The sequence below is a fragment of the Cololabis saira genome, chromosome 7, assembly GCF_033807715.1.
Source record: "Cololabis saira isolate AMF1-May2022 chromosome 7, fColSai1.1, whole genome shotgun sequence".
Taxonomy (NCBI): domain Eukaryota; kingdom Metazoa; phylum Chordata; class Actinopteri; order Beloniformes; family Belonidae; genus Cololabis; species Cololabis saira.
The window spans coordinates 893,696-958,695 of record NC_084593.1 but is presented as its reverse complement, the minus strand read 5'-3'; the positions used below and the strand labels follow the sequence as shown (position 1 = coordinate 958,695).

Below are 65,000 nucleotides of genomic sequence, written 5' to 3'. Positions count from 1 at the left end.
GCGCACCGTTCGGTGAGTGCGCCGCGTACCCTACGCCGTAAGGTCTGCGTTGGTGTAACGCGGCACCAAAAATCAGCCTTTTAAAAGGTGAGTCTCAGCTGTCAATCAAAAGAACGTAGTAGAACGTGGGACCGATAACTACAACTAGTACTACAACTGGTACTACAACTGGTACTACAACTGGTACTACGACTGGTACTACAACTAGTACTACAACTGGTACTACAACTGGTACTACAACTGGTACTACAACTGGTACTACAACTAGTACTACAACTAGTACTACAACTGGTACTACAACTGGTACTACAACTAGTACTACAACTGGTACTACAACTGGTACTACTGGTACTACAACTAGTACTACAACTAGTACTACAACTGGTACTACAACTGGTACTACAACTAGTACTACAACTAGTACTACAACTGGTTCTACAATTAGTACTACAACTGGTACTACAACTGGTACTAAAACTGGTACTACAACTGGTACTTCAACTAGTACTAAAACTGGCACTACTGGTACTACTACTACTACTACTACTACTGCTACTACTATTACTACTACTACTATTGGAAGGTACTACTTGGAAAAAAAAAGAACGTAGTAGAACGTGGGGCCGATAACGCGTTCAGTGTGGACAGAGCGAGTCCGATGCCACGCAGTGCGACGCAACAGTCGGACGCTCGCATGCAGTTAGGACAGGCTTACTTCACTTTTTTTTTTTAACACATCTCCTGGGCTAGAACACCGGAACCTCAGAACATGACAAAGTCCCGAAGATGCTACGGCTGTCGCACCACTCTCCCCCTGCGAGACCGCCCGGGCACAGGTTCCAAAGAGTCCCCCCTCAGTCCATAGTCCAACTCCCCTGCCTGAGGGACAGGCGACACCCCCACGGCAGGAGGACTCCCAAAGGTGGGAGGGGAGGCCAGCGCAGCTTGTGCAGGCAGAGGTAAGGTGTACGGCTTCAGCCTGTCATGATGAACCACCTGGGCTCACTCCAACAAGTCCATCGGATTAATGATGCGGTATGTTAGGGCTGCCTCTCCACCACAGACCAGCACCTGCACGACTCTGTATGGACCCTTCCAGTGCGGCGCCAGCTTAGTACGGCTCACCGTGAGATTATTCAGTTTCTGTCTCTCATGAGCCTCCACTGCATTAAGCCGGGCCGCACTGAAAGCCAACTCCAGCCGCTCTGCCAATGATGAAACGTAGTCCAACAAGAGCCCAGAGCCCCGGCAGTCCGGGACTCTAGAGGGCACCAGCACATCAGCAGGCACTCGGGCCTCGCGCCCATGCATGAGGTAGAACGGGGTGAACATGGTGCTGGTGTGTTTGGAAGTGTTATATGCAAAGGCGACCTGCTTCACATACGTGTCCCACTCACCCCCGTGGGAAATCAACATCTTAGCCAGCTGGTCAATCAAAGTCCTGTTATGTCGCTCGACCATGCCATCGGACTTGGGGTTATAGGCAGTGGTACGCATCTTCTTTATTCCAAGCAGCTGGCAGAGTCTCTGGATTATCTCTGCTTCAAATTGGCGACCCTGGTCGCTATGCAGGACTTCTGGCACCCCGTGCACCAGCACATAGTCCTCAAACAGGCAGTGAGCCACCGTGTGTGCCGTCTGATTTGGCAGAGCGTACAGTGCCACGAACTTGGTGAAGTAGTCCTCCACAACCAGGACGTATTGACTCCCCCTGGAAGTAAACGGCAGCTCCAAAATGTCCATAGCCACCCTCTGAAGGGGGCGGCCAACCCGGGACCCCCCCATAGGAGCCCTCAGTTAGTTATTAAATATTATGTTTGTTTAATAAAGGGGAGGCATTTTCATGAGCCTTTTTGTTTTCCACCTCTCCTGCACAAATGCTTCATTTGACCATTGTTTTTATTGTTTATGCAGGTTCTGTTTTATGTGTAAATATACTAAACTAAACTAGACTGCAGGTGCAGTTCCACCAACGCCCACCAGAGGTCGCTCTCTCTCTACATGTTCAAAATTGTATTAAGTGTAAAGTATGTAAAGTTGTGATTGGTTCAATGACAACAGGAAACGGTTGTTTTTCACGGTTTTCTCTTCAGAATGTCACATAATCCTGTAATGAAAAGCTTGTAATTAAAAACCTGCTAATTATCACCAAACCTTTGACTCTTTCATGAGGTTTTTCAGACGTAGATAAACCAGTTCACCTCAAAAGTGTCATGGAATCCCTTCTTCCACCTTTCCAGGTCTTAGTAGCTGGACGTGTTTGTACTACTACTACTTATTTCAGGATGAATGAGTGAATATTATGGGATACGGGGGTGTAGCATGATCCGCTCTGGAAAATAAAAACACCTGAAAAGAACAAGGTAAACCAGTTTGGACAGGATTAGGATAAAGGTTGGTTTCCTTTTCTTCTGCTTATTCTGCAGGATTTTACATACCAGTATCCTCCAAACCGCCTTAACCTAAACTAAAACTGGCCTTAACCTGACCTAAACCTAACCTATATATATATATATATATATATATATATATATATATATATATATATATATATATATATATATATATATATATATATATATATATATATATATATATATATATATATATATATACATACATTTCATTTATTCCATATCTTCCATATTCCATTCCATATATCTTCTTAATAATGTACAAAATGCCATGAAGTAAGAAAGAAAAGGAGCAGGGAGAAGAAAACTTATGATACCTGCCCCTCTCTGTTAATACAATTTCGTTGACTTACTGAACACCAATCTATCTATACACATATTTATAACAAGGAAACAAACAAAAATACCACTCTTCTATTTTTTTCTCTTTCTCCTTCTTTTTTGTAGGCACTTATCTTTTCTTTTTTAAACATTTTCTTCAGCTGATACAAACTTGTGCAACTTTTCAGTTCCTTGCTTTGTCCATGCCATAATTTTACACCTGTAACAGAAATACACATTTGTTTTATGTTTAGCCTTGCAAAAGTATGTTTGAAATCAAGTTTAAGTCTGTTGTCCTCGTCCTCCAATCTGAACACATTTTGTAACTGTTCTGGTAACAATCCATGTTTTGCTTTAAACATTATTTTTAAAGTTTGAATTTCAACTATATCCACTATTTTCAATAAACCTGACGAAATAAATAATTGTGTTTGCTGGTTCTCTGTGAATGACTCTCATTGCTCTTTTCTGTAGCATAAACAGAGGAGAAATGTTACTTACATAGGTATTACCCCACACTTCCACACAATCATTTAGATAAATGTACAATACAGAGTTCTTAGTGTGTTAGTATTCAAAATAAACTTAACCTTATTCAAAAATATATATATATATATATATATATATATATATATATATATATATATATATATATATATATATATATATATATATATATTATGGTTTTTCCATGTCAGCTTGTCGTCTAAAATAATACCCAAAAACCTAAACACAGACACTCTCTCAATGCTCTCTCCTGCAAATGAAAGTGCAATTTCATCCTTTTTTCGATTTGTAAAAACCATAAATTTAGTTTTTTTCAGATTTAACAAAAGCTTATTTTTATCAAACCAACTTTTAAGTTTAACCATTTCATTGGTGATATTTTCAGCGATAAGCCTCAAATCATCCCCAGAACAAAAAAAATGTGTATCATCTGCAAATAAGACAAACTGTAGAGTCTTTGAAACTTCACAAATATCATTAATGTATAAAATAAAAAGTTTAGGTCCCAAAACAGATCCTTGTGGGACTCCACATTCTGTCCTCAGACATTCAGATTTAGAACCCTCCAGCTGAACAGTTTTCTATTTTGTAAATAACTACTTAACCAATCCAAAGCAATTCCTCTCACACCATAATTATGTAGTTTTGAAATTAAAATGTCATGATTTATTGAATCAAACGTCTTTTTTAAATCGATAAAAACCCCAATTGTATATTTTTTGTTATCAAATGTTGTTGTTATTTCTTCCATTATTTTCGTTAGTGCCATTGCTGCAGTTCGAAACCCAATACTGACTCTCACTCAGCAAGTGATTCTTTTCCAAAAATAAATCTAACTTCTATACATATATATTTTTATATATATATATATATATATATATATATATATATATATATATATATATATATATATATATATATATATATATATATATATATATATATATATATATATACAGTAGACCAAATGTTTGGACACACCTTTTTCATTGAAACAAATGGGGAGGTGTTCATATATGTGTGCATATATATATATATATATATATATACATATATATATATATATATATATATATATATATATATATATATATATATATATATATATATATATATATATATATATATATTATACACACACATAAATACACACGTGAGTTTCTTCCCTGCTACAGTGAGAATTAGCATCAGTCTTGACTAACTTACCTGTTTATTGAAAACCGACAGGGAAACGGGAGACATGCTCAGGTGGAGGGTCTGATATTTATTATTTATTCTTTTTTATTTCCTGTTTTAGTTTTTAAATGTTTAAAAAGTTTTTAGATTGTACTCTGAGTGTCTTCTGCAAAATAATTCCTATGTTCCTTAACAAATGTACAATGGCAAATAAACTGGAGGTGACGTCAGAACCCAACCAAAGAAGACAGACTCGGGTCCAAACTTTTGCATTTTATTACTTTTCTTAAAAAACAAATATACATAAGAAATGATATAAAAACCAACCGAGAACCAAAGAAGGAGTTCTTCAATGTTACAAACGGACTTTGTTACTGCAGAGAAAAAGCTAAACACTCGTGTTCCACCTGACGGCCGGACCGGAGCGGGTACCGGAGCTCCAGAGCTGGGACCGGAGCTCCAGAGCGGGGACCGGGGCGGGGCTCCGGCCCGATCCCGGCGAGGTGGCTCCGATCCCGGCCTCGGGGGTTCCGGGGTCCCGGTCCCGGCGCGGGGCTCCAGAGCGGGGACTGGGGCGGGGCTCCGGCCCGATCCCGGCGAGGGGGCTCCGATCCCGGGGGCCTCACGGCCGAGTCCCGCTGCAGAACACGGACATGCAACTGGTTCTACTTCAGCTGGTCTACGGCGGCGCCCTTCATCTGCTGCGGTCCGGGCGCCGCGGGGGGTGGGGGACTACCGGGGAGGAACTAGGGGCCTCCGGGACTCCTGGGGGCCTCAGGTCGGGGGGGTGGGGGGTGGGGGCAGGGGGCCCTCAGGTAGCCTAAGTACAAATGGTCTTTGTAAAGTTACACATTTACACTTTTTAACCCTCAGATTTATTTTTGCCTCCCTGATTTTCCTGTTTTTTTTTCTTTTCAAAGTGAGTTTTTATGAAGTTAATTATTATAATCATTATAATATAATATTATATAATTATTTTGGATATTTTGTCACTTTACCGAGCTGGAATTTCAGTTTTCCTCACATTTTTGACCCCCAGAAATGTTTGACCTGACACTAAATTGTGTTAGCCTGCGCTAGCTCAGTTAGCCTGCACTAGCTCAGTTAGCCTGCGCTAGCCTGATTAGCCTTCGATAGCTCAGTTAGCCTTCGCTAGCTCGATTAGCCTGCGCTACCTCAGTTAGCCTTCGCTAGCTGTAGTTATAGCTAGCTCAGTTAGCCTTCGCTAGCTCAGTTAGCCTTCGCTAGCTCAATTAGCCTTCGCTAGCTGTAGTTATAGCTAGCTCTGTTAGCCTGAGGCAGATTTCATGTTAGCTAGCTCAGTTAGCCTCAACTAGCTCAATTAGCCTCAGATAGCTCAGTTAGCCTTCGCTAGCTCAATTAACTTCAGTTAGCCTGAGGCAGATTTCATGTTAGCTAGCTCAGTTAGCCTCAGCTAGCCTAAGGAAGATTTCACATTAGCTAGCTCAGTTAGCCTGAGGAAGATGTCATGTTAGCTGGCTCAGTTAGCCTCAGCTAGCCTGAGTCACCCTTGACGGAGCTCCTCCCCCAATCAGAACCTCGGGGCTCTCAGGCCACGCCCCCCCGAGTGGTTTAGCTGTTACCAAGGAGACGGCAGCTGGCGACGCCTGATGACATCAGCAGCGATGGCCACGCCCCCATGTGGTCAGAGGCGGTACTGCCACAGCGACGGTTTGAAAACTCGCTGTCGATTAAAAATAAAGTTAAAACCACGTCAGAGTTTGTGTTTCCGCCTCCAGAGGTTCAGTGTGCTTTTACTATGAAAGGGGGCCGTTTTATTTTGAAATCCTGTGTTTCTGCTCGTCTTCCTGCGGTTGGGGTTAATTCAGGGGGCGTCGTCTTAGAGGACGGTTGTTTTTACACTTTAAATATTGATCTGGTTCCGGCTAGTTTTCCCAGCATGCCCTTCACCCTGAAGCCCAGGTTAGCGTTTAGCAGTTAGCCGCGGTAAACCGATGCTAGCGTCGATCTTTAGTGCAATTGGTCGATGTGCATGAACTCGCCGTCAGGAGGCCCTTCCCACCCCGGACGTACGTTTCCATGGAGACGGTTGGGCGATGAGGGGGCGTGGCTTAGTGAAGGTCACGAGCTAAAGGTGAAGCTACGTTTCCAGAGAGCGGAACAGAGTCAGCGCGGTTTCGGGATCCGGCCCTGGAACTTTCCCGACGCGACCGAACCCTCGCGCGCCGCAGGAGACGCGCCGGAATGCTAACAATGAGCGTAGCTGCTGCGTGCGGTTAACGTGATCTTTTAGCTCCAACATGTTACAGCGGACCGTTCTAGTTCAGGAGAGCTAGCTGGTTTAGGTCCGCTTCCTGAGCAGCTAATGCCACTGTAGCATCATGAGTTAACTGGAACCAGCTAACTCCAACGTAGCATTAGCGCATTTACTGGAAACAGCTAATGCTAAAGTAGCATTAGCGCATTTACTGGAAACAGCTAATGCTAAAGTAGCATTAGCACGTTTACTGGAAACAGCTAACTCTAAAGTTGCATTAGCACCTTTACTGGAAACAGCTAACTCTAAAGTAGCATTAGCACGTTTACTGAAACCAGCTAACTCTAAAGTAGCATTAGTTGTTTTATTAGAACCAGCTAACTAACGTAGCATTAGCGCATTTACTGGAACCAGCTAACTCCAACGTAGCATCGCAAGTTTACTGGAACTAGCTAACTCAAACATAGCATTAGCGTATTTACTGGAACCAGCTAACTCCAACGTAGCATCACGAGTTAAATGGAACCAGCTAACTCTAAAGTAGCATTAGCATATTTACTAGAACCAGCTAACTCCAACGTAGCAACACGAGTTAGCTGGAACCAGCTAACTCTAAAGTAGCATTAGCATATTTACTAGAACCAGCTAACTCCAACGTAGCATCACGACTTAGCTGGAACCAGTTAACTCTAAAGTAGCATTAGCGCATTTACTGGAACCAGCTAACTCCAATGTAGCAACACGAGTTAGCTGGAACCAGTTAACTCTAAAGTAACATTAGCGCATTTACTGGAACCAGCTAACTCCAATGTAGCAACACGAGTTAGCTGGAACCAGTTAACTCTAAAGTAGCATTAGCGCATTTACTGGAACCAGCTAACTCCAATGTAGCTACACGAGTTAGCTGGAACCAGCTAACTCTAAAGTAGCATTAGCATATTTACTGGAACCGGCTAACTCCAACGTAGTATTAGGAGTTTATTGGAAATAACGAACTCAAACGTGGCCGAACCGACTTCGATACTTTAACAGGGAAGTTTCTTCTTCGTTTCGTCGTCTCTCGTGTTTAGCCCCCGCCCGCTGGAAACGTAGCCTTCCAGGGTCCTGGTTCTGGTTCGGTGTCGGGAGAACGGTCTGCATGCCGCCGCCGTTGCCGCTTCGGTTATTGCAGCTGTTAGCAGCATCACTCCACAGGGTTTCAGGAAATCCAGAGGAGAGACGGTCAAGCGCTAGCTGGGCTAGCTTCCCCGCGCAGGTCCGCGGCGCCGCCTAGACCCGGCGCCGGCGGCGAAAGTACTTCTGAAAGAGATTCATGAGACACTTGTTCAGAGGAAACAGACCAAACTAGTCTCTAAACAGTAAAGTCTGGGGGGGCGGCGCCGGGTCCCGCCTCGGCCAATTAGAGGGCGGCAGGGCGGCCGGAGGGCCAATCAGAGGGCGGCAGGGCGGCCGGAGGGCCAATCAGAGGGCGGCAGGGCGGCCGGAGGGCCAACACGAGGGGCTGGTTTGGAGCTTGGTCCGCCGGCGCCGGGCGGCGGTTCCTCGGGGTAACGACCTCCTCGGAAGACTTGTTGTGGTCACATGATGCAGTTATTGCTGACTGTCTTCGCTCCGCCCACCGCAGCGGGAAGCTCCGCCCACTGTCCTCCTGGGGGCGTGGCTCCGGGTGTCGGCGGCCTCCTCTGCTGGAAACCCTGGACGGTCTCCATGGCAACAGCTCCACCCGGCCCCGTTAGCAACAAGCGTGAGCGCGGTCGGCGCGGTTAGCACGGTCGGCGCTAGCGGCGATGAGTTCAGTGAGTTGGTAAAAAAGACATCACTAGGAAAAGATGCATCAGCCGGTTGAAACTGCAGCGCCGGTATAAAGTGCTCGTTAACGGTTAACTGGTTAGCGGTTAACTGGTTAACTGGTTACTAGTAAAATATCTTTCCCTGGAGTGAAACTTAGTAAACATGTTACACGTCGGTAAAAATAAACTTCTGGAATGTCTCTTTGAGTCCCAGCGGCTGCGTTTGGTCAAGCTGAACTCGTCCCCGGAGCCTGAAACAGGAAACAAGGTTACAAGGTTAGACGTAGCACAGCGGCAGCGGCACCGCGGTTAGAGCAAGGCATCATGGGAGATCAGGGGGCGGAGCCTGAAGAAGAGGACGGCACTTTCTGGGGTTTGTTACGCAGCATTGTGGACGTCAGACAACAGGTTCCTGGAGGTCCCTAAAGACTTGCTAGCGCCCCTAAAGACTTGCTAGCGCCCCTAAACACTTGCTAGCCCCTAAAGACTTACTAGGGCCCCTAAAGACTTACTAGCGCCCCTAAAGACTTGCTAGCCCCTAAAGACTTGCTAGCGCCCCTAAAGACTTGCTAGCACCCCTAAAGACTTGCTAGCCCCTAAAGACTTGCTAGCGCCCCTAAAGACTTGCTAGCGCCCCTAAAAACTTGCTAGCGCCCCTAAAGACTTGCTAGCGCCCCTAAAGACTTGCTAGCGCCCCTAAAGACTTGCTAGCGCCCCTAAACACTTGCTAGCCCCTAAAGACTTGCTAGCGCCCCTAAAAACTTGCTAGCGCCCCTAAAGACTTGCTAGCGCCCCTAAAGACTTGCTAGCGCCCCTAAACACTTGCTAGCCCCTAAAGACTTACTAGGGCCCCTAAAGACTTACTAGCGCCCCTAAAGACTTGCTAGCGCCCCTAAAAACTTGCTAGCGCCCCTAAAGACTTGCTAGCGCCCCTAAAGACTTGCTAGCGCCCCTAAACACTTGCTAGCCCCTAAAGACTTACTAGGGCCCCTAAAGACTTACTAGCGCCCCTAAAGACTTGCTAGCGCCCCTAAAGACTTGCTAGCACCCCTAAAGACTTGCTAGCCCCTAAAGACTTGCTAGCGCCCCTAAAGACTTGCTAGCGCCCCTAAAAACTTGCTAGCGCCCCTAAAGACTTGCTAGCGCCCCTAAAGACTTGCTAGCCCCTAAAGACTTGCTAGCACCCCTAAAGACTTGCTAGCGCCCCTAAAGACTTGCTAGCGCCCCTAAAGACTTGCTAGCGCCTAAAGACTTACTAGCGCCCCTAAAGACTTGCTAGCGCCCCTAAAGACTTGCTAGCGCCCCTAAAGACTTACTAGCGCCCCTAAAGACTTGCTAGCACCCCTAAAGACTTGCTAGCGCCCCTAAAGACTTACAAGCGCCCCTAAAGACTTGCTAGCGCCCCTAAAGACTTACTAGCGCCCATAAAGACTTGCTAGCGCCCCTAAAGACTTACTAGCGCCCCTAAAGACTTGCTAGCGCCCCTAAAGACTTGCTAGCGCCCCTAAAGACTTACTAGCGCCCCTAAAGACTTGCTAACACCCATAAAGACTTGCTAGCGCCCCTAAAGACTTGCTAGCGCCCCATAAGACTTGCTAGCACCCCTAAAGACTTGCAAGCACCCCTAAAGACTTGCTAGCGCCCCATAAGACTTGCTAGCACCCCTAAAGACTTGCAAGCACCCCTAAAGACTTGCTAGCGCCCCATAAGACTTGCTAGCACCCCTAAAGACTTGCAAGCACCCCTAAAGACTTGCTAGTGCCCCTAAAGACTTGCTAGCACCCCTAAAGACTTACTAGCGCCCCTAAAGACCTACTAGAGCCCCTAAAGACTTGCTAGTGCCCCATAAGACTTGCTAGCACCCCTAAAGACTTGCTAGCGCCCCTAAAGACTTGCTAGCGCCCCATAAGACTTGCTAGCACCCCTAAAGACTTGCAAGCACCCCTAAAGAATTGCTAGCGCCCCATAAGACTTGCTAGTGCCCCTAAAGACTTGCTAGCACCCCTAAAGACTTGATAGCAACCCCTAAAGACTTGCTAGCGCCCCTAAAGACTTACTAGCGCCCCTAAAGACTTACTAGAGCCCCATAAGACTTGCTAGTGCCCCTAAAGACTTGCTAGCACCCCTAAAGACTTGCTAGCACCCCTAAAGACTTGCTAGCAACCCCTAAAGACTTGCTAGCGCCCCTAAAGACTTGCTAGTGCCCCTAAAGACTTGCTAGTGCCCCTAAAGACTTGCTAGCGCCCCTAAAGACTTGCTAGCACCCCTAAAGACTTACAAGCGCCCCTAAAGACTTGCAAGCGCCCCTAAAGACTTACTAGCGCCCCTAAAGACTTGCTAGCGCCCCTAAAGACTTACTAGCGCCCCTAAAGACTTGCTAGTGCCCCTAAAGACTTGCTAGCGCCCCTAGCTACTTGCTAGCGCCCCTAGATAGCGCCGGAGCTCCGCTAGGCTCCACCCCCGTGCAGTGAGCAGCATGAAGATGCAGAAGATGGATGTTAGTGGAGGAAGATGATGACAGTCTGAACCAGAACCAAAACCTCCTGAACCAGAACCAGAACCTGAACCAGAACCAGAACCTCCTGAACCAGAACCAGAACCAGAACCTCCTGAACCAGAACCTCCTGAACCTGAACCAGAACCAGAACCAGAACCTCCTGAACCAGAACCAGAACCCCCTGAACCAGAACCAGAACCAGAACCAGAACCCCCTGAACCAGAACCAGAACCAGAACCAGAACCCCCTGAACCAGAACCAGAACCAGAACCAGAACCCCCTGAACCAGAACCAGAACCATAACCTCCTGAACCAGAACCTCCTGAACCAGAACCAGAACCTGAACCAGAACCTCCAGAACCAGAACCAGAACCTCCTGAACCAGAACCTGAACCAGAACCTGAACCAGAACCAGAACCTCCTGAACCAGAACCCCCCAGAACCCGAGACCCCTAACCCAGTACCAGGACCCCCCTCCCCGCCCCCCCCCCCCCTGGTGGTTTCTGGTGACATCATCCTCTACGCAGACGACGGCCACCTGTACCCATCACCCCCACCTGTACCCATCACCCCCACCTGTACCCATCACCCCCACCTGTACCCATCACCCCCACCTATACCTGTCACCCCCACCTGTACCCATCACCCCCACCTATACCTGTCACCCCCACCTGTACCCATCACCCCCACCTATACCCGTCACCCCCACCTGTACCCGTCACCCCCACCTGTACCCATCACCCCCACCTGTACCCATCACCCCCACCTATAACCATCACCCCCACCTGTACCCATCACCCCCACCTATACCCATCACCCCCACCTATACCCGTCACCCCCACCTGTACCCGTCACCCCCACCTGTACCCATCACCCCCACCTGTACCCGTCACCCCCACCTATACCGATCACCCCCACCTATACCCATCACCCCCACCTGTACCCATCACCCCCACCTGTACCCATCACCCCCACCTGTACCCATCACCCCCACCTATACCCGTCACCCCCACCGGTCCTGGATCCTGCCGGGCCTGAACCTCTAAAGACGGAACCGGTTCACCTCCTGGCAGAACCAGAACCTGGTCTCCATCTCTAAACCCGGAACCTGGGAACCTGATTGGTTCTGTTCCCCCCGACCCCCCCAGGACCCGGGACCGGGGCCCGACCCGGGACCTGGGGCCCTGATTGGTTCTGTTCCCCCCGACCCCCCCCGGGACCAGGACTGGGACCAGGACTGGGACCAGGACCCGACCCGGGACCAGGACCAGGACCCGACCCGCGGTCCTGGTACCACATGGAACCTCAGACTGTAAATCCACGTTAGCCACAGGGAGGGGAGGAGGACCCAGCAGACAGGAGGCGGGGCCAGAGGTCAAGGGGCGGGGCCAGAGGTCAAGGGGCGGGGCCAGAGGTCAAGGGGCGGGGCCACAGCCCGGGGGGCGGGGCCTTCAGGTAAGTAACAACGGTTTTTGTAATGATGCACATTTAAACCCTCAGATTATTTTTGCCTCCATGATATAATTCCTGTTTTTTCTTTTCAAATTTAGTTCTTATGAAGTTATTTATTATTATTATTATTATTATTATTATTATTATTATTATTATTATTATTATTATTATTATTATATTAACTCAAATACCTCAAGTATTTTTGAAAATATTTGTAATTTTTTTGTAAATATTATCCTTTTCTTTTTTTTTTTTTGGTGTTTACTATTTTTTTCTCTCTTGTACATACTCTTTTTCTACTTTTTATATCGCTCTTTTTATTATTTAACTTATTGGTTATTTCTATTTAAAAAAAATTGTATAAAGTGTGTGTGTGTTTTGGCTGCACGACTGAATTTCTCCTCTGGGAGATCAATAAAGTCTTCTATTCTATTCTATTCTATTCTATTCTATTCTATTCTATTCTAGAATTATTCTTCATATTTTGTCACTTTACCGAGCAGGAATTTCAGTTTTCCTCACAATTTATACCCCCATAGCCCAGGCTCAGTTAGCCTCAGCTAGCTCAGTTAGCCTCAGCTAGCTCAGTTAGCCTCAGCTAGCTCAGTTAGCCTCAGCTAGCTCAGTTAGCCTCAGCTAGCTCAGTTACGGGCCAGGGGGCGGGGCCACATGACCAGGGGCGGGGCCAGAGGCCAAGGGGGCGGGGCCACAGGCCTGTCTGCTGGGTCCTCGTTCCTCCTTTAGCATAAACAAACAGACACTCGGACACGGAGCTGCAGAAACGACACTTTTATAAAAAAAACGGGAGTAAAAAAAGTTACAAAAGTAAAAAAATGGATCAGAAACACAAAGTTCAGTCCCAGAGATTCTGATGATGATGAAGGTGAGGATGATGATGGTGATGATGATGATGATGATGATGATGATGATGATGGTGATGATGGAGATGAAGGCGAAGGCGCGGCTGCGTCAGCTAGCGATGGCGGCGGAGCCGGCGGCTTGGGCGGCTTTGGCGAGGGGGGCGGGGCCTGCAGCGAGGGGGGCGGGGCCTGGCGCCCGCAGCAGCGCCACCACCAGGAAGAGGGTGGAGGCCGGCAGGTACACGAGCAGGAAGAGCAGCACGTCCTCGCTGAGCACCAGCACCAAGTCCCGCGGCTCCGCCAGCGCCCAGTCCACCAGGACGCCCACCAGCAGGTAGTACACCTGGAACTCCTGGAGCTCCGCCCACTCCCCGCCCTGGCCCCCCGGCCCCGCCCCCTCCGGGCTAGCCACGCCCCCTCCGCACTCACTCACCATGGGCTTCATCTCCGCCTCCTTCACCCGGCTCCGCCCACGCTCCGCCGCGCGCTCCAACCGCCGGCTGCTCTCCACGAACTCCTGGGGGCGGAGCAAGAGACAAAGGTTAGGGGTGGGCGGGGCCAGAGACAAAGGTTAGAGGGTGGGCGGGGCCAACATACTGGGGGCGGGGCCAGAGACAAAGGTTAGAGGGGTGGGCGGGGCCAGAGACAAAGGTTAGAGGGTGGGCGGGGCCAACATACTGGGGGCGGGGCCAGAGACGCGTCAGAGTGCAGCAAACTGTCATTTACAATGAATGGTAGCAGCTCTCATAGACAATCGCTGCGTCCGAAATCCCAAACTTCCTCCTAATGAGTAGCAAAATGAGTGTGCGAGATTTTTTAGTGCGTCCGAAACATTAAAATGTACTCAGTAGTATGTACTATCCATACTCACTAGTATGTACTATCCATACTCAGTAGTATGTACTATCCATACTCAATAGTATGTACTATCCATACTCAGTAGTATGTACTATCCATACTCAGTAGTATGTACTATCCATACTCAATAGTATGTACTATCCATACTCAGTAGTATGTACTATCCATACTCAATAGTATGTACTATCCATACTCAATAGTATGTACTATCCATACTCAGTAGTATGTACTATCCATACTCAATAGTATGTACTATCCATACTCATGGATTGATGGACACTAGCCGAGCAGAAACTTCCCACAATGCAATGCAGCGGTGTTTGGTTGCTAAGTGATACGTATATGTCATAAGTATAATATTAAGTATAATAATATTATTATATAATATTAATATTATAATATTTGTATTTAATAATATTATATAATGTAATCTTCTTTTGGGCCACAATAAACAGGAAAGAGCAGAGCTGCTACTGCTGCTGTGACAGGTTACCATGGTAACAACCCCCCCCCCCCTACGGCAGGAAGTGCCGTGTGCGCTTGTTACATCCTCCCCCCCTGCTGGTCATAAATGATATTAACAATCTGTTTGTTTCTTTGTCCCCACAGGTGAACTCAGTCAGGCTGATTGGGGGGAGCTTTAAAATGAGGAGGTTGGAGCCTGGTTCACTCTCTCTTCCACCATCCGTCAGCAGCAGCAGCAGCAGCAGCAGCAGCAGCAGCAGCCTGTGTTGTTTATTATCATTTCTACTTTAATTCTGATGGGTCCAGTTGTCATGTTTTTTTCCGGTTTTGTTTCTGATAGGTTTAGTTGGTTGTTTACCTGGTTAGGGTAGAGGGAAGAGCCCAGATCTGACGGCCCTTTGTGGGTTGGTCTATGTCTCTTTCCCTTCCTTTGTTTCTTTTGCTGGCTCATCATCATTTGTTAGGAATTGTTGTTTTGTGGTTTGGAGTTCATTTTTGTTTGTTTAGGAATAAACTAATTTTTTATAAACGCAACTACTTGACTTCTGGTAATTATGTTCGACCTCTTTATTGAGCCTGTAAGGGGCCGTAACATAATTTGGGGGCTCGTCCAAACTTTCTGAAGACTTTTGAAGTTTTCAGTGTGGTTTATGTGGCATCCAGATTTGGTGGCTTAGTGGCAGTAGGCCTGTGTTAAGCTGGATGTCTTAGGTAACTTGTGCTTTTGGGCATTTGTACTGTGTGTTGCCTTTTGTGTGTTGGTAACTTTGTGTACACAGTTTTGTTGGTTTTTTGGAAATGCTTGTGATTTGACTGCAACTTGTGATTTGGTGTGCAGTAAATTGGTAAGTCAGTAGTTTGCTGTTTAAGGCTGGTTGCAGTAGTGTGTGTGTGTGGTTGTAGTTTTGCTCTCTTGAAGATGGAGTTTGAGTTGGAGCAGTTTGTTGAATCTCCTACCTTAGAGGTGTTCCATCAGTGTACTAAGGATAGTCTCCTGTTAATTGCTGACCACTATGAGGTACCTGCTTCAAAACAATCTAGGAAACAAACTATCAAGGCGGAGTTATACACTGCCTTGATTGATAAAGGTGTTTTGCCGCAGTTACAGAAGGCTCCAAAGTCTCCTGAGCGGTTTGGTCAAACTGATGAGGCAGTAAGACTTAAAGAACTGGATGTTGAGTTACAGCGTTTGGCTTTGAAAGAAAAGGAAATGATGTATGATATTGAAATGAAAAAGATTGAACAGCAGACGACAATTCGCATGCGTGAAATAGAGCTTGGTGTTTCTTCTCAGGGTTCTGCAAGGTCCACAGATTTTGATGTGAGTAAAAACATCCGCTTAGTCCCTCCTTTTGATGAAAAAGATGTTGACCAGTATTTCATCTTGTTTGAGCGGGTGGCTTCTGCACTGAAGTGGCCGAAAGATGTGTGGACGTTGTTGTTACAGTGTGTCCTCAGTGGTAAAGCACAGAGAGTTTACGCATCACTTCCGACGGAAGACAGTAGGGATTTTGACGAAGTAAAAGCTGCTGTGCTTAGAGCGTACAAGCTGGTGCCAGAAGCGTACCGTCAAAAGTTTCGAAGGTTAAAAAAGCAGGGTCTTCAGACTTATGTTGAATTTGCTGGGGAGAAGGAGGCTCTTTTTGATCGCTGGTGTACATCTAACGGGGTTGACAATTTTGAGCAACTTAAACAGTTGATTTTAATGGAGGATTTTAAAAACTGTCTCTCAGAGAGAGTGTCAACTTACTTGAGTGAACACAAAGTGAGTGATGTTTTTAAAGCTGCTGTGTTAGTCGACGAGTATGTCCTTTCTCACAAGGCTGTTTTTGTGGATCGTCCTTTCAGTTATACTAACAGGCATTTTGCTACAAATGATGAAGGGAGGGATAATGCTAAAAGTCTGGCTGGTGTGTCTCAGGGTGGCAGTTCAGGTTCATTAGATGCTGATAAGGATTTGAAGGACAAGGATAATGTGATGTGTTTCTACTGTAAGAAAATGGGACATATTGTGGCAGGCTGTCCTGTTTTGAAAAGGCGAAATACAATATCGGTAGCTTTGGTAAATAAACTCGATGAAATCATAGACGAAACTGTGGTGGCTGAAAGGTCCAGTGAGCTGGCAGATTTTGCACCATTTGTCATGGCTGGGGTTGTTTCCTTGCCTGGTAACAGTTTTGGAGTTTCTGTGAAGATGCTACGGGACACGGCTGCCTCCCAGTCTTTTATTATGGAGGGAGTTTTGCCATTGAGTGATGACTGTGCTGTGGGTTCTGATGCTCCAGTGTTGGGGTTTGGCATGCAGGGCATATACGTGCCTTTGCATAGGATCTCGGTTGAGTCAGATCTTTTTTCAGGGGAAGTGGTTGTGGGGGTGTGTTCTAGTTTCCCGATTAAGGGGGTTTCTTTTTTAATGGGGAACGATTTGGCTGGTGGAAAGGTTCTGGTTACACCTGAAGTGACGCCGATCCCGGTTAGGCAGTCTCCAGATGAGCTGGCTCAGAAGTTTCCCAAGGTTTTCACATCTTGTGCTGTTACTCGCTCTATGTATAGAAATGAGGAGAAAGATGTTGACTTAAGTGACAGTTTTCTTTGTGATCCTGGTGAGGTTCACTTGTGTGTTCCGGGGTCTGCTGAGAGTGGTGATTTGAGTGCAGAAACTTTGCCTGAGGGGGTAAATTTGTCCCTGTCTCGTGATCAGTTAATATCCAGGCAAAGAAATGACGCTACTTTGTCCCCTTTGTTTGAAACTGCAGTGTCTGGAGAGAAAGTGGAGTCTTTGTCAGCGGGTTATTTTGTGAGGGATGGTTTACTCATGCGTAAATGGACGCCATTGAGTGCTTCGGCTGCAGATGACTGGAGTGTGGTGTCTCAAGTTGTGATTCCAGGCCCATATAGATCAGAAATTTTAAACCTAGCACATGATAATCCTCTTGCTGGTCATTTGGGGGTCAAGAAAACTTACAATCGTATTTTGAGACATTTCTTTTGGCCTGGGCTGAAGAGGAATGTTTCACGTCATTGCAAGTCTTGTCATGTATGTCAGGTAGCTGGGAAACCCAACCAGACCATTCCTCCTGCTCCTCTATATCCTATTCCTGTAGTGTGTGATCCATTTGAGCGTGTTTTGGTTGACTGCGTGGGTCCACTTCCTCGTACAAAAACTGGTAATAAGTTTTTGTTGACAGTGATGTGTGCGTCCACTCGATTTCCAGAGGTGTTTCCTTTGCGTAAGATCACTACTCCTGTGGTTGTTAAGGCCCTGACGAAATTTTTTTCTTTGTTTGGTTTGCCAAAAGTTGTACAAACAGACCAGGGATCAAATTTTATGTCACGTGTTTTTTCTCAGGTATTGAAGCAGCTAAAAATCAAACATTGTTATTCCAGCGCGTACCATCCTGAGTGTCAGGGTGCACTTGAGCGTTTTCATCAGACATTAAAAACTATGCTACGCACTTATTGTCTGGAGTTTGATAAGGACTGGGATGAAGGGGTTCACATGCAGATGTTCGCTATCAGGGAGGTGGTTCAGGAATCTTTGGGGTTTAGTCCTGCTGAGCTAGTTTTTGCCCACACGGTACGTGGTCCCTTGAAACTTTTGAAAGAAAAGTGGCTGGGTGAAAACACTGAACGAAACTTGCTGGATTATGTGTGTAAATTCAGGTTCAAACTACACCGTGCTTGTGAAATAGCCAGGGACAATCTTGAAGCAGCGCAGGTCAGGATGAAGGGATTGTTTGATAAGCACGCTAAAAGCAGAGAGTTCTTGCCTGGTGACAAGGTTTTGGTGTTGTTGCCGATTCCTGGGTCTAGCTTGCAGGCTCGCTACAGTGGGCCTTATTTGGTCCAGGAAAAGGTGGGTGACAGAGACTATCTTGTAGCCACTCCCGATCGGCGGCGGAGAATTCGCCTCTGTCATATTAATATGTTGAAACCTTACTGTGAGAGACAGCAGGAGCAGCTTGAGATGCAGCCCAGCGGTGAAGCAGGAAAAGTTGCTGTGACGTCTGTGGCACTGTCTGGTGCTGATGTCGCTGGGCCGCGTGTTAGCCTTGTAGCAGAGAAAGACTCCGGGGAACTGTCCCGTGCTGAAGTGAGTGACGGGTTTCTGTATGGGGCTTTGACCCATGGAAAGCTATCAAATTCCGAGGTCTTGCAGAATCTTCCCACTCGTTTGTCTCATCTTTCACAGTCGCAGTGCTCTGATTTGGTTGAGTTAATTGAGTCCAACAGGACACTGTTTGCTGATGTTCCTTCTCAGACACACTTGTTGAAACACGATATTGATGTGGGTGACACACAGGCCATTAAACAGCATCCGTATCGGGCTAATCCAGATAAACGTTGTCGTCTTAAGAAGCAGGTGGACTATATGGTACAGCATGATATTGCTGAGCCTAGTTGTAGTGCGTGGAGCTCCCCATGTTTGCTTGTTGATAAAGCTAATGGTGAAGATCGCTTCTGTACAGACTTTCGAAAGGTGAACGGAGTAACAAAACCTGACTGTTATCCTCTTCCGAGGATGGAGGATTGTGTAGATCGTGTTGGGGGAGCCAGGTTTGTTACAAAATTAGATTTATTGAAAGGTTATTGGCAAGTCCCGTTGACAGAGAGGGCAAAGGAGATCTCTGCATTTGTTACGCCTGATGACTTTCTGCAATATACGGTGATGGCATTTGGCATGCGTAATGCGCCGGCCACCTTTCAGCGTTTGGTGAATGTTGTTCTATCTGGTCTGTCATTTTGTGAAGCGTATCTTGATGATCTGGTTGTGTGTTCTGAGTCTTGGGGGGAACATCTGGAGCATCTACGTACAGTGTTTTGTCGTCTGAAGGAAGCAGGTTTGATGGTGAATCTGTCTAAATGTGAGTTCGGGCAGGCAACAGTGACTTATCTTGGGAAGGTGGTGGGGGGAGGTCAGGTTCGTCCGGTACAGGCGAAGGTGGAATGCATTGTGGCTTTTCCCGTTCCAACCACCCGCACTGAGCTTCGTCGTTATTTAGCGATGGTGGGTTATTACAGAGGGTTTTGTAAAAACTTCTCTGCGGTAGCCTCGCCTTTAACTGATTTGCTTAGTCCGAAGGTGAGCTTTAAGTGGACTGATACCTGCCAGTCTGCGTTTGAGCAGACTAAAAGTCTACTGTTGAATGCACCTGTCCTGGTGGCGCCCCAGTCTGATCAGCCTTTTAAGTTAGCGGTAGATGCGAGTGACACTGGGGTGGGCGCTGTTCTTTTGCAGGAGGGTGCTGATGGAGTAGAGCACCCAGTGTCTTATTTTTCAAAGAAGCTTGATCGCCATCAGAAATGGTATTCAACCATTGAAAAAGAAGCATTGGCGCTTGTGATGGCATTGGAACATTTTGAAGTTTATGTGGGCTCAACCAGTGTTCCTGTGGTGGTATATACAGATCATAATCCCCTCGTCTTTCTGCACAGAATGCGGAATAAAAATAGGCGTTTGATGAGCTGGTTTGAGACTGCAGGCCTTTAATGTGGAGGTCAAACATGTCCGTGGCAGGGATAATGTTTTGGCTGACGCATTGTCGCGTCTGTGACAATTTGTTTCCTGAACAATGTATTCTGAATGTTTTGGTAATTTTGTTTTTTTGTTTCTTTCAGAATGCATTGTTCAGTAACTTAGGGTGGGGGTGTTACATCCTCCCCCCCTGCTGGTCATAAATGATATTAACAATCTGTTTGTTTCTTTGTCCCCACAGGTGAACTCAGTCAGGCTGATTGGGGGGAGGCTTTAAAATGAGGAGGTTGGAGCCTGGTTCACTCTCTCTTCCACCACCCGTCAGCAGCAGCAGCAGCAGCAGCAGCAGCCTGTGTTGTTTATTATAATTTCTACTTTAATTCTGATGGGTCCAGTTGTCATGTTTTTTTCCGGTTTTGTTTCTGATAGGTTTAGTTGGTTGTTTACCTGGTTAGGGTAGAGGGAAGAGCCCAGATCTGACGGCCCTTTGTGGGTTGGTCTGTGTCTCTTTCCCTTCCTTTGTTTCTTTTGCTGGCTCATCATCATTTGTTAGGAATTGTTGTTTTGTGGTTTGGAGTTCATTTTTGTTTGTTTAGGAATAAACTAATTTTTTATAAACGCAACTACTTGACTTCTGGTAATTATGTTCGACCTCTTTATTGAGCCTGTTAGGGGCCGTAACAGCGCTCTTAATAGTACGTCTGAATTAATGCACACTACTGATATTTACTCAAAATTGTGCCTTTTAGTGCTTTTAGTGTGAATCCAGAGTAACAGAACGAATTAGATTTGTCCAGTCCAGTATGGTCTAGTCTGGTCTAGTCTGGTCTAATCTAGTCTGATCCAGTGTAGTCCGGTCTAGTCTGGTCCAGTCCCCCCCGGTCCCCCGTTCTCACCATCAGGGCCTTGTCCATGAAGAACTCCCGTCCCGGCGAGCCGTCGTTGTACTTGGTGTCGACGGCGAAGCAGAGGAACAGCACGTCCACCACGATCTCGAACACGGACAGGAAGCAGTGGGCCACCAGGAAGGAGAACAGGCTAACGATGGCTAGCGGCAGCAGCCACTCCGCGTAGTCGCGCTGGGAGTTGAGCAGCAGCACGCCGGCAAACGCCGTCATGGTCATGATCAGCACCTACGGGTGGCAGGGAGAGTTAACCAGGGACCTACTAGCTCCTATTAGCACCTACTAGCTCCTACTAGCACATACTAGCACCTACTAGCTCCTACTAGCACATACTAGCACCTACACCTAGGTACTAGTAGGTGCTAGTAGGTACTAGTAGGTAGTAGTAGGCGCTAGTAAGTACTAGTAGGTGCTAGTAGGCACTAGTAGATGCTACTAGGTGCTAGTAGATGCTAGTAGGACCCGGCGGCGCCTCACCTTCCCCAGGAACAGCACGAAGTCTCCGATGGCGTTGATGGTGGCGACACGCAGCGCGTTCTCCACCAGGATGACGAAGGCGTCGCGTGCCGACGTGCAGAAGCTGGTGCTGTTGATGGCGGTGGCAGCGTACGCGTTCTGGGGAGAGAGGGGGCAGGTGAGACCGGGGTGGGGCTGGGGGCGGGGCCAGCCGCTCACCTGGTCCTAGCAGTCATGGGCTAGCAGTCATGGGCTAGCGGTCATGGGCTAGCGGTTTTGAGCTAACGGTTGTGTGCTAAACGTTGTGGGCTAACGGCAGTGGGCCGGGGGCTGGGCCAGAGTTGGGGGCGGGGCTAAGGCCGACCACTCACCTGATTGAGATAGTTGAGGCATTTCTCCAGACACCACAGGCAGCAGATGCAGGACTTGAGCAGACAACGAGCACAGACGTTCTCCTGCAGGGACAAGACCGTTAGACCAGGAACCGGGGCTCTGTCGCCACGGAAACATCTCCCTAGTAGGTGCTAGTAGGTGCTAGTAGGTGCTAGTAGGTGCTAGTGGGTGCTAGTAGGTGCTAGTAGGTGCTAGTGGTTGCTAGTGGGTGCTAGTAGGTAGTAGTAGGTGCTTGTAGGTGATAGTAGGTGCTAATGGTTGCTAGTGGGTGCTAGTAGGTGCCAGTAGGTGGTAGTGGGTGGTAGTAGGTGCTAGTAGGTGCTAGTAGGTGCTAGTGGGTGCTAGTGGGTGCTAGTAGATACTAGTAGAGGCTAGTAAGTGCTAGTGGGTGCTAATAGGTGCTAGTGGGTGCTAGTGGGTGCTAGTAGATACTAGTAGAGGCTAGTAAGTGCTAGTGGGTGCTAATAGGTGCTAGTGGGTGCTAGTGGGTGCTAGTAGATACTAGTAGAGGCTAGTAGGTGCTAGTGTGTGCTAGTGGGTGCTAGTGGGAGCTAGTAGGTGCTAGTGGGTGCTAGTAGGAGCTAGTAGGAGCTAGTAGGGGCTAGTAGGTGCTAGTGGGTGCTAGTCGGTACTAGTAGGTGCTAGTGGGTGCTAGTAGGTGCTAGTGGGTACTAGTAGGTGCTAGTAGGTGCTAGTGGGTGCTAGTAGGTGCTAGTAGGGGCTAGTAGGTGCTAGTGGGTGCTAGTAGGTGCTAGTAGGGGCTAGTAGGTGCTAGTGGGGGCTAGTAGGTGCTAGTGGGTGCTAGTAGGGGCTAGTAGGTGCTAGTGGGTGCTAGTAGGTGCTAGTAGGTACTAGTAGGTGCTAGTAGGGGCTAGTAGGTGCTAGTGGGTGCTAGTCGGTACTAGTGGGTGCTAGTGGGTGCTAGTAGGTGCTAGTAGGTGCTAGTGGGAGCTAGTAGGTGCTAGTGAGTGCTAGTAGGAGCTAGTAGGTGCTAGTAGATACTAATAAGGGCTAGTAAAACGCATCCCTACCCGTCCTTTGAGCTGGTTGTGCAGGTACATTAGCACTAGCCGCGGGACCTTGACCAGCGTGATGATGAAGGAGCCCTTAGCGACGGTTCCCAGGTGGTACCGGACCAGCCGCAGCACCGACGACAGGATCGGCGTCACCGGCAGGCGGTTCTTGTCCCTGGTGAAGTAGTAGGTGACGACGGCGCCAGCCACCGTCATCTGCTGGCAGGCCAGGATGAACTCGCTGATCCAGACCAGGCCCAGGAAGTGGTACCAGGGCAGGTACTGCAGCGGGCCCGTCAGCCGGAACTCGATCAGACCCGTCTCCTCGTTCTGCTCCGGGTTCCCTAAAGGACCAGAACCAGGACCAGGGGGGGGGTTAGAAATCAGAACCAGGACCCAGAACCAGAACCAGGACCAGGGGGCCCGTTAGCCGGAACTCGATCAGACCTGTCCCCTCGTTCTGCTCCGGGTTCCCTCAAGGACCAAAGACGGCTAGCTGAGCCAGTGAGCTAACGGTCCTGTGCTAACGGTCCTGTGCTAACAATCCTGTGCTAACGGCAGTGGGGCTAACGGCAGTGGGCTAACAGTCGTAGGTTAATGTTCCTGTGCCAACGGTTGTGTGCTAATGGTCATGTGCTAACGGCAGTGCCCTAACGGCAGTGACCTAAAGGCAGTGTCCTAACGGCAGTGCCCTAATGACGGTGGCCTAACCGCAGTGTCAGTGGCCTAACGGCCTAACGGCAGTGCCCTAACGGCAGTGACCTAACGGCAGTGCCCTAACGGCAGTGACCTAACGGCAGTGCCCTAATGACGGTGCCCTAATGACGGTGGCCTAACGGCAGTGTCAGTGGCCTAACGGCCTAACGGCAGTGACCTAATGACGGTGGCCTAACGGCAGTGTCAGTGGCCTAACGGCCTAACGGCAGTGCCCTAACGGCAGTGCCCTAACGGCAGTGACCTAACGGCAGTGCCCTAATGACGGTGCCCTAATGACGGTGGCCTAACGGCAGTGTCAGTGGCCTAACGGCCTAACGGCCTAACGGCAGTGCCCTAACGGCAGTGACCTAACGGCAGTGTCCTAACGGCAGTGCCCTAATGACGGTGGCCTAACGGCAGTGTCAGTGGCCTAACGGCAGTGACCTAACGGCAGTGTCCTAACGGCAGTGTCCTAACGGCAGTGACCTAACGGCAGTGCCCTAACGGCAGTGCCCTAACGGCAGTGACCTAACGGCAGTGACCTAACGGCAGTGCCCTAACGGCAGTGACCTAACGGCAGTGCCCTAACGGCAGTGTCAGTGACCTAACGGCCTAACGGCAGTGACCTAACGGCAGTGACCTAACGGCAGTGTCCTAACGGCAGTGCCCTAACGGCAGTGACCTAACGGCAGTGACCTAACGGCAGTGACCTAACGGCAGTGACCTAACGGCAGTGCCCTAACGGCAGTGGCCTAACGGCAGTGTCCTAACGACAGTGGCCTAACGACAGTGTGCTAACGGCAGTGTCCTAACGGCAGTGTCCTAACGGCAGTGCCCTAACGGCAGTGCCCTAACGGCAGTGCCCTAACGGCAGTGCCCTAACGGCAGTGCCCTAACGGCAGTGACCTAACGGCAGTGACCTAACGGCAGTGCCCTAACGGCAGTGTCAGTGGCCTAACGGCCTAACGGCAGTGCCCTAATGGCAGTGCCCTAACGGCAGTGGCCTAACGGCCTAACGACAGTGACCTAACGGCAGTGCCCTAACGGCAGTGCCCTAACGGCAGTGACCTAACAGCAGTGTCAGTGGCCTAACGGCCTAACGGCAGTGCCCTAACAGCAGTGCCCTAACGGCAGTGCCCTAACAGCAGTGACCTAACGGCAGTGCCCTAACGACAGTGCCCTAACAACAGTGACCTAACGGCAGTGGCCTAACAACAGTGACCTAACGGAGTGAGTGAGTGAGTGAGTGAGTGAGTGAGTGAGTGAGTGAGTGAGTGAGTGAGTGAGTGAGTGAGTGAGTGAGTGAGTGAGTGAGTGAGTGAGTGAGTGAGTGACCCACCGGTGGTCCCCAGGAACAGCAGCACCAGGGTCCAGTACAGCCAGAACAGCAGCAGGGCCAGGAAGGTGATGAACGGCTGCAGCGCCAGCAGCGGCAGGTGCAGGAAAACCTTCCCCGCTACGTGGAACAACGCCACCGTTAGAGCCACGCGCTTCCTCATGAACAGCATCAGCAGCAGCAGGATCACCTGCACATAAACACACGTACATGTACACACATGTACACACACACACACACACACACACACACGCACACATACACACACGGTTAGAGCCACGCGCTTCCTCATGAACAGCATCAGCAGCAGCAAGATCACCTGCACATAAACATGGATACATGTACACACACACACGCACGCACGCACGCACGCACGCACACACACACACACACACACACACACACACACACACACACACACACACACACACACACACACACACACACACACACACACACACACACGTTGAGCTCAAAGGTGTCGGGGTCGAAGGTCACTGATACTGAAGCTGCTGATCACAGGATCAAGTTATCAGGAAACCAGTCACTGATCAATGATCAATCACCCACATATACACATGTACACATGTACACACATATATACACACACTAACACACATGTACACACACGTACACACACTAACACACATATATACAAACACACTAACACACATGTACACACACTAACACACATGTACACACATGTACACACACTAACACACATGCACCGGTATATTTGTAGCTAGTCTGTCCTGTATTAGTTAATTTTAATTTTGGAGCTTTTCCAGTATCTGCTTGATTCCTTAACTATGCTGAATTCATGGAACATGTCGTGTAATGTTCCTCTTCCTAAGAAACCTAGAGCCACTCAATCAAAAGATTTCAGGCTGATTGCTCTTACTTCCATTCTGGGAAAACGCTTTGAGAGAGTCATAAGCAAACAAATCACAATGTCTGTTTCTGGCTCCTTACATCATCTTCAGTTTGCTTATAAAAGTAAGATAAGATAAGATAAGATAATCCTTTTACTCCCTCAATGGGGAAACTCACATGTTAGCAGCAGTAACTTCACACACACATGCAGGGGAGGGGGTAAAAAAGTAAAACAATATATATATTTACAAGATATAGACAGTATATATACATTGCGATGGAAATAAAAAGTAGTTCGAAGGAAAAGGAAATCAGTGCAAACAAAAGCAGTCAGAGGGAAGTGATGACTAACCCTCACCCTTACTTTTCTCAATGTACACAAATGAGTTCCAATTGGATCAAGAGAAATTAATCTGTTTAAGTACCAGACGATCCGGTTGCTCTACTTAAGAGGGGGGATACAGTTGGTGAGAGACATTTAGAGGACACGTGTCTTCTCTACTTGAGAGGGGGATAAAGTTGGTGAGAGACATTTAGAGGACACGTGTCTTCTCTCCATAACTGCTGTGATTTGAGCTTCTTGGAGATTAATGTGATGAAAACAAAGGAACTGGACATGTTGGATAAAGATCCTGTGTAGCCCATTGAAAATCCAGGATCACACTGTAGAGGGAGTAGGAGACTTTAAATACCTAGATACCTTTATTGACAGCAATCTTAACTTTAGTAACAACACTGACAACATCTTGAAATCTTGAAATCAACGGCTACATTTACTACGCAAGCGCAACTCTTTTAGTGTGAGCAGCAGATTATGGAGACTATAACATATATATTATAGTCTCCATAGTAATATATAATGTCTATCAGAACCTCATAGAGGGAATCTTAACCTTTAACATGGCAATGTGGTACGGCAACCTCACCACAAAAAATACATGCAAGCTACAAAGAAAAGTGAATCTAGCCTAAAAAATAACAGGGAAGACACAGAAACTTAAGTGTTTGTTGCTGCGTTATGTTACTGTTGTTTTTGTGTTATGAGACAAAAGACAAAACTCCACTTGTGGACAAATAAACTAACTAACTTACTACACACATGTACACACATATACACACACACACATACACATACACACACAGCTGAGCGTCGGCGACACGCCGGCTAGGCTAGGCTAGGTCACCTACGGTGAACACGGAGGCCGCTACGGCGTAAACCAGCAGCGCCTGGCCGCCATCCCCGATCTCCGGCTGATCCTTGGCCTCCCGCGGCGCCGGCGACGACGCGGCCGTGGCGTTTCCATGGAGACGGTGGTCGATGTAGAGCCACCAGAGCACGCCGGTACCCGCTAGGAGAGACACCGCTAGTTAGCACACCGCTAGGTAATGTTAACACACCGCTAGTCAGCAAACGGCTAGGTAGCAAACTGCTAGGTAGTGTTAGCACACCGCTAGGTAATGTTAGCACACCGCTGGTTAGCACACCGCTAGGTAATGTTAACACACCGCTAGTCAGCAAACCACTAGTTAGTAAACCGCTAGTTATAATAATAATAATAACCTTTATTTAACCAGTTAAGACTCATTGAGATTAAAAATCTCTTTTCCAAGAGCGACCTGGCCAGCGACTAGCTAGTGTTAGCAAACCTCTAGTTAGCACACTGCTAGTTAGCACACTGCTAGTTAGCACACCACTAGTTAGCACACCGCTAGTTAGCAAACCACTATTTAGAAAACCACTAGTTAGCACACTGCTAGTTAGCACACTGCTAGTTAGCAAACCACTAGTTAGCAAACCTTTAGTTAGCACACTGCTAGTTAGTAAACCTATAGTTAGTGTCAGTACTAGTTAGTGTCAGTACTAGTTACTGTTGAGTACTAGTTAGTGTTAGTTAACCACTAGTTAGTGTTAGTACAGTAACTCACCCAGGGATCCCAGCACCACCAGGCAGGTCAGGATCCAGACCAGCACGGCGGAGATGTAGCGGATGATCACCATGAGGATCATGGACAGGACTGGGGACACAAGAGGGCGGGGTTAGTCCCACAGGAAGTGACATCATCAGAGGGACAGGAAGTGAGCTCATCCTCTCACCCAGAGCCAGCACGCAGAGCCCGGCGATGATCTCCTTGCTGGCCACGACGCCGGCGATAAGCCGGTGCAGGACGCTGGCGTCGCCCACGAAGGTGACGACGGCCTCAGCGAAGCGGGCATAGCAGGACACGTCCACCGGGGTACAGCGGCGGAAGAGAGGCAGCGGCTTGCTGGGGGGACAAGGGGGGGGGTTAAGACCTGGTCCTGGAGACCTGGACCTGGAGACCTGGACCTGGAGACCAGGTCTCCAGGTCCAGGTCTTTTTACTCAATGGATTTTTACTCAATGGATTCCTACAAATACTGGAAGCCTTTGTGTTTGGCGATTCTGTCTGTGGAGGACGTTGAAGATGCTTCATAATTGGATTTATGATAGCAGGATTTCTATTGATTATCCTCTTGATAGGAGGAGGGGGATTCCTGGTCTACCGACAAACGCGTAAGTGGTCGACAGCTGTTCTGGCTCTTTCAGAGCTGCCGGACGTGGCTGAAGGGTCAAGCAAGGCGATCAACACTCAGACTTTAACCTTGGCGGAGCAAAGCCGCAAGCTGGATGTGATTCTTGAACAGAATCGCAGGCTAGCGGCGTCTTTGAGCTCATTGGTAAGATGGATAAGACCTTGGAGAAGTTGGAAGCTCGGCTTGGCGGGAATTGATCACAAATTCGTCTGTTTGGAGTCGCCATTGATGAACCAGAGACTAAAGGCAGACGGAAAATTACTGAGGCTGCCTGTTTTCAATATAATTGTTGATCCTATAATCTGGCCTTGACAGGGCGGTTTGGCCGATCGCTCTGGTCACAATCTTCCTGGTGGAATGTAAACAAGGTGACTCTGCCCCCACTAGCCCTCCCCTCTCAGGAACATCTGTGGACCTGTTTCAGAACTGACCGAGCCGTCTGATAACATCAAGGACATTGGCTGAGGAGCAGCTCTGAGAGAAGTTCACGACTTACCGCCCATCCCAGTGTTACCCTTGGAAAAACAGGCGCACAACACCATCGTGTCGCTGCCGGTGTATCAGAAGTCAAAAAACTGTTTTCTAAGCTGACCTAATAAACCTGATTCTGATTCTGATGATGGATGGATGAATGGGTGATGGATGGATGATGGATGGATGATGGATGGATGATGGATGGATGGATGGATGATGGATGGATGGATGATGGATGGATGGATGATGGATGATGGATGGATGGATGGATGATGGATGGATGGATGATGGATGGATGGATGATGGATGATGGATGGATGATGGATGATGGATGATGGATGATGGATGGATGGATGGATGATGGATGGATGATGGATGGATGGATGGATGGATGATGGATGGATGGATGATGGATGATGGATGATGGATGGATGATGGATGATGGATGATGGATGGATGATGGATGATGGATGATGGATGGATGATGGATGGATGATGGATGGATGATGGATGGATGGATGATGGATGGATGATGGATGATGGATGATGGATGGATGATGGATGGATGGATGATGGATGGATGATGGATGGATGGATGGATGATGGATGATGGATGGATGGATGGATGGATGATGGATGGATGATGGATGGATGATGGATGGATGGATGATGGATGGATGATGGATGATGGATGATGGATGATGGATGGATGATGGATGGATGGATGATGGATGATGGATGGATGATGGATGGATGATGGATGGATGATGGATGATGGATGATGGATGGATGATGGATGATGGATGGATGGATGGATGGATGGATGATGGATGGATGGATGGATGGATGATGGATGGATGATGGATGATGGATGATGGATGATGGATGGATGATGGATGGATGGATGATGGATGGATGGATGGATGGATGGATGGATGGATGGATGATGGATGGATGGATGATGGATGATGGATGATGGATGGATGATGGATGGATGGATGGATGGATGATGGATGGATGGATGGATGGATGATGGATGGATGGATGATGGATGGATGGATGATGGATGGATGGATGGATGATGGATGATGGATGATGGATGGATGATGGATGATGGATGATGGATGGATGGATGATGGATGATGGATGGATGGATGATGGATGGATGGATGGATGATGGATGATGGATGATGGATGGATGGATGATGGATGGATGATGGATGGATGGATGATGGATGGATGGATGATGGATGGATGGATGGATGATGGATGATGGATGGATGATGGATGGATGGATGATGGATGGATGGATGGATGATGGATGATGGATGATGGATGGATGATGGATGGATGATGGATGGATGATGGATGGATGGATGATGGATGATGGATGGATGATGGATGATGGATGGATGATGGATGGATGATGGATGGATGATGGAAGGATGGATGATGGATGATGGATGGATGGATGGATGGATGGATGGATGATGGATGATGGATGGATGATGGATGGATGATGGATGATGGATGGATGGATGATGGATGGATGATGGATGGATGGATGATGGATGGATGATGGATGGATGGATGGATGATGGGTGGATGATGGATGATGGATGATGGATGGATGGATGGATGGATGGATGGATGGATGGATGATGGATGGATGGATGGATGATGGATGATGGATGATGGATGGATGGATGATGGATGGATGACGGATGGATGGATGATGGATGGATGATGGATGATGGATGGATGATGGATGGCTGGATGATGGATGGATGATGGATGATGGATGATGGATGATGGATGGATGGATGGATGGATGGATGATGGATGGATGGATGGATGATGGATGATGGATGATGGATGGATGGATGATGGATGGATGACGGATGGATGGATGATGGATGGATGATGGATGATGGATGGATGATGGATGATGGATGGCTGGATGATGGATGGATGATGGATGGATGGATGATGGATGGATGATGGATGATGGATGGATGGATGATGGATGGATGATGGATGGATGATGGATGGATGATGGATGGATGGATGGATGATGGATGATGGATGGATGATGGATGATGGATGGATGGATGATGGATGGATGATGGATGGATGATGGATGGATGATGGATGGATGATGGATGGATGGATGATGGATGGATGGATGGATGGATGATGGATGGATGGATGATGGATGGATGGATGATGGATGGATGGATGATGGATGGATGATGGATGGATGATGGATGGATGGATGATGGATGGATGGATGGATGATGGATGGATGGATGGATGATGGATGGATGATGGATGGATGATGGATGGATGATGGATGGATGGATGGATGGATGGATGGATGATGGATGGATGGATGATGGATGGATGATGGATGGATGGATGATGGATGGATGGATGGATGATGGATGATGGATGATGGATGATGGATGGATGGATGATGGATGGATGATGGATGGATGATGGATGGATGATGGATGGATGATGGATGGATGGATGATGGATGGATGGATGGATGGATGATGGATGGATGATGGATGGATGGATGATGGATGGATGGATGATGGATTATGGATGGATGATGGATGGATGGATGATGGATGATGGATGGATGATGGATGGATGATGGATGGATGGATGGATGATGGATGGATGATGGATGGATGATGGATGGATGATGGATGGATGGATGGATGATGGATGGATGGATGATGGATGGATGATGGATGGATGGATGGATGGATGGATGATGGATGGATGGATGATGGATGGATGGATGATGGATGGATGATGGATGGATGGATGGATGGATGATGGATGGATGATGGATGGATGGATGATGGATGGATTATGGATGGATGGATGGATGGATGATGGATGGATGATGGATGGATGGATGATGGATGATGGATGGATTATGGATGGATGGATGGATGATGGATGGATGGATGATGGATGGATGGATGGATGGATGGATCATGGATGGATGGATGGATGGATGGATGATGGATGGATGATGGATGATGGATGGATGGATGATGGATGATGGATGGATTATGGATGGATGGATGGATGATGGATGGATGGATGATGGATGATGGATGGATTATGGATGGATGATGGATGGATGATGGATGGATGATGGATGGATGGATGATGGATGGATGATGGATGATGGATGGATGATGGATGGATGGATGATGGATGATGGATGATGGATGATGGATGGATGGATGATGGATGGATGATGGATGGATGGATGAATGATGGATGGATGATGGATGGATGGATGGATGGATGATGGATGGATGGATGATGGATGGATGGATGATGGATGGATGATGGATGGATGATGGATGGATGGATGATGGATGGATGATGGATGATGGATGGATGATGGATGGATGGATGATGGATGATGGATGATGGATGGATGATGGATGGATGGATGATGGATGGATGGATGGATGGATGATGGATGATGGATGGATGATGGATGGATGATGGATGGATGGATGATGGATGGATGATGGATGGATGGATGAATGATGGATGGATGATGGATGGATGGATGATGGATGGATGATGGATGATGGATGGATGATGGATGGATGATGGATGGATGGATGATGGATGGATGGATGATGGATGGATGATGGATGGATGATGGATGGATGATGGATGGATGATGGATGGATGGATGATGGATGGATGATGGATGGATGGATGAATGATGGATGGATGATGGATGGATGGATGGATGGATGATGGATGGATGGATGATGGATGGATGGATGATGGATGGATGATGGATGGATGATGGATGGATGGATGATGGATGGATGATGGATGATGGATGGATGATGGATGGATGGATGATGGATGATGGATGATGGATGGATGATGGATGGATGGATGATGGATGGATGGATGGATGGATGATGGATGGATGATGGATGGATGGATGATGGATGGATGATGGATGGATGGATGAATGATGGATGGATGATGGATGGATGGATGATGGATGGATGATGGATGATGGATGGATGGATGGATGATGGATGATGGATGGATGATGGATGGATGATGGATGGATGGATGATGGATGATGGATGGATGATGGATGGATGGATGATGGATGATGGATGGATGATGGATGGATGATGGATGGATGGATGATGGATGATGGATGGATGATGGATGGATGATGGATGGATGGATGAATGATGGATGGATGATGGATGGATGGATGATGGATGGATGGATGATGGATGGATGATGGATGGATGGATGATGGATGGATGATGGATGGATGGATGGATGATGGATGGATGATGGATGGATGGATGATGGATGGATGGATGATGGATGGATGATGGATGGATGATGGATGGATGGATGGATGATGGATGGATGATGGATGGATGATGGATGGATGGATGGATGATGGATGGATGATGGATGGATGGATGATGGATGGATGGATGATGGATGGATGATGGATGATGGATGGATGATGGATGGATGGATGATGGATGGATGATGGATGATGGATGATGGATGGATGATGGATGGATGGATGATGGATGGATGGATGGATGATGGATGGATGATGGATGGATGGATGATGGATGGATGATGGATGGATGGATGGATGGATGGATGGATGATGGATGGATGGATGATGGATGGATGGATGATGGATGGATGGATGATGGATGGATGATGGATGGATGATGGATGGATGGATGATGGATGGATGGATGAAGGGATGAAGTGATGAAGTGATGAAGGGGTGAAGGGATGAAGTGATGAAGTGATGAAGTGATGAAGGGGTGAAGGGATGAAGTGATGAAGGGATGAAGTGATGAAGTGATGAAGGGATGAATGGGTGAAGGGATGAATGGGTGAACTCACCTCGGGGGAACCGGTAGTTTGGGACACCTGGTGAACCGGTCCGGATGACCCGGATACTTGTGACCCGCCAACTCGTAGGAGCAGAGCTCCGACCCTGCAGAGACCAGAACCAGAACCGGGATCAGGATCGGGATCAGGACCTGGACCGGGACCGGGACCAGGACCAGGACCAGGATCAGGACCAGGATCAGAACCAGAACCAGAACCAGAACCAGGACCAGGATCAAGACCGGGTCTGGGACCAGAACCAGAACCAGGACCAGGACCAGGATCAGGACCAGGACCAGAACCAGAACCAGAACCAGAACCAGGACCAGGATCAGGACCAGAACCAGAAACAGAACCAGAACCAGAACCAGGATGAGGATCAGGACCAGGATCAGGACCAGGACCAGAACCAGAACCAGAACCAGGACCAGGACCAGGACCAGGATCAGGACCAGGACCAGGACCAGAACCAGAACCAGAACCAGAACCAGGACCAGGATCAGGACCAGGACCTGAACCAGGATCAGGATCAGGACCAGAACCAGGACCAGAACCAGAACCAGAACCAGAACCAGGACCAGGACCAGGACCAGAACCAGGACCTGGACCAGAACCAGAACCTGGACCAGAACCAGGACCTGGACCAGAACCAGAACCAGGACCTGGACCAGAACCAGAACCTGGACCAGAACCAGAACCAGAACCAGAACCAGGACCAGAACCAGGACCTGGACCAGAACCAGGACCTGGACCAGAACCAGGACCTGGACCAGAACCAGAACCAGGACCTGGACCAGAACCAGAACCTGGACCAGAACCAGGACCTGGACCAGAACCAGGACCAGAACCAGAACCGTCCCCAGACTGCAGGTCCTGGAGGACAGAGCCTCCTTTCAGACGCCTCAGTTGCCGCGGAGACGGTGATATCAGCGTTGCCGCGGAGACGGTGATATCAGCGTTGCCGCGGAGACGGTGATGTCATCGCTGGGGGTCACGTTTGTGTCTCCTGTAGACACTGGACCCTCAGACCGGACCGGCGCCGGGCGGCACCAGGACACGGGACCCGGGACCCTCAGGGGGCCTTTGTCTACGCAGACGCTGCATCATCATCATCACCATCACCATGACGACGCGCCTCCGCTGGACCCCCCCCCCCCAACGTTGACCATGGCGAACTGCCTCAGCACCAAAGTGCTAAATTGAATAAATAATAATAATAATTAAAGCTGCAAGCAGCGATGAACGCATGAACGGGCCCTCGCGCCTGCAATTTCCACCAATAAAAGTCAAGTACTCAAAACTGAGTCCGATGAACCACCACGACTCTTTATGTCAAACTATTCAAAAGTTATGACAGAAAATAGGAACTATCAAATATGGACCAATCAGATGAAGGGGGGGTGCGCTTTTTGGCGTCTAGCGTCGCCACGGTAACACTTTTGAAGGAGAAAAGTAATGCGCGTAGTCGCAGGATGGAGACGCATATTTTGATGTATAACACACCTGGGTGCACGTTACGGTTCGGGCCGTATTAACTGCCGAAGAAATGGCATAAATTGCACCAAAAAGACACGATTAACTCAAAATGTCCGACTTCCTGTTGGGTTTGGGCCATGGCACCAAGAGACTTTTCTTTAAGTTGTGACATGATACAGGTGTGTACCGATTTTCGTACATGTACGTCAAACCATATTGTGGGGCTTCAGACACAAAGTTTTCTAGGGGGCGCTGTTGAGCCGTTAGGCCACGCCCATTAATGCAAACCATGAAATATCACATTTTTCACAAGGCCTGGCTTGGTGATAAATTTGGTGACTTTTGGGGCACGTTTAGGGGGAAAAAGGACCTAATTTAGTCGGAAGAAAAATAAAGATAAAAACGACGAGGAAAAAAAAGAGAACATCTCCTACAGATACAATAGGACCTTCGCACTGTCCCAGAAGGGTCAGTTCTAGTTCAGTACGGAGTCCCACAAGGGTCAGTTCTAGTTCAGTACGGAGTCCCACAAGGGTCAGTTCTAGGTCCTCTACTTCTGTACAGTCACCACTGGTCCATCATAATATTCTATATGCTGATGACACACAATTATATGTATCTGTTACTGCCAATCATTTGAGCCCCCCCTGACCCCTGACCCCCCCCCCCCTCCCCAGGTCACATGACCCCTGACCCCCCCCCCTGATTCCCCCCCCTGACCCTCCAGGTCACATGACCCCCCCCTGACCCCCCCCCCTCACCGTTGACCATGGCGAACGTCTTCAGTTCCTGGAGGGACCTGACCCCTGACCCCCCAGATCACATGACCCCTGACCCCCCAGGTCACCTGACCTCCCCCGACCCCTGAACCCCCCCCTCACCGTTGACCATGGCGAACGTCTTCAGGTCCTGGTAGGTCTTCAGTTCCTGGGGGGGGCACTGGGAGACGCACAGAGCTGCAGACCTGATCTTCCTCTGGACCAGATCGATGTTGCAGGGATCCAGGAAGAACACGAACCTGGGGGGGACAGAGACCGGCACGTGAGACCCGGACCTGGACCAGGAACCGGGGACCTGGACCAGGACCAGGACCAGGGACCTGGACCTGGACCAGGACCGGGGGGGGGGACAGAGACCGGGACGTGAGACCGGGACCTGGACCTGGACCAGGATCGGGGGGGTGGCGGGGGTGGTAGAGACCGGGACCTGGACCAGGGACCGGGACACACACATTTTGTTCACTGGATTTAGAATCCATTTCCGTTAAATGCCGTCCTTTTTCTCTGCCGAGACAGCTAACAGCCGTGCTAATCACGGCGCTACAGATGCTACAGATGCTACAAATGCTACAAATGTCATCTGACAGCCCATAGTAATATATAGTAATATATAGTAATAGGTAGAAGGCACACGACGAGGGCACGGGCAGAGACACATACACACTCACATATGATGATGATTAAGATTGTTGTTACTGTTTTATTTTGTTTTATTCCTTAAGTTGATGTATGAGATAATTATTTCTGTTTCATTTTATTTATTTATTATTGGGTAGTATTTTTTTCTTGTTGCTTCTGTTTTTTTGTCTTGTAATTTTACTTAATTGTTATCATAGTTTTAATTATTGCTGCAATGGTTGCTGTCATCATTAGTGTAAGTTTTTCCTTATCACTATAATTTGTATTTTAGTTGAACTTTTTTATTACTCTATGTGAACTTACGGGTGGACCCCAGGAAGATTAGTAGCTGCTGTGCAGCTGCTAATGGGGATCCAATCAAATAAACAAATAATAAACAGACGCTACAGACGCTACAGACGCTACAGACGCTACAGCAGATGCTACAGACGCTACAGACGCTACAGCAGATGCTAGAGACGCTACAGACGCTACAGACGCTACAGCAGATGCTACAGACGCTACATACGCTACAGACGCTACAGATGCTACAGACGCTACAGATGCTACAGATGCCACAGACGCTACAGACGCTACAGACGCTACAGACCCTACAGATGCTAGAGACGCTACAGACGCTACAGCAGATGCTACAGACACTACAGACGCTACAGATGCTACAGATGCTACAGACGCTACAGACACTACAGACGCTACAGATGCTACAGACGCTACAGACGCTACAGATGCTACAGACGCTACAGACACTACAGACGCTACAGGTGCTAAAGACACTACAGACGCTACAGACGCTACAGACGCTACAGATGCTACAGATGCTACAGATGCTACAGGGGGCCAACCCGGATAATCCCACAATAATCGCAGGCGACTTTAATCAATCAAACTTGAAGTCTGTCCTGCCTGTGTTCGGCCAAGTGTTCATTATTATTTTCATTTCGGTGCATCACTAGGGAGCGCTGCTCCCCACAAGGCTGTGCTGAGCTACTGCTCTTCACCCTGGACACCGCCGACCGCAAACCTCTTCACCACCAGCACCATAGGAAGGTTTGCAGACGACACCCCGGTGTGGGGCTGATCACAGGCGGAGACGAGTCCGTCTGTGTGGTGTCAGGCTCACAACCTGACTCTAAACACCACAAAGACAAGAGAAATGATTGTGGACTTCAGGAGGCCCAGATCTGAGCTGCCCCCCCTCTGCATCCATGGCAACCGGGTAGAGAGGCTACACAGCTCCATGCTCCTGGGCTGCATCATCTCAGCTGAGCTCTCTTGGACTGACAACACCAGAGCTGTCATCAGGAAGGCCCAGCAGCGCCTGAACTTCCTGAGAGCTCAGGAGGAACCATGTTGGAGAGGAGCTGCTGAGAGCCTTCTACAACCCACCGTCCAGTTTGGAGATCGTTAGAGACAGTCTGGAGATAGTTAGAGACAGTTTGGACATAGAGACAGTTTGGAGATAGTTGGAGACAGTTTGGAGATAGTTAGAGACAGTTTGGAGATAGTTAGAGACAGTTTGGACATAGAGACAGTTTGGAGATAGTTGGAGACAGTTTGGAGATAGTTAGAGACAGTCTGGACATAGAGACAGTTTGGAGATAGTTGGAGATAGTTAGAGACAGTTTGGACATAGAGACAGTTTGGAGATAGTTAGAGGCAGTTTGGAGATAGAGACAGTTTGGAGATAGTTGGAGATAGTTAGAGACAGTTTGGACATAGAGACAGTTTGGAGATAGTTGGAGACAGTTTGGAGATAGTTAGAGACAGTTTGGAGATCGTTAGAGACAGTTTGGAGATAGTTAGAGACAGTTTGGAGATAGTTAGAGGCAGTTTGGAGATAGAGACAGTTTGGAGATAGTTAGAGACAGTCTGGAGATAGTTGGAGACAGTTTGGAGATAGTTAGAGACAGTTTGGAGATAGTTGGAGACAGTTTGGAGATAGTTAGAGACAGTTTGGAGATAGTTGGAGACAGTTTGGAGATAGTTAGAGACAGTTTGGAGATAGTTGGAGACAGTCTGGAGATAGTTGGAGACAGTTTGGAGATAGTTGGAGACAGTCTGGAGATAGTTAGAGACAGTTTGGAGATAGTTGGAGACAGTTTGGAGATAGTTAGAGACAGTTTGGAGATAGTAACTAGTAAAGTAAATAGACAGTAATGCAGGCGGACACAGGAGTTGGCAGTCAGCAAGTATTGTTAAGCAATACATGAATGATCTGGGTCTTTGCGATACATGGCGCTCTTTACACCCAACCCTTAGGAACTACACTTTTTTCGCTTTTTTCGCTTCGCAGGCGGTGGGTTGCCTCCCTCCTACTTTTCCCCTCTGTGGGGTTGCCGGTGGCCTGGGTTCCGGGTTCTTCCGTGTCGGCCTCTGGTCTCGCAGGTGGCGGGGTTGCACCCCCCCTCCCCCACTATAGATACACTTCAGGTGGAGCTTTGTTTGGATTATTACACACACACACACACACACACACACACACACACATATAGCCACTCAGTCACATACATATACACACACATACACAGCCACACAAACATATACATACACACTAGTGATGCACCGAAATGAAAATTTGTGGCCGAAACCGAAACCGAAAATAATAATAAAGACTTGGCCGAATACCGAACAATACCGAACATGGTTCTTCGCAGTTTTTCATTTATTTTGCCAATTTTTGCACCATTGCATAAATCAAATACATTTGATTTAGGCATGCTTTTAAAAGAAAAAAATCTTTTACAAAATTACAAGGTAGAAAACATTTGTTGAACACAAAAAACTGAACATTTTTTAATTTCCCAGCATTTCTTAAATATTCCAGCAGACATTATACCAGCAAAGAACAATAATTTAAAATAAATAAATTAGCAAAATAAATTTTGTGGCCATCTTTGAGCTTACGTTAGGCTTAACTGACTGAACATTGTAACATAGGCCTTAAAACAATAAAAATGCATTAAAGAGCTCAGGGTTTTTTATCATTTCAAATGATAAATCAAACTTGTAGCTGAAAGACTTTGCATATGTGCCCCCTCTAGAGCAGAACATTCATTGCAAACAGCCATTCTTCTTCTTCTTCTTCTTCTTCTTGTATTATTCTGTGCCACTCTAAAATACTTCCACACTGCTGACATGTTTGCACCGCACCACTTCACTCCACGCTCTTCGCTGTTTGATTTCGTCATCTAAACGCACCTGTAATAGATTGATTTATGTTGTTTTGGTTCCACCTGCTGGTGAATGTTAGGTAACATTCTTATATGGTTAGTTTTTGGTTGGCCAACTATTTATGTGGTGCGCAACCATTACGGGAGCGTTATGTGGTTAATGTTTGGTTGGCCAACTATTTATGTGGTGCGCAACCATTACGGGAGCGTTATGTGGTTAGTTTTTGGTTGGCCAACGATTTATGTGGTGCGCAACAGTTACGGAGCGGCCAGTCTATTTATATTACAACGCCGTTATTAATTGTTCGGTTTTTTTTCCCACTTATTCCACCGAACACCGAAAGTGTTTTTTTGCCATTTTCGGCCGAACAATTTCGGTTACCGAACAATCGGTGCACCACTAATACACACACACATAGCCACAAAGACATGTACACACACATGTACGCATACACATATACACATACACACACACACACACACACACACACACACACACACACACACACACACACACACACACACACACACACGCATGATCATATACATACACGCGTACACACACATAGACATACACACTGGCTTGTTCACCTGCATGCTGGCTCTGTAGTTTTTGGGGTTAGGTAGCGGTAGCGGTAGCTTAGCTCAGACTGCAATCAGATCTCAAGATTTGGGTCGATCGCTGCTCGTGTTTTGGTCGGCTCCGTGCCGGTTTCATGTTTTGTTTGTGGTTTTTTGTTGCAGATTTCCAGTGCTTGACGTGTGTCTCCGTGTGTTCCTGCTTCCTGGATTTTTCAGTGGATGTCGTCACCCCCCCCTCCCCACCCCCCCCAAAAAATAAAAATAAAAAATAGAAAAATCACTGGGTTTGTATGTGTATATTTATGTATGTGTACGCATATGTATGCGTATATATATGTATATATATTAAATATAGTAATAATGCACATATATATACCTTTGGTTTCTACCTTCATGGTATCAATCATTAATATGTGTGCAGACAAGGTTAAAAAAAAAAAGAGACAGTTTGGAGATAGTTAAAGACAGTTTGAAGATAGTTGGAGACAGTTTGCAGATAGTTAGAGACAGTTTGGAGTAGTGATGCACCGATTGTTTGGTAACCGAAATTGTTCGGCCGAAAATGGCAAAAAAACACTTTCGGTGTTCGGTGGAATAAGTGGGAAAAAATGGCCAAAGATTTTCATTTCGGTGCATCACTATTCAATTTTCAATTCAATTTTATTTATATAGCGTCTAATACAACAGAGTTGTCTCTAGACGCTTTCCAGAGACCCATACCCAGAACATGACCCCCGAGCAGTTATTACATAAACAATGGCAGGTAAAAACTCCCCTAGTGGGAGAAAAACCTTAAGCCAAACAGTGGCAAGGAAAAACTCCCCTTTAGGAGGGAAGAAACCTTGAGCAGGACCAGGCTCGTAAGGGGGGACCCTCCTGCCGAGGGCCAGACTACTACTCCACTAGTTTGGAGACAGTTTGGAGACAGTTGGAGACAGTTTGGAGATAGTTGGAGACAGTTTGGAGACAGTTTGGAGACAGTTTGGAGATAGTTGGAGACAGTTTGGAGATAGTTAGAGACAGTTTGGAGATAGTTAGAGACAGTTTGGAGATAGTTGGAGACAGTTTGGAGATAGTTAGAGACAGTTTGGAGATAGTTAGAGACAGTTTGGAGATAGAGACAGTTTGGAGATAGTTAGAGACAGTTTGGAGATAGAGACAGTTTGGAGATAGTTAGAGACAGTTTGGAGATAGTTAGAAACAGTTTGGAGATAGTTAGTGACAGTCTAGAGATAGTTAGAGACAGTCTGGAGATAGTTAGAGACAGTTTGGGGATAGTTAGAAACAGTTTGGAGATAGAGACAGTTTGGAGATAGTTAGACACAGTTTGGAGACAGTTTGGAGATAGTTGGAGACAGTTTGGAGATAGTTAGAGACAGTTTGGAGATAGAGACAGTTTGGAGATAGTTAGAGACAGTCTGGAGATAGTTAGAGACAGTTTGGAGATAGTTAGAAACAGTTTGGAGATAGTTAGAGACAGTTTGGAGATAGTTAGAGACAGTTTGGGGATAGTTAGAAACAGTTTGGAGATAGTTAGAGACAGTTTGGAGATAGTTAGAGACAGTTTGGGGATAGTTAGAAACAGTTTGGAGATAGTTAGAGACAGTTTGGAGATAGTTAGAGACAGTTTGGAGATAGTTAGAGACAGTTTGGAGATAGTTATAAACAGTTTGGAGATAGTTAGACGGTTTGGAGATAGTTAGACGGTTTGGAGATAGTTGGGGACAGACCGGAGCAGCAGGACCGGAGGGGGGGGGGGGGGGGGGGGGGGTCGACCCGGAGGCCAGAATGCGGCGGTGGGAGGACCTGGACCTGGCACAGGACTCTGACCAGGACTCAGCTGACCGGCTGACCAACAAAGGACTTCAGAGATCCGGGTCCAGGACCGGGCCCACGCTGCCAAGAACTGCCCCCCACAGAGGCCGGAATCCCTGACCCTGCTGCCCCCTCAGTCCACCTTTGACCTCAGTCCACCTCAGACCCCCTCAGACCACCTCAGACCTCAGTCCACCTCAGACCTCAGTCCACCTTAGACCACCTTAAACCTCACTCCACTTCAGACCCCCTCAGACCACCTCAGACCCCTAAAAACAACCTCAGACCCCCTCAGACCACCTTTGACCTCAGTCCACCTCAGACCACCTTAGACCTCAGTCCACCTCAGACCTCAGACCACCTTAGACCACCTTAAACCTCACTCCACTTCAGACCCCCTCAGACCACCTCAGACCCCTAAAAACAACCTCAGACCCCTAAACCAGTAAACCAGAACCAGACCCTATGGGTCCTGAGACCAGGTCCTACCAGTCCAGGATGCAGGTTCTAGGTTCTCCACCAGACAGACCCCCACACACACCAGATCCAGATCCAGGTCTGCGGAGCTCCTGGACTCCAGGACCTGGACTGCAGCACCTGCAGAGTCCAGGTTTAGAGCTGCTACAAATAGATCACAGGTTCTTACCCCCCCAGAGGGAGCTAGGCTTAGCTGCAGAGAGTGTGTGTGTGTGTGTGTGTGTGTGTGTGTGTGTGTGTGTGTGTGTGTGTGTGTGTGTGTGTGTGTGTGTGTGTGTGTGTGTGTGTGTGTGTGTGTGTGTGTGTGTGTGTGTGTGTGTGTGTGTGTAAGCTGCTCTGCTGGTGACTCAGCATCTGAGCTGAGGGTGAATAATCTCCCGCAGGTCCCTGAACGCACCGTGGAACCTCCACCACCAGACCAGACCGGGGGGGCAGGAGAATCAGGAGGACCGGGGGGGACAAGGATGGAACCATGGGAGAAATGTGTGGGAACGTTTAAGAACCCCAGTGGAATCATAAGGTAACGATGGACGGGACCCGGCTGGAACCATAGGAGGGGACCAGGCTGGAACTATAGGAGTTAACGAGGGTGGAACCTGGGACAATCATAGCAGAACCAGGGCAGAAACTAGGGGTGGGTTAAAAATATCAATATTTTATCGAGATACATGTGTAGGAATGATTATCAATACATAAATCGCACCCCCCCCAAAAAAAAAATGTATCCCAATTTGTTCCCCATTTCCTCCCCCAGGTCTCCTCCCTAAGTCAGTCCTGGGCGTTGAACCCTCGACCGGCCCCGGGAGGCCCCGCCCTGATCTCAGGTCTCCTGAAGCTGAGGAGTGAGCAGGCCGAGCAGGTGCCGCCCCCCCCCCCCCCCCCCCCCCTCACTTCCTGCCCCCCCCCTTACTTCCTGTCGGTGTGGTCCAGGCCGCTCAGCCGAACTCCCTCGATCTGCTCGTTGCGTCGACTGCAGGTGTTTCCGTAGCTGTCGTAGCCCAGAATCAGCCGGGCGGCTCCTCCGGTGGCCACGGTGAAGCCGCAGATGCAGCCCTGGACAGGGGGACAAGAGGGGACAGGAGGGACGTTAGAGACGTTAGAGACACAGGGGACGTTAGAGACGTTAGAGACCTGGGGGAAAGTACAACTTAGTACCTGATACTACAACTTTACCACCTAACGCTAGATTAAAGTATAACTTAGTACAGATTAAAGTGCGGTGTACTATGGTGTAGTACATGTAGTACGGTGTAGTACGGTGTAGTACAGTGTTGTATTGGTGTTGTACGGTGTAGTATTGGTGTAGTATCGGTGTAGTACGGTGTAATACAGTGTAGTTAGGTGTAGTACGGTGTACTATGGTGTAGTACGTGTAGTACGGTGTAGTACGGGTGTAGTACGGTGTAGTACGGTGTAGTATGGGTGTAGTATGGTTTAGTACGTGTAGTGCGGTGTACTATGGTGTAGTACATGTAGTATCGGTGTAGTACGGTGTAATACAGTGTAGTTAGGTGTAGTACGGTGTACTATGGTGTAGTACGTGTAGTACGGTGTAGTATGGGTGTAGTACGGTGTAGTACGGTGTAGTACGGTGTAGTACGGTGTAGTATCGGTGTAGTATGGTTTAGTACGTGTAGTGCGGTGTACTATGGTGTAGTACATGTAGTATCGGTGTAGTACGGTGTAATACAGTGTAGTTAGGTGTAGTACGGTGTACTATGGTGTAGTACGTGTAGTACGGTGTAGTATGGGTGTAGTACGGTGTAGTACGGTGTAGTACGGTGTAGTATCGGTGTAGTATGGTTTAGTACGTGTAGTACGGTGTGCTATGGGTGTAGTACGGTGTAGTATCGGTGTAGTATGGTTTAGTACGTGTAGTACGGTGTAGTACGGTGTAGTATAAGTGTAGTATGGGTGTAGTACGGTGTGTGTGTGTGTGTGTGTGTGTGTGTGTGTAAGCACACAGGGCGTGTGACACGTCAGTGCGGTAGTGTTGGAGTAGCAGTGCCTGTAGTTCAGGGGTCTCGGACTCCAGTCCTCGAGGGCCGCATTCCTGCATGTTTTAGATGTTTCCCTGCTTCAGCACACCGTGATACAAGGAACTGTGTCAACAACAGAGTCCTCCAGACGTTGATGACAAGCTGGGAACGACCGTTAATTTGAATCAGGTGTGTTGATGCAAGGAGACATCTAAAACATGCAGGATTGCGGCCCTCGAGGAATCTAGTCCGACACCCCTGCTGTAGTTAGTTCAGCTAACAGCTGCCTCTGCTTGCTACTTTCTGCTTTCAGCTAGCGCCGCCAGCTAGCACTCTGTCAGCTAGCCCTCTATTAGCTAGCCCTCTGTCAGCTAGCACTCTGTCAGCTAGCCCTCTATTAGCTAGCCCTCTGTCAGCTAGCACTCTGTCAGCTAGCCCTCTATTAGCTAGCCCTCTGTTAGCTAGCCCTCTATTAGCTAGCCCTCTGTTAGCTAGCCCTCTATTAGCCAGCCCTCTGTTAGCTAGCCCTCTATTAGCTAGCCCTCTGTTAGCTAGCCCTCTATTAGCCAGCCCTCTGTTAGCTAGCCCTCTATTAGCTAGCCCTCTGTTAGCTAGCCCTCTATTAGCCAGCCCTCTGTTAGCTAGCCCTCTGTTTCCGGGGGTGAAGAGGAGGCGAGTGCGTGAGTCTCCTCCGCTGGTACTCGGCCTCTCCACTGCCAAGACTCGCACACGCCTCCTGGTGGCCACACACGCCTCCTGGTGGCCACACACGCCTCCTGGTGGCCACACACGCCTCCTGGTGGCCACACATGCCTCCTGGTGGCCACACACGGTAACTGGTTCCTGGAGGTTCCAGGCTGAGCTGTGTGGGATCTCGGAGCAGCAGTGGGCCCAGAGATTCCCCAGAGATTCCCCAGAGATTCCCCAGAGACGCCCCAGAGATTCCCCAGAGACGCCCCAGAGATGCCCCAGAGATGCCCCAGAGACGCCCCAGAGACGCCCCAGAGACGCCCCAGAGATGCCCCAGAGACGCCCCAGAGACGCCCCAGAGACGCCCAAGAGATGCCCCAGAGACGCCCCAGAGATGCCCCAGAAACGCCCCAGAGATTCCCCAGAGATTCCCCAGAGACGCCCCAGAGACGTCCCAGAGACGTCCCAGAGACGCCCCAGAGATGCCCCAGAGACGTCCCAGAGACGTCCCAGAGATGCCCCAGAGACGCCCCAGAGATTCCCCAGAGATGCCCCAGAGATGCCCCAGAGATGTCCCAGAGACGCCCCAGAGATGCCCCAGAGACGCCCCAGAGATGCCCCAGAGACGCCCCAGAGATGCCCCAGAGATGCCCCAGAGACGCCGCAGAGATGCCCCAGAGATGCCCCAGAGATGCCCCAGAGACGCCCCAGAGACGCCCCAGAGACACCCCAGAGATGCCCCATAAATGCCCCAGAGATGCCCCAGAGATGCCCCAGAGATGCCCCAGAGACGCCCCAGAGACGCCCCAGAGACGCCCCAGAGATTCCCCAGAGATTCCCCAGAGATGCCCCAGAGATGCCCCAGAGATGTCCCAGAGATGCCCCAGATATTCCCCAGAGATTCCCCAGAGATGCCGCAGTTCTCAACAGCAGCGGCTCCTTGTCTGAGCCCTTCACGGTGGAGACAGGGGTCAAACAGGGGTCAAACAGGGATGCATCATTGCTCCAACCTTGTTTTCGGTCTTAATTTCTGCCATACTACACCTCATTGGCAAAGAGCTGCCACAAGGAACTCCGATCTGGTACAGGTTCAAAGCCAAAACTAAGATTCGATACACCTCCATCATGGAGCTCCAGTTTTCAGACGACAAAGCCATCGTAGCACACTCTGCAGAGCTCCAGGGCCTCCTGAACGCCTTTGCTAAGGCATGCAGAGCCCTGGGTCTGGCCCTGAACATCAAGAAGACCCAGGTGCTACATCAGCCTCCTCCCAACCAGCCACTACTCCACCCACCATAAAAGTGGACAACACCACGCTTGGAAATGTTGACCACCTCCCCAACCTCGGCAGCCTCCTCTCCTCCAAACATTGACTCTGAGGTCAATCATGGCCTGAGCTGTGCCAGCGGAGCTTCTGCCCGACTCCGGAAGAGTCTTTGAAGATGGAGATCTCCGGGTCGACACCAAGCTCCTGGTTTACAAGGCTGTGGTTCTGTACAGGGCAGAATCATGGATGACCTACAGCACCTCAGAGCTCTAGAACAACCTACAGCAGGAACCTCAGAGCTCTAGAACAACCTACAGCAGGAACCTCAGAGCTCTAGAACAACCTACAGCAGGAACCTCAGAGCTCTAGAACAACCTACAGCAGGAACCTCAGAGCTCTAGAACAACCTACAGCAGGAACCTCAGAGCTCTAGAACAACCTACAGCAGGAACCTCAGAGCTCTAGAACAACCTACAGCAGGAACCTCAGAGCTCTAGAACAACCTACAGCAGGAACCTCAGAGCTCTAGAACAGTGGTCCTCAATCTTTTTTCAGTGATGTTCCCCCTGTGAAATATTTTTTCAGCCAAGTACCCCCTAACAGAACTATAGGACTGGTACCTGGACCTGGTACCGGTCCTCTAGTCCTGGTACCAGAACCAGTACCCCCTAACCAGCTCAAAGAACTTTTGGTTGTAAAAAAAAAAGACCTAAAACAGATCACTGTGCCATCAGTAACTGATTTATTAAACATAAAAATATTGCTGCTACGCTTCAACCACGACTCCATCGTTGGTCCAAGTGATTGACAGGTGAAACCAGGTGATTGACAGGTGAAGCCTGGTGATTGACAGGTGAAGCCAGGTGATTGACAGGTGAAGCCAGGTGATTGACAGGTGAAGCCTGGTGATTGACAGGTTAGGTGGAACCATCCTGGTGTGGGGGGGGGAAACTCTGCGGTTTTAGGATAATAAGTTGAATATTCTACTCTTGAAGATAAAATTTAGACTTATATTTTCCTCAATTATTTATAAAATATTTATTTTTAAAGGATTTTTGCATGGATGCTACTTTTTAAATATATGTATATGGGGTGCCTTCACGTACCCCCAGGGGTACGCGTACCCCCATTTGAGAACCACTGCTCTAGAACCACCTACAGCAGGAACCTCAGAGCTCTAGAACAACCTACAGCAGGAACCTCAGAGCTCTAGAACACCAGAGAACCTGGACAAACATACTCAGGATCAAATGGGAGGACGGACGCACCAACATCAGCGTCTCCATCGCCATCTTCATAATGCAGCACCAACTCCGATGGACTGGCCATCTCATCCGCATGTCCCACACCCGTCCCCCCAAACATCTACACTCCCAGCTGGACAGAGGTCCCACACCTGTCTCCCCAAACATCTGTACTCCCAGCTGGACAGAGGTCCCACACCCGTCTCCCCAAACATCTGTACTCCCAGCTGGACAGAGGTCCCACACCCGTCTCCCCAAACATCTACACTCCCAGCTGGACAGAAGTCCCACACCCGTCTCCCCAAACATCTACACTCCCAGCTGGACAGAAGTCCCACACCCGTCTCCCCAAACATCTATACTCCCAGCTGGACAGAGGTCCCACACCCGTCTCCCCAAACATCTACACTCCCAGCTGGACAGAGGTCCCACACCTGTCTCCCCAAACATCTACACTCCCAGCTGGACAGAGGTCCCACACCCGTCTCCCCAAACATCTGTACTCCCAGCTGGACAGAGGTCCCACACCCGTCTCCCCAAACATCTACACTCCCAGCTGGACAGAAGTCCCACACCCGTCTCCCCAAACATCTATACTCCCAGCTGGACAGAGGTCCCACACCTGTCTCCCCAAACATCTACACTCCCAGCTGGACAGAAGTCCCACACCCGTCTCCCCAAACATCTACACTCCCAGCTGGACAGAGGTCCCACACCTGTCTCCCCAAACATCTATACTCCCAGCTGGACAGAGGTCCCACACCTGTCTCCCCAAACATCTCCCAGCTGGACAGAGGTCCCACACCCGTCTCCCCAAACATCTATACTCCCAGCTGGACAGAGGTCCCACACCCGTCTCCCCAAACATCTACACTCCCAGCTGGACAGAGGTCCCACACCTGTCTCCCCAAACATCTATACTCCCAGCTGGACAGAGGTCCCACACCCGTCTCCCCAAACATCTCCCAGCTGGACAGAGGTCCCACACCCGTCTCCCTAAACATCTACACTCCCAGCTGGACAGAGGTCCCACACCCGTCTCCCCAAACATGGTGTAGTATGGGTGTAGTACGGTGTAGTATCGGTGTAGTACGCTGTAGTATGGTGTAGTACGGTGTAATACGGTGTAGTATGGTGTAGTACGGTGTAATACGGTGTAGTACAGTGTAGTATCGTTGTAGTACGGTGTAGTATGGTGTAATACGGTGTAGTATGGTGTAGTACGGTGTAATACGGTGTAGTATCGGTGTAGTATCGTTGTAGTACGGTGTAGTACGGTGTAATACGGTGTAGTATCGGTGTAGTACGGTGTAATACGGTGTAGTACGGTGCGGTACGGTGTAGTACTGCGTAGTACTAGTACTGGTTACCATGCCGACGCAGAAGACGGTGAACAGCAGGAACCAGGGCAGGTCAGTGCAGCTCCGATCCTCCAGGGGTCTCCACTCTCTCTTAGTCCTCTGGAAGTACACACAAGTACACATATGGATACACAAGTACACACAAGTACATACATGTACACACATGAATATACATGTACACACAAGTACACACATGTATACACATGTATACACAAGTACACACATGTACACACAAGTACAGACATGTATACACAAGTATACACAAGTACACACAAGTATACACTTGTGTGTACTTGTGTATACATGTGTGTACTTGTGTACACACATGTATACACAAGTACACACAAGTATACACAAGTACACACAAGTACATACATGTACACACATGAATATACATGTACACACAAGAATATACATGTACACACAAGTACACACATGTATATACATGTATACACAAGTATACAAAAGTACACACAAGTACACACATGTACACACAAGTACACACATGTATACACATGTATACACAAGTATACAAAAGTACACACATGTACACACAAGTACACACATGTATACACAAGTACACACAAGTACACACATGTATATACATGTATACACAAGTATACACATGTATATACATGTATACACAAGTACACACAAGTACACACAAGTACACACATGTATATACATGTACACACAAGTACACACATGTGTACACACACACACACACACACACACACACACACACACACACACACACAAAACACAAAACACAAACATATAGATAAATACACAAACACAAACACACACAGCCTCAGCCGGTTCCGCTGGACCGGGCCGAACCGAACCGGACTACACCCCCCCCCCCAGTCCCGAACCCGAACAGCCCGGTCCGGTCCGGTCCAGTTTAACCCGGTCCGGTCCAGTTTAACCCGGTCCGGTCCGGTCCAGTTTAACCCGGTCCGGTCCGGCCCGGCCCGGTCACCTGTCCGTCCTCTGCGGGAGATAATAAGGGGATTAACGGGTAATAATCCCGGCAGCGCGGCCTCTGAGGCTCCGGGACAAAACACACACCCACGGACCCCGAACCGGGCCGAACCGGGCTGGAACCGGGCAGAACCGGGCTGAACGGAACCGAACCAGACCGAACCGGGCCGAACCGGGCCGGGGCCGACACCGCTTACCTCCGCGCTCCCGCAGCATCCCATGGCAGCAGCCGCAGGACCTGCGGACCTGCGGACCTGCGGAGCTGCAGGCGGAGCCTGGCGGAGCTGGGTCCGGGAATCAGACGCTCCCCTCGGTCACACTCAGAGCCCCGACCCGCTAAAGCATCATCGGAACTGGAGCTTCCTCTGCGATCAACATCAAAGGGATTTGCACCGCCGACTTCCTGGTGGGGCCGTCAGGTGCAGACGGCCATTCATCTCATTGCGCATGCGCAATGAGATGAGCGCGGCCGCAGAGAGATAAAGGACCCCCCCCCGTGGATCTGCGGTAGCTGCAGTACCGGCTCCGGCCGCTGACCGGGGAACGGGGGCGCTGTTTCCCGCAAAGAGAAACCCACTCAGAGTTTTAGAGACGAACCCACTGCTTTATTATCCTGCTCTATTATCCTGCTTTATTATCCTGCTTTATTATCCCTTATAATGTTTATATATAAACAAAAAGATTTCAAACAATATTGACAAATTGTTTGATTATGTAAATATGTATGTAATTGTAAATTATGAGATAGATAAAAATAAAAAGTAAAAGTCGAAATTGTGAAATAAAAAGTCATAATTTTCAGATATAAAGTCATAATTATGAGATAAAAAATCATAATTATGAGATATAAAGTCGAAATTGTGAGATAGAATGTCATAATTATGACTTGTCTAAATTATGAGATTAATTAAAAGTTAATTAGTGAGCGGCCGCAGAGAGATAAATGTTCACGTTATAACATAATAAGTTTGTTTATTCTAATAACGTGAAATGTTTATTGTTCTAACTAAACGTTTCACGTTATAATGTGATAAATAGTATATTGTTCTAACAATAAATTATCACGTGATAAGTTTGTATATTGTAATAACGTGAAAAATATCACGTTATAACGTGAAATGTTTATTGTTCTAACAATAAACCTTTCACGTTATAACGTGATACTGATATTCTTTTATTTTCTGGGGTGGCAGCATTAGCTTCCGTAGCTTTATCCCTTGATGTAAACAAAAATATTTCAAACAATATTGACAAATTGCTTTTTAATTTTATTTGGAGAAACAAAAATAACTATATCAAAAAATCAGTAATAATGAACTCATATGATAAGTATGGAAGCCCTTTTCTGCCAGTAAAAGAAAAGAGTAAGATGAATTAAAAATAAAAAGATCCCCACGGTAAGTCATAATTATGACATGAGATTAATTAAAAGTGAATTAGTGCCGCAGAGAGATAAAGGACCCCCCCCCTCCCACGGTGCATCCGTGGTAGCTGCAGTACCGGCTCCGGCCACTGACTGGGGGAGGGGGGCGCTGTTTCCCGCAAAGAGAAACCAACTCAGAGCGGCGTTTCAGTCACAGTACGAGACGAACCGACACCGGAAGAATCACTTGATCACATGTTTCTATTGTGTCCTGTCTCACAAACTTTTTGGCGTGAAATTAGAAATTGTCTATCTTTAAAGAAAAATGAATGATATTCCAATGTTAGAAATCGCTAATATTATTTTTTACATAGATACAATTGATAAATGAGTGTCTTTCTTGGTTAATGTCATTCTCTTACTGGCTAAATATCATATACACTGTTGTAAGTGGAGAAAAATGAAGCCTCTTTCCAATTGTCTCTATAAAAAAATTCAAATAACTGCGAAAAAATGATTAGCCGATATATCAAAGTATCTTTTATTTTAAGTCTCTTTCTGAAATGTCGATGCTATTTGCTTTAAAATGCCTTAGTGTTTTTTTTGTTATTAATTTTACTTGTCTACCTTATTTTTTGTGTATATGTCTCTTATTCATGATTCCTCCTAAAATGTTCTATTTTCTTATATTGTATTTCCTCAACGAGCCGCTCGTATTTTGTGTTGTTTATAAATTGTGTGTCTTTATAAAGTATATGTCAGTGTTTATCCACGTTTACAGAAGGGGCGTATTTATAAAGCCAAAGTTTAAGATTAATTTATTTTACTTTAATTCAGAAGAAAAAGATAGTTGTTGTTGATTGTTTTTGTTAGTTTTTTTACACAACAAGTCCAGAACTGGTCCAACCCAGAATTAAAGCAGCAGCAGCGATGAACGGATGAACGGATGAACGGGTCCTCGCGCGTGCAATTTTCACCAATAAAGGTCAAGGACTCAACACTAAGTCCGATGAACCACCATGACTCTTTATCACAACCCGTTCAAAAGTTATAGCAGAAAGTAGGAACTATCAAATATCGACCATCACTTTCTGTTTAGCGTTGAAGTTTGACGTGGCGCCACGGCCACGCCATTTCACCAAAACTCACGATTTTGATAACTTTTCATGGTTAACGTCTTTTGTGCCTCCTGAGCGAGTTTTATGTGGAACGGACGATCCTGCTAGGAGGAGTTTGTTAAAGTACCACACGTAAAAATGGAAAAAAATTGCCCCAAAATTACACGATTAATTCAAAATGTCCGACTTCCTGTTGGGTTTGGGCCATGGCTCCAAGAGACTTTTCTTTAAGTTGTGACATGATACAGGTGTGTACTGATTTTCGTGCATCTACATCAAACCGTATTGTGGGGCTTGAGGCACAAAGTTTTCTAGGGGGCGCTGTTGAGCCGTTAGGCCACGCTCCTTTTTGACACTATTAGAATACGTAATTTTTTGCCAGGCCTGGCTTGCGTGCAAAAATTTGTGACTTTTGGGCCATGTTTAGGGGGGAAAAAAGGCCCTCGTTTAGTCGGAAGAAAAATTAGGAAAAAAAATGAAAACATTCCTACAGATACAATAGAACCTTCGTCCTGTCAGTGCTCGGGCCCTAACTAGTCCAGATAGTCAGTGCTCGGGCCCTAACTAGTCCAGATCGTCAGTGCTCGGGCCCTAACTAGTCCAGATCAATCCCTGAATGTTCAGAATGAGTTGAGTTGAGTCATACTTTACAATCTACCAAGAATGTACTGGATCCTCCCAGTCCAGTCCAGAGGAACCAGAACCGGCTCCACAGAAGGACAGATTGTGTTTACTGGTCCAGACACCGGGACACGTCTGACCTTTGACCCCCATCTTTGTTCCAGTTCATCAACACAGAGCTCTCTGTCCCCCACGCTCACGTGCACGTGCTTGGTCACTCACGTGCACATGCTTGGTCACTCACGTGCACGTGCCTCTGCCCCAGAACAACAGACCTACTGTTGACCCCCCACTAAGGCTCCGCCCCCACTCAAGCTCCGCCCCCTACTGTTGACCCCCCCCACTCAGGCTCCGCCCCCACTCAGGCTCCGCCCCCTACTGTTGACCCCCCACTCAAGCTCCGCCCCCCACTCAGGCTCCGCCCCCTACTGTAGACCCCCCCACTCAGGCTCCGCCCACATTTACTTTCACTTTGAAATGTTGTTGTTGACCCTCTACCCTAACTCCCATGAACCAGCATTTAACCAACAGTTAACCAGCGTTTAACCAACAGTTAACCAGCATTTAACCGACAGTTAACCAGCTTTTAACCAGCGTTTAACCGACAGTTAACCAGCGTTTAACCAACAGTTAACCAGCATTTAACCGACAGTTAACCAGCTTTTAACCGACAGTTAACCAGCGTTTAACCGTCAGTTAACCAGCGTTTAACCGACAGTTAACCAGCATTTAACCAACAGTTAACCAGCATTTAACCGACAGTTAACCAGCGTTTAACTGACAGATAACCAGCGTTTAACCGTCAGTTAACCAGCGTTTAACCGACAGTTAACCAGCGTTTAACTGACAGTTAACCAGCATTTAACCAACAGTTAACCAGCGTTTAACTGACAGATAACCAGCGTTTAACTGACAGATAACCAGCGTTTAACCGACAGTTAACCAGCGTTTAACCGACAGTTAACCAGCGTTTAACCGACAGTTAACCAGCATTTAACCAACAGTTAACCAGCGTTTAACTGACAGTTAACCAGCGTTTAACCGACAGTTAACCAGCATTTAACCAACAGTTAACCAGCATTTAACCGACAGTTAACCAGCGTTTAACTGACAGATAACCAGCGTTTAACCGTCAGTTAACCAGCGTTTAACCGACAGTTAACCAGCGTTTAACTGACAGTTAACCAGCATTTAACCAACAGTTAACCAGCGTTTAACTGACAGATAACCAGCGTTTAACCGACAGTTAACCAGCGTTTAACCGACAGTTAACCAGCGTTTAACCGACAGTTAACCAGCATTTAACCAACAGTTAACCAGCGTTTAACTGACAGTTAACCAGCGTTTAACCAGCGTTTAACTGACAGATAACCAGCGTTTAACCGACAGTTAACCAGCATTTAACCAACAGTTAACCAGCGTTTAACCAACAGTTAAACCAGCGTTTAACCGTCAGTTAACCAGCATTTAACCGACAGTTTACCAGCGTTTAACCGACAGTTAACCAGCGTTTAACCGACAGTTAACCAGCATTTAACCGACAGTTAACCAGCGTTTAACCAACAGTTAACCAGCGTTTAACCAACAGTTAACCAGCGTTTAACCGACAGTTAACCAGCGTTTAACCAACAGTTAACCAGCGTTTAACCAACAGTTAACCAGCATTTAACCAACAGTTAACCAGCGTTTAACCGACAGTTAACCAGCATTTAACCGACAGTTAACCAGCGTTTAACCAACAGTTAACCAGCGTTTAACCGACAGTTAACCAGCATTTAACCAGCGTTTAACCGACAGTTAACCAGCGTTTAACCGACAGTTAACCAGCATTTAACCAACAGTTAACCAGCGTTTAACTGACAGTTAACCAGCATTTAACCGATAGTTAACCAGCTTTTAACCGACAGTTAACCAGCATTTAACCGACAGTTAACCAGCATTTAACCGACAGTTAACCAGCATTTAACTGACAGTTAACCAGCGTTTAACCGACAGTTAACCAGCATTTAACCGACAGTTAACCAGCATTTAACCGACAGTTAACCAGCATTTAACTGACAGTTAACCAGCTTTTAACCGACAGTTAACCAGCATTTAACCGACAGTTAACCAGCATTTAACCATCAGTTAACCAGCGTTTAACCGACAGTTAACCAGCATTTAACCGACAGTTAACCAGCATTTAACCGACAGTTAACCAGCTTTTAACCGACAGTTAACCAGCATTTAACCGACAGTTAACCAGCATTTAACCATCAGTTAACCAGCGTTTAACCGACAGTTAACCAGCTTTTAACCGACAGTTAACCAGCATTTAACCGACAGTTAACCAGCATTTAACCGACAGTTAACCAGCATTTAACCGACAGTTAACCAGCGTTTAACCGACAGTTAACCAGCATTTAACCGACAGTTAACCAGCGTTTAACCAACAGTTAACCAGCGTTTAACCAACAGTTAACCAGCGTTTAACCGACAGTTAACCAGCGTTTAACCAACAGTTAACCAGCGTTTAACCAACAGTTAACCAGCATTTAACCAACAGTTAACCAGCGTTTAACCGACAGTTAACCAGCATTTAACCGACAGTTAACCAGCGTTTAACCAACAGTTAACCAGCATTTAACCAGCGTTTAACCGACAGTTAACCAGCGTTTAACCGACAGTTAACCAGCATTTAACCAACAGTTAACCAGCGTTTAACTGACAGTTAACCAGCATTTAACCGATAGTTAACCAGCTTTTAACCGACAGTTAACCAGCATTTAACCGACAGTTAACCAGCATTTAACCGACAGTTAACCAGCATTTAACCAACAGTTAACCAGCGTTTAACCGACAGTTAACCAGCATTTAACCAACAGTTAACCAGCTTTTAACCGACAGTTAACCAGCATTTAACCGACAGTTAACCAGCTTTTAACCGACAGTTAACCAGCATTTAACCGACAGTTAACCAGCGTTTAACCGACAGTTAACCAGCGTTTAACCGACAGTTAACCAGCATTTAACCGACAGTTAACCAGCATTTAACCAACAGTTAACCAGCGTTTAACCGACAGTTAACCAGCATTTAACCAACAGTTAACCAGCGTTTAACCGACAGTTAACCAGCATTTAACCGACAGTTAACCAGCGTTTAACCAGCGTTTAACCAGCGTTTAACTGACAATTAACCAGCGTTTAAACCGTCAGTTAACCAGCGTTTAACGAGCGTTTAACGAGCGTTTAACCAGCGTTTAACCAGCGTTTAACCAGCGTTTAACCGACAGTTAACCAGCATTTAACCAGCGTTTAACTGACAATTAACCAGCGTTTAACCAGCGTTTAACCGACAGTTAACCAGCATTTAACCGACAGTTAACCAGCATTTAACCAACAGTTAACCAGCAGTTAACCAGCGTTTAACCGACAGTTAACCAGCGTTTAACCGACAGTTAACCAGCGTTTAACCGACAGTTAACCAGCGTTTAACCGACAGTTAACCAGCATTTAACCAACAGTTAACCAGCATTTAACCAGCGTTTAACCGTCAGTTAACCAGCGTTTAACCAACAGTTAACCAGCATTTAACCAGCGTTTAACCGTCAGTTAACCAGCGTTTAACCGACAGTTAACCAGCGTTTAACCGACAGTTAATCAGCGTTTAACCGACAGTTAACCAGCATTTAACCAGCGTTTAACCGACAGTTAACCAGCGTTTAACCGTCAGTTAACCAGCGTTTAACCAACAGTTAACCAGCATTTAACCAGCGTTTAACCGACAGTTAACCAGCGTTTAACCGTCAGTTAACCAGCGTTTAACCGACAGTTAACCAGCATTTAACCAACAGTTAACCAGCGTTTAACCAGAGTTTAACTGACAGTTAACCAGCGTTTAACCAACAGTTAACCAGCGTTTAACTGAAAGTTAACCAGCGTTTAACCGACAGTTAACCAACATTTAACCAGCGTTTAACTGACAGTTAACCAGCGTTTAACTGACAGTTAACCAGCGTTTAACTGACAGTTAACCAGCGTTTAACCGACAGTTAACCAGCGTTTAACCAACAGTTAACCAGCGTTTAACTGACAGTTAACCAGCGTTTAACCGACAGTTAACCAGCGTTTAACCAACAGTTAACCAGCGTTTAACTGACAGTTAACCAGCGTTTAACCGACAGTTAACCAGCGTTTAACCGTCAGTTAACCAGCGTTTAACCAGCGTTTAACCGACAGTTAACCAGCGTTTAACCGTCAGTTAACCAGTGTTTAACTGACAGTTAACCAGCGTTTAACCAACAGTTAACCAGCGTTTAACTGACAGTTAACCAGCGTTTAACCGACAGTTAACCAGCGTTTAACCGTCAGTTAACCAGCGTTTAACCGACAGTTAACCAGCATTTAACCGACAGTTAACCAGCGTTTAACCAGCGTTTAACCGACAGTTAACCAGCATTTAACCAGCGTTTAACCGACAGTTAACCAGCGTTTAACCGCCAGTTAACCAGCGTTTAACCGACAGTTAACCAGCGTTTAACCGTCAGTTAACCAGCGTTTAACCGACAGTTAACCAGCATTTAACCAACAGTTAACCAGCGTTTAACCATCAGTTAACCAGCGTTTAACCGACAGTTAACCAACATTTAACCAGCGTTTAACCGACAGTTAACCAGCCTTTAACCAGAATTTAACCAACAGTTAACCAGCGTTTAACCATCAGTTAACCAGCATTTAACCGACAGTTAACCAGCGTTTAACCAGCGTTTAACCGACAGTTAACCAGCATTTAACCAGCGTTTAACCGACAGTTAACCAGCGTTTAACCGCCAGTTAACCAGCGTTTAACCGACAGTTAACCAGCGTTTAACCGTCAGTTAACCAGCGTTTAACCGACAGTTAACCAGCATTTAACCAACAGTTAACCAGCGTTTAACCATCAGTTAACCAGCGTTTAACCGACAGTTAACCAACATTTAACCAGCGTTTAACCGACAGTTAACCAGCCTTTAACCAGAATTTAACCAACATTTAACCAGCGTTTAACTGACAGTTAACCAGCATTTAACCAACAGTTAACCAGCGTTTAACTGACAGTTAACCAGCATTTAACCAGCATTTAACCAACAGTTAACCAGCGTTTAACTGACAGTTAACCAGCATTTAACCAGCATTTAACCAACAGTTAACCAGCGTTTAACTGACAGTTAACCAGCATTTAACCAACAGTTAACCAGCGTTTAACCATCAGTTAACCAACATTTAACCAGCCTTTAACCAGCGTTTAACTGACAGTTAACCAGCCTTTAACCAGCATTTAACCAACAGTTAACCAGCATTTAACTGACAGTTAACCAGCATTTAACTGACAGTTAACCAGCCTTTAACCAGCGTTTAACCGTCAGTTAACCAGTGTTTAACTGACAGTTAACCAGCGTTTAACCGACAGTTAACCAGCATTTAACCAGCATTTAACCAACAGTTAACCAGCGTTTAACCGACAGTTAACCAGCATTTAACCAGCATTTAACCAACAGTTAACCAGCGTTTAACTGACAGTTAACCAGCATTTAACTGACAGTTAACCAGCATTTAACCAGCGTTTAACCGACAGTTAACCAACATTTAACCAGCGTTTAACTGACAGTTAACCAGCGTTTAACTGACAGTTAACCAGCGTTTAACCATCATTTAACCAGCGTTTAACCGACAGTTAACCAACATTTAACCAGCGTTTAACTGACAGTTAACCAGCATTTAACCAGCGTTTAACTGACAGTTAACCAGCATTTAACCAACAGTTAACCAGCGTTTAACCGTCAGTTAACCAGCGTTTAACCGTCAGTTAACCAGCGTTTAACTGACAGTTAACCAGCATTTAACCAACAGTTAACCAGCGTTTAACCAACAGTTAACCAGCGTTTAACCATCAGTTAACCAACATTTAACCAGCCTTTAACCAGCGTTTAACTGACAGTTAACCAGCATTTAACCAGCCTTTAACCAGCGTTTAACTGACAGTTAACCATCAGTTAACCAACAGTTAACCAACAATTAACGTGCTTTACATGCAGAATAAAATAACAATCAAAAACACAATTTAAAACATCCCACCCCCCACGCGTACACACACACACACACACACACACACACACACACACACACACACACACACACACACACACACACACACACACACACACACACACACACACACACACACACACACACACACACACACACACACACACACACAGTAAGTGGACTGGTGACATGGCTTAGCACTAACGATCCAGGTGAGGAAAACACTACCTATGGGTGGCCGTCCACACCGAGAGGCATCGCTAATGGGTAATAGTAGGTGCTAGTGGGTGCTAGTAGGTGCTAGTTGGTGCTAGTAGGTGCTAGTAGGTGTTAGTAGGTGTTAGTAGGTGCTAGTAGGTGTTAGTAGGTGTTAGTAGGTGCTAGTAGGTGCTAGTAAGTGCTAGTAGGTGTTAGTAGGTGCTAGTAGGTGCTAGTAGGTGCTAGTAGGAGCTTGTAGGTGGTAGTAGGTGCTAGTAGGTGCTAGTAGGTGTTAGTAGGTGTTAGTAGGTGCTAGTAGGTGCTAGTAAGTGCTAGTAGGTGTTAGTAGGTGCTAGTAGGTGCTAGTAGGTGCTAGTAGGAGCTAGTAGGAGCTAGTAGGTGCTAGTAGGTACTAGTAGTTGCTAGTAGGAGCTAGTAGGTGCTAGTAGGGGCTAGTAGGAGCTAGTAGGAGCTAGTAGGTGCTAGTAGGTACTAGTAGGTGCTAGTAGGAGCTAGTAGGTGCTAGTAGGTACTAGTAGGTGCTAGTAGGTGCTAGTAGGAGCTAGTAGGAGCTAGTAGGTGCTAGTAGGTACTAGTAGGTGCTAGTAGGTGCTAGTAGGTGCTAGTAGGCGCTAGTAGGAGCTAGTAGGAGCTAGTAGGTGCTAGTAGGTACTAGTAGGTGCTAGTAGGTGCTAGTAGGTGCTAGTAGGTGCTAGTAGGTACTAGTAGGTGCAACTATTTGCTGGTGGAATAAAAGTAAATAAAAGAATAAAATAAAATAAAATAAAATAAAATAAAATTAAATTAAATTAAATTAAATTAAATTAAATTAAATTAAATTAAATTAAATACAATAAAATACAATAATATAGAAATAAGTAAAATCAAATAAATAAAAATAAAAATAAATGAAAATAAAATAAAAGTATCAGCAGAACTTTTACCTTTATCCGGAGTCGGACCTGCTGCTGGGAGCCTGAAGACAAACGCTTGGGGTCCATGTTGGTCCTGCAGGTCCCGGTCCTGGAGGTCCTGGAGAGTCCTGGATGGGGGTCCCGGAGAGTCCTGGGGGTCCAGCAGGTCCAGCAGGTCCAGCAGGTCCAGCAGGTCCAGCAGAGTCCTGGTTCTGCAGTCAGACTGAAGGATTCTGGTCTGGTTGTTGCTGCAGAAACAGAAGAGCTTTTGTCTCATTGTTGACGCCTCGTACCAGGAGGAGTGTGTGAGTGTGTGTGTGTGTGTGTGTGTGTGTGTGTGTGTGTGTGTGTGTGTGTGTGTGTGTGTGTGTGTGTGTGTGTGTGTGTGTGCGCAGCAGCGCCCCCTGCAGTCAGTTTTGAGGTAAATACAACCAAAGCAGGTTCAACAAACTCTGAGTCTAATCCTGAACTCTTAGTTGATCTACTCTGAGATCGGGAACTCTGAGTTTTGGGTTCCAGAACAGTGGAGGTATTTGAGTTAATTTACTCAACTCTAAGTAGTTTCACCTGGAGTTAAGCGCGTGCACCACAACTACAAAAACCCAGCATTAATGGAGCCCCGATCCGACGAGTCACCATGGCAACGGGAAAGAGGAGGTCTGCTTTTTCACCCGAATGGAATTAGAGATTTTAATGCGCGCATACGGCAAATTTGAACATGTTTTTCGAAAAAAGAGTAACACCGCAGCACAGAATATAATATAAAATTAATTTAACAGATCTCCACATCATTCACCTGCAATCCTGTGGAACCCCTTGATGGCTTAGACAGGTTTATGTAGGCTTGCCACCCGTCCCTTTAAATACGGAATTGTTACGTAATTGGGAATTAAAAGTTGCGTTCCGTATTGAACCAATACAGACACATATTATGCTCTTATTTATTTGTGTAATAATATACAGGTGGAGGTCGGAAAATTGGAATACATTGCAAAACTTCATTCGTAGTAAAGTCAACTTAAGGTGAAACAAATATTATTTCCCACTACATGCAAAGTGAGATATTTCAAGCCTTTATTTGTTATAATTTTGATGATTAGCCTATGGCTTACAGTTTATGAAAACCCCAAATAAAAAATCTCAAAAGATTATAATATATTATGAAATCAATAAACTATTCAATCATCAAAATTATAACAAATAAAGGATTAACATAGATTGCTTTGCCTGTAATGAGACTATGTACTGTAATGTTCATGTATTACGTGGTCTGATAACCATCTCCCGACTAATATTTAATTCTCTGCGCATTAATTCTGCACCTTCATCAATTGTGTCTTCATCAAAAGGACATGCCGTGTTCGTGACAATGGACTTCTAATATTTATACTGACTCTGTTTTTAATGACAGACGGCAGAACTTCGCCAAAACTCGCCTGCTGACTGAATGAATGAGGAAATCAAATGTGCGTGTGTCTCTGGAAGAGGCGGAGACGCAGAGAAACTCCAGGTTCATTCGTATAAACCTGGTCCCGACCAGGTTAGGTTCAGAGAGTCTGTTACTACGGTAACTGACCAGGTTAGGTTCAGAGAGTCTGTTACTACGGTAACTGACCAGGTTAGGTTCAGAGAGTCTGTTACTACGGTAACTGACCAGGTTAGGTTCAGAGAGTCTGTTACTACGGTAACTGACCAGGTTCAGAGTCTGTTACTACGGTAACTGACCAGGTTAGGTTCAGAGTCTGTTACTACGGTAACTGACCAGGTTCAGAGTCTGTTACTACGGTAACTGACCAGGTTCAGAGTCTGTTACTACGGTAACTGACCAGGTCAGAGAGTCTGTTACTACGGTAACTGACCAGGTTCAGAGAGTCTGTTACTACGGTAACTGACCAGGTTAGGTTCAGAGAGTCTGTTACTACGGTAACTGACCAGGTTAGGTTCAGAGAGTCTGTTACTACGGTAACTGACCAGGTTAGGTTCAGAGAGTCTGTTACTACGGTAACTGACCAGGTTAGGTTCAGAGAGTCTGTTACTACGGTAACTGACCAGGTTAGGTTCAGAGAGTCTGTTACTACGGTAACTGACCAGGTTAGGTTCAGAGAGTCTGTTACTACGGTAACTGACCAGGTTAGGTTCAGAGAGTCTGTTACTACGGTAACTGACCAGGTTAGGTTCAGAGAGTCTGTTACTACGGTAACTGACCAGGTTAGATTCAGAGAGTCTGTTACTACGGTAACTGACCAGGTTAGGTTCAGAGAGTCTGTTACTACGGTAACTGACCAGGTTCAGAGAGTCTGTTACTACGGTAACTGACCAGGTTAGATTCAGAGAGTCTGTTACTACGGTAACTGACCAGGTTAGGTTCAGAGAGTCTGTTACTACTGACCCCGGATCAGGTCTGGATCTGGATCAGGATCAGAAGCAGCAGTTTTTCCCTCAGGTTTTATTGTGAAGGATCTCCTGGAAACACGTTTTATTGTGAAGGAGCTCCTGGAAAGCAGGTTTTATTGTGAAGGAGCTCCTGGAAAGCAGGTTTTATTGTGAAGGATCTCCTGGAAAGCAGGTTTTATTGTGAAGGAGCTCCTGGAAAGCAGGTTTTATTGTGAAGGATCTCCTGGAAAGCAGGTTTTATTGTGAAGGATCTCCCAGAAGCAGGTTTTATTGTGAAGGATCTCCCGGAAGCAGGTTTTATTGTGAAGGAGCTCCTGGAAAGCAGGTTTTATTGTGAAGGTCTCCCAGAAACAGGTTTTATTGTGAAGGTCTCCCAGAAGCAGGTTTTATTGTGAAGGATCTCCCGGAATTTATATGATTAATTTCTATCTATCAGCACTTTGTAGTTATGGCTGTCTGGTTCCTCCTCCACTGCTTATCAATTAATTATCTCACAATATAACAACCACAACTAGTCACAATTATAACAATAATAAGCACCGGACTCTGCATCGCTGCATCTCAAACTTCATCTACACGCCCCGTACAGACCCCCCCCTCCTTTTTTATTTATTTTTTTTCTTACTTTCACTTATTTTATTTTGCATGTACCATAATCATGTACTGGGAGCACTTTAATATTTAACTATTTATTATTATTTATCATGTACCACAGCAGGTAATAGCACTACAGCACTTTAGTTCTCAAACCATCCATTTCCCCAGAACGGTTTTTATCCTCATTAACTTTTATTGTGAATGCATATGCCATGTTATGTTATATATATATATATATATATATATATATATATATATATATATATATATATATATATATATATATATATATATATATATATATATATATATATATATATATATATATATATATATATATATATATATATATATATATATATATATATATATATATATATATTATTATTATTATTATTATTATTATTATTATTATTATTATGTTATGTGTGCTATATTGTTTTCTTTTTTTGTGATTGTTCTTATTGTTGTTTGTATGATTTTTGCTGATTACATCTGGCAGGGGGACCGATGTAAATCAGCCTGTGGCTGCAATCTGGGGGCATCTAAAAAATGTTTTCCTTTAAAAAAAAAATGCTGATTGATGTACATTGTCCCTTACCAAATAAAATAAATTGAATTTGAAATTGGAAGCAGGTTTTATTGTGAAGGAGCTCCCGGAAGCAGATTTTATTGTGAAGGCCCCCCCGGAAGCAGCTGTTCCTCTCAGGTTTTACTCTGAAGGGCCACCGGAAGCAGCTGTTCCAGCTTGTTTTACTCTGAAGGGCCACCGGAAGCAGCTGTTCCCTCAGGTTTTACTCTGAAGGGCCACCGGAAGCAGCTGTTCCAGCTTGTTTTATTGTGAAACGCCACCGGAAGCAGCTGTTCCCTCAGGTTTTACTCTGAAGGGCCACCGGAAGCAGCTGTTCCAGCTTGTTTTATTGTGAAACGCCACCGGAAGCAGCTGTTCCCTCAGGTTTTACTCTGAAGGGCCACCGGAAGCAGCTGTTCCAGCTTGTTTTACTCTGATTGGCCACCGGAAGCAGCTGTTCCAGCTTGTTTTACTCTGAAGGGCCACCGGAAGCAGCTGTTCCAGCTTGTTTTATTGTGAAGGGCCCCCGGAAGCAGCTGTTTCTCTCAGGTTTTACTCTGAAGGTCTCCCGGAAGCAGCTGTTCCTCTCAGGTTTTACTCTGAAGGTCTCCCGGAAGCAGCTGTTCCTCTCAGGTTTTACTCTGAAGGGCCACCGGAAGCAGCTGTTCCTTCAGGTTTTACTGTGAAGGGCCACCGGAAGCAGCTGTTCCAGCTTGTTTTATTGTGAAACGCCACCGGAAGCAGCTGTTCCCTCAGGTTTTACTCTGAAGGGTCCCCGGAAGCAGCTGTTCCAGCTTGTTTTATTGTGAAACGCCACCGGAAGCAGCTGTTCCAGCTTGTTTTACTCTGAAGGGCCACCGGAAGCAGCTGTTCCAGCTTGTTTTACTCTGAAACGCCACCGGAAGCAGCTGTTCCAGCTTGTTTTATTGTGAAACGCCACCGGAAGCAGCTGTTCCAGCTTGTTTTACTCTGAAGGGCCACTGGAAGCAGCTGTTCCAGC

General features: G+C 47.0%; 2 protein-coding genes across 6 annotated transcripts in view; one reads left to right on the top strand and one right to left on the bottom strand.

Moving 5' to 3' along the window:
* The window catches only part of LOC133447747 (NACHT, LRR and PYD domains-containing protein 3-like), a 27,329-nt gene extending 26,366 nt beyond the window's left edge, over positions 1-963 (top strand). Inside the window, exon 7 of the mRNA XM_061726473.1 lies at positions 837-963. Coding sequence (XP_061582457.1) covers positions 837-963 — 127 coding nt within the window. The remainder of the gene's footprint in view (positions 1-836) is intronic.
* A 6,695-nt stretch (positions 964-7,658) lies between these two features.
* slc44a1b (solute carrier family 44 member 1b) lies at positions 7,659-60,625 on the bottom strand. 5 transcript variants are annotated; one of them, XM_061724705.1, is made up of 15 exons: positions 60,469-60,625; positions 49,187-49,276; positions 43,547-43,689; positions 36,056-36,192; positions 33,711-33,804; positions 27,823-27,992; positions 27,654-27,743; positions 26,916-27,076; positions 24,858-25,044; positions 22,841-23,166; positions 21,788-21,871; positions 21,438-21,575; positions 20,952-21,188; positions 13,690-13,773; positions 7,659-7,956 (listed from the first exon to the last, which is right to left on the bottom strand). In XM_061724705.1, the coding sequence occupies exons 1-15, from the start codon at positions 60,523-60,525 to the stop codon at positions 7,927-7,929; spliced, it is 2,028 nt and encodes a 675-aa protein (XP_061580689.1). In that variant the 5' UTR covers positions 60,526-60,625; the 3' UTR covers positions 7,659-7,926. The 5 variants fall into 5 exon arrangements, with proteins under 5 accessions (XP_061580689.1, XP_061580690.1, XP_061580687.1 ...); XM_061724706.1 differs by lacking the exon at positions 7,659-7,956 and adding an exon at positions 8,443-8,698; XM_061724703.1 differs by lacking the exon at positions 7,659-7,956 and having other exon boundaries at positions 13,323-13,773.
* Between the last annotated feature and the right edge of the window lie 4,375 nt (positions 60,626-65,000).

Excerpts from the sequence above, each read along its gene's own strand:
- slc44a1b (XM_061724703.1), bottom strand. The coding sequence starts at position 60,525 with ATGGACCCCAAGCGTTTGTCTTCAGGCTCCCAGCAGCAGGTCCGACTC. Across the intron at positions 49,277-60,468 it reads AGGTCCGACTCCGGATAAAG|AGGACTAAGAGAGAGTGGAG; the intron begins GTAAAAGTTCTG and ends GTGTACTTCCAG. Across the intron at positions 33,805-36,055 it reads GACGTTCGCCATGGTCAACG|GGTCGGAGCTCTGCTCCTAC; the intron begins GTGAGGGGGGGG and ends TGGTCTCTGCAG.